The sequence below is a fragment of the Lonchura striata genome, chromosome 1, assembly GCF_050655825.1.
Source record: "Lonchura striata isolate lonStrDom1 chromosome 1, ASM5065582v1, whole genome shotgun sequence".
Classification (NCBI taxonomy): domain Eukaryota; kingdom Metazoa; phylum Chordata; class Aves; order Passeriformes; family Estrildidae; genus Lonchura; species Lonchura striata.
Window position 1 is genome coordinate 74,215,692 of NC_140703.1, and position 72,089 is coordinate 74,287,780.

Here is a 72,089-nt window from a genome sequence, read left to right on the forward strand (position 1 = left end):
TAATTAAGAGCAGCACTATGTTGTTGCTTCTTTTTTTAGGACAACCACTCATTTTATTTGCATTCATGTCACCCCACTTCATTCCTCATTGCAGGACTGTCAAGATGCTCCTGTGACCACAACTGGAGAGGGAAGTAAGAGGGTCCCAGCAAGTTTGGACTGCCAGGCCTAGCCAGGAAAATGCTGTTTGGAAAAATTACAACTCAACAGCTCCATGTATTTTGAGGACTCACTTTATCACAATTTTTAGCACCTTCTGTTGAATCTTTGCATGCATCATAATAGTTCACAACTATTCTATTCTAAATTCTATTCTGTTCTATTTACCCCTGCAGCATCCAGAGCCAGGTCACACTAACAATTATGCAATGGAAGACAAATAAATATGCAGGAGTACTTAATAGGAAACTAGGTCCACTGGCCAAAATTTGCTACTGTAAGTGACTGATGTGTCTTCTTAACCCCAGAGGCTTTTTTTCTTGGTAAGCAAAATGAAGGGGAAGAGCCAAGTAAGTACAAATTACTACATTAAAAATTAACTGATAATCATACATTTTTATGTACGGTCTCTCATGACACCCTTCTCTCTCAATTAGAGAGGTGTTGTTTGATGGCTGGACTGTTCAGGGGTTAAGGAATTGGCAGATTGGTGCAGAGGTTTGTGGTCAATGCCTTAATGTCCAGGTGGAGGCTGGTGATGGGTGGTGTCCCTCATGGCTCTGTCCTGGGGCTGGTGCTCTTCAACGTCTTGACAGCACCCTCAGCAAGTCTGCATGCGGCAGCTGACACACCTGGAGGAGAGGATGCCATCCAGAGGGAAGTTCAACAAGTCCAGGTGCAAGGTGCTACACCTGGGTCAAGGCAACCCTAGACATGAGCACAGACCAGGAGAACTTACTGAAAGAAGCCCTGTGGAGATCGGGGCTTGCTTGCGGATGAAAAGCTGGACACGAGTCAACAACGTGAGCTCACAGGCCCAGAAAGCCACTTGTATCCTGCCTGTGGCCAGGAGGGCGAGGGAGGGGATCCTGCCCTTGTGAGAACCCACCTGCAGTGCTGTTGCATCCAGCTCTGGGGTCCTCAGCTCAAGAAAGGTGTTGACCTGTATGAGCAGGTCCAGAGGGTCACAGAGATGATCAGAGGATTGGAGCACCTCTCTGTGAAGACAGCCTGAGAGACTTGGGTTTGTTCAGCCTGGAGAAGAGAGGGTCCCAGGAGGCCTTACAGCAGCTTCTGGAATCTTAAGAAGGATTACAGAAAGGAGGGAATTGGACTCTTTGTATGGGCAGACAGGACAAGGGGAAATGGTTTTGAACTAAAAGAAAATAGGTTTATATTAGATGTTAGGAAGAAATTCTTCACTGTGACAGTGGTGAGGCACTAGAACAGGTTGCCCAGGGAAGCTATGGATGGCCCATCCCTGGTGATGTCCAAGGCCAGGCTGAGCAGGTCCCGTGAAAGGTGTCTTTGCCCATGGCAAGGGGGTTGGGACTGCATGATCCCTGAGGTCCCTTCTAAACCAAACCTTTTTATCATTCTATTTTTGAAACTGTTCCAGTTTAATCAAAGTGAGCAGTTTTGTTGCAGGTTTTGTGCAGGTGGGAACACAAAGCTGTCTATAACTCACTGGTAACTGCTCTAGAGATTTTTTTTTTATGAAACAAAACCAGCCCATCAATGAGGAAAACGAATCTTTATTTTTTTTCTCTAAAAGCAGTATCCATGTACATGGTTTTTTATATGGTTTAGTGGTGGTTTTAAGATGTGAATAGTCACATCACAGAAACAATACAGAACAACCAATGAAGGAATGAAGAGCTAGTTTGACAACTGCTTTATCAAGTAGCCCAAACATTATTTTTAGCTAATGGCTTTGCCACAGTGGACTTCAGGACAATATTAAAATCTTACCTACTCAACACAAATACAGAGATAACAACTGGGAAAAGAGCTACAAAATACAATTATTGCTTTTGTATCTGCATTGCTTCCTTGCAGGATACTCTATTGTATGCTGGGAAAGCAGTTCTTGAATTTCAGTTTCATTAAGAATGTCATTTAGATAAATAAAAAGTAACGAACCAGCCAATCTCACATGGTTAATTTATCTGACACCAAAAGAAAATGGGTTGTTCTACAAAAAAAAAAAAAAAAAAAAAAAAGCAGAGAGGTTTTGTTTTATAAGGCAAACAGTAGATTGTTATACTTTGAAAAAGAGAGGATGGATGTGCTTCAATATCTAAGTAAATTTGGTTTGTAGGTGTTCCCAAAGCCTGCAAAGGGCAATCCTGGCCAAACCCTGCAGACCTGTCAGCACCAGTGAGATCTCCCCTGTGCTTGGGAGGAGGTGGCTTTGTGTTCCTCAAGGTCCCAGCCCAGCTGCACTTACACACACGCCAGTCTGACCCAGGTATTCCCTCACACCACTAAACCAGCCCACACCTCTGCCTCTGCTGAAGTCAGGTGTAAGTGTTGATGCCCTCCCACGGCTATTGAGTGTGAGAGGGAATGAGAACTATTGCAGTCATTTAGCTTAAAGGGTAGACAGAGTAATAAACACTCCAAGCACAAGTTATGACAACCCTTTAAGACCGGAAGATGGAAAATTATTTCAAGAACACTGATAACTATGAACCACACATAGTATTTGGTAGTGCCTCTATAAACATCTGTGAGAGACCTGATGTGCACCAGCACATTTCCCTGGACTGCATGGCAAGGAAAACCCAGCACTCTGCAGGATGCTTCCCTTGCAAATGTGCATTTCCCGTGTGATTGGGTGCCTAGGCCAGCAGCTTCTCACAAAACCTTGAGAAATGTATTCTAGAACATCTAAAGATGAAATTTGAACATCTCTCGTGTTACTGAGCAAAAGGTTAGCTGGAAAAACCATTTAATACAGGTGATTCTAGGTTTAGTCTATGATTAGTCTAAACAATGTGCCCAAACATATTTAATTTGCACAAAATTCTTAAACAATGCCTCTCTAGAATTTACAAAATATATAAAACATGTGATTTGACATTTATAAAACCTCAGCCCTTTTACAGAAAACAAAACAAGGCCATAGAATTTTAAGTCTACTGGTTTTTCTTCTCAGCAGTTTTAGTTCCTATGATAAAAAAAGTTCAACAAACAGCATTCCACCATGGCCTTATAATGCAAGGAATAAATTAGCAAGTCACACTGTAAATAAAAATAAATAATTTCTAAGGTTTTTTTTTTAATGGTCTTTTTAATTGCACAGTATTTTAAATTTTCAGTAGCAATGGAAAGTCAGTTGGGTATTTTTCTAAATGCTCCACAGAGCAGGAAAGCATTCTGTCTCATTTTTCAAACTTTACACATTGAAAATACCTTGGTTGAACCATCAACTGATAAAACTGGTGAATGTTTTGGTAGTCTCTTACTGTGGCAAGATGGTGCAGCATCTCTCACCCAAGGCATTCAGTCCTCCGGTGCTCACCCTGCTGGGGCAAATGCCCTCAGTGTTCCCTTCCACGTGAGGTACTCTGGTTTACACTGGCAGCTTTGATATTTTTGGGAAGGTGTCCACCATCAGCTACAACTTTCACAGCAGAAGTTCATCGACATCTCAGCTACAGTCCGCACCCGCTGAGACTGCAGGAGTCTCCTTTGAGGTTTTTCCCCAGCCTGGCATGCCTTCTCTTTTCAGGGCATCACACCGACACATCAGGCTTTGGGCTCTCCCCAGAGCTACTCTGCAATGGAGGACCAAGCTACAATTCAGACATACCAAAGAAAATGGGACACCTGGGAAGGTATGATCTTACCTCAGACCATTAGCAGTATCTTAAATCCACTTGTCAAATATATGTGTGTATATATACAAATATATACATATACACACACACATATATATACATATACGTACATATATATATATATATATGAAACCCACATATTTGAAAAAAAAAAAACCAAAGTGATTAATACTGTCATAGGCTGTCATATTTAGCTCAAAGTTAGTTATCTACAGGACATACTTAAAAACTCTTAAATATTTGTGACATGTATTGAAAACAGTTGTGGGGAGATGTGTAATGTATGTGCATTAGAAATACTGTATAGCTATATACTATTACTGATGCAGTTATAACAGCTTGGGATTTTATCTAAAAATACAGAGTTTCTGCTAGGTATCAAAACAACTCTCAAGTAATGAAGACAAAGGGAAGTTTTGCCCTCTTCTTAGTTGAGGGACAGCTCTAATTTGAAGGTACTATATCCTTCATTGCATCTCTGGCACTCAGCTGGGGCCAAGACAGTATCACTGAATTACCTCTGCTATTTAAGGATCATGGCAGGTTACAGCTCAGTTATTTGCATCAATGCAATTACATAGATAAAGGTAATACCACTGCATCCATGTTTGTTATTGGTGTACTCTTTAGGAGCTGTTAAATATACAGACTGATCTCATCATGGAGATGTTCACACACAATTCCTCCATCTGTTACCACAGCAAAACAAAAGGAAGTATCAAGGCAAACATTTTGTCCACAATAAATTTCCTTTACTGAACAAAAGTGAGTCTAAGGGGAACTAGCACATCATTGCACAACATTAATATCCACCAAATTACTCCTGCTCTTGTATTTTTAAAGCATTTTCAGTGCTTGGGTGCATAGCACAGAACCTATCACAAGAATTCCCTAGCGACCACCACCCTTTGGGGATTCAGTACTGCCCTGGCTGTATGTGGAGGCAATGGACACAGGTAACTCAGGCCTGGGCAGTGCAGCTCCTCACACTGGTATCTCAGTTGCTGAGCCCCTGCTCTAGGCCAGACTGTTACATGTGCATGGCAGGAGCATCCTGGTGCCCACATCACAGGAAATAACACATTTCAGTTCATGCTTAAAGGAACATACACATTTCAGTTCATGCTTAAAGGAATTGAACTTTTGGCAGAAGTAAATACCTACATAAAAATAAATGTAGAAACCTATTAAAACCACAAACACAATAATTGCATTATTAAAACAGCTGCATCTACACTATGGTGTAGTACTTCAGTGTAATTCAATTTAACCAAATCTCAGCGTACAACTAAGATGAGACCCATTTCCCACTCCAAACCTCAGCGTTAGCACTGCACCAATCTCTACATTCAAGGCTGCTCTACGGATGGCGACCAACCAAATCCAGGGAAAAACTGTTGCCACAGGTGAAGAGGTCTTCTCCCTAAACAGACAATGCAGGACAGATGGTGTAGAGCCCCTCTGGCCATGCCACGGGAACAGGCAATGGCAGAACCTGCAGTGCTCTGGCAGTGGAAGCTGCAGGAGCACCATGTCCTGAATTGGTTTGCTGAACATGGTTCAGATTATTGGATAAGTCTATAGCACAATGCTCTTTAGAAGCATTTACTGTATACCCAAACCCTACTTGCTGCAACACATGGTGTCACACAAGTAGTGAAAACGTCTTCGTATTCAAAGGTGCTTGGACATCATTTTCAGGCAGCATTTTACCTTTATTTTAGTGAGTTTCCACTACAAAGATTTTAGAAGTAAGAAGATGCCAATAGTCTATTTCTTCGTTTTAGTATGTGAAATTGAGAGAGACACCTAAATAAATACCTACTTTTACTTGCCTAAATCTATTCTATGTCTGAAATCTCTAATTTTTAAATAAGGGATAAAATGTTGCCCAAAAGACTAGTTATAATTTTACATTTGTATTTCTAATCTACAAATCAAAATAGTTCTCAGTTAAAAAGATACAATTTGTATCAACAGTAAAAGGTACTTTCTGGTTCTTCAGGGCCTTACTTAAAACTCCAGCAAATGTACCAAAATTATCAGCTGCAATAGTGTAAATGAGTGACATTTTTTTAACACTGAACATCATTACAATAGATGGAAGCCTAAAACTGTCGGCAACTGATCATGTCATGGAAGTACATCTGACATCAATTGCAAAAACTATTTTTCATATATATATATATATATATATATATATATATATGTATATACATATATATATATATATATATATATAAGCTTAAGAGGTGCTAGTAAAACCCATGACTTTAAACCAGAAATATCCCTTACTAATGCTAAAACAGACTTGGCTTGTCTGTTTCTAAACCTACACTATTTGTGGCAAGAATCAGGCCTACACAATGCAAAAAGCAAAAAAACTAACTCCAGGAACACATATGGTATCTTCTCTCCCCACAACCCTCCCCTGCCAAAAAAGAAAAAAAAAAGTTTAAGATATTATTTTGAGCTACAATATCATTACCATAGTGCAGATAATAAATGTTGCATATCCTGAACACACAAAACCTTTTCAGGCCAGCCTTGATAAATAGCAAGAAAAATCAAACAGTATTTTAAATACAAAACTTGCATTGAGATAATTAAATTCATTTAAAAACAGGTAAATACTTTATAAAAAGCATATTTTATCCAGTACAGTTGTGCAGCAATACAAAGGAAAAACATATAAAACAACTAAACAGGGCCCTACGATTTCAGGTCCCCGTCTACTGACCAGAGATACACACAACTGGGTAAAAACACACGGGCACTGAAACAGGGTGGCCTGGTTTGGAGTGGTTCTGAGCATTTGCAATTTCTCTTAGCTTCCAAAGGGGCTGCAAATTCTCAGTACCTCTGAAAATCAGGCAATAAGGCTTTTAACATATCCATAAATTAGTAAAAAATAAAAAATTTTTTCCTCTTCTGTTTGCATCTGATCTTACTAATTGACTGCACTAACAAAAACATGTAACTATTTAAGCAAAAGAAAGAAAGCAACAAAAAGTGCCATACTATAAATTACCAATATATTGTTACCCATTTCACTGTTAACTGGTAACTTAATTATTTGTTTCAAAAAATGAAGTCAGTGCTGTAGGAAATCTTTGTTTTCTACAAACAGGTGATTACAGCACGAAAAAGCTCACAAAAACAAACATACATCAGACATACTCATGGTGGTTTAAAAAGTTCAGAAACTTGGCTTGAAAATTGGCTTGAAAATTGCCTGCCAGAAACAGCAAAATCCTCATTCTGTAGTTTAATATCTCACAGCTCAAGGATAAGCATCCAGCAAGTTAAAAAACGAAACCAAAAATCCCAACAAAATGTAACAGTGATAAGAAAGTGCTGCATATAAACCCCTGATGCACCAAAGATTATAACCAGAGACCACAGATTTTTTTTTTTTAATATATATATATATATATTAATTTAAACTGGAACATCCTCCAGATGTGAAAATAGCCATTTAAAAATTTTCAAACTAGAACACAAAACTTATCTGGTACTTTCAATGCATGGGGCTATACATACAGACTCCATGATACACTATTTCACATAAACGGATTACTATATAACCTCCTTGCTGAGAAGGAGATCCCAAATGCTATTGTAGCAAACCTCCCTCAGCGGTAGAGCTGAGCTGAAAACTACGAGACACCACAAAGATGCGTCATCTCTCAATAACCTAGCTGAGATTTCTCCACTAAGATGGCAGCAGCGAGCTGCTGAGCGTCCGTCACGTGAGGGTTCTTCTTCATCACCATCCTCACGAGATCGGGGGGGAAGATGTTGCAGAGGTTAACGTAAACCTTCTCCCGGGTGTCTTGGAGCCTTGGGGGGTCTTGCGGGATTCCACAGTAAGGTATGCGCCAGGGCTGGTCCTGCTGCTCGGGAAGGCTTTGGAAGGCAAACTGCTCGTAGCATGGCTGCGTGGGGTTGCTGGGCAAGGAGTACGTCTGGCGGTAGCCGTAGGCATCCATCCCGTAACTCTGCCTATCCCAACCTCCCAGCCCTTCCTGGCCAGAGTAAGGCTTCCTGTGTCTTAACGGAGAGTTTTCATACAAACGCGAGTCTGAAATGCTGTCTATTCTTGTGGACACCAGGGCTCTCCCCAGATGCAGGGTCTTCGAATGAGATGAGCTCTGAGGTGCAGAGTAGTCGTTCGGACAGCTGGAACGAGCACCGACTGCTGGATGCTGCAGATGCACAGCCATATACGGAATGGGAGATTTGTGGTGATGCTTTGGTTCTTCGTGACTATAGCTCTGCACTCGAGCGAGGGGCTCGTGGTAGCTCTGCAGGAAGGGCTGAGCGTTAAGGCGGCCGTGGGGGTGCATGTGCTGGCACTTCAAGTTCTCCTCCAGCTGTGGGTCAGGTGAACTCATGTAAGAGCGGTCGCTGTAACCCACGTAGGAATCGCTGCTGCCACAGCTGATGCTCCCCTCGCTGCTGCAGTCGGAGGCTACAGAGCTAATCCGATAATCTGTGTCCAAGGAGAAGCGCCTCTCAGGACTACGTGGTCCAGACATGCTGAGGTTTGAATATGCACTCAGCATAGAGTAATAGCCTACATCCACCGGAGATTCACATTTTGGATACTGGTCATAAGGCATTGGTGTTCCATGATTTTTGGTTGCCATCATCACTGTAGGATACTGTCCCTGTGGTCTTTGATCCTGAGGTGGGAAGTGAACTCCGGATGGAAGGCCGTTAGTTAAAGGTGCAGTACTTTGGGGTTTTCCAGCAGAGGAACTTGGTATACTAACTAAAGAAGGTACAGACCTGGTTTCCAATTTGTTTTTGGTGGGAAGCTTTTCCTCCAAGTCTTGGTAGACTTGAGTCCTTATACTAGGATCCGATTGCCTCTTTGGAGCAGCACGCTTCAGCTCTGAAGTGCCATCACTTTTAGTGCTACAGGGAACGCTATTGCTTTTTACCAGTCCTCCTTCACTTGTAGTTTTGGCAGCTGTGCTTCTAGACATGGCACGAAGTTCATCAGCTACAGATCGCTGAGGCTGATTTCCTCTTTCTGGATGGTAGTATTTGCATTTGTGTCCATAGGTACATTTCTTCCCTATTAATGCAAACAGAATCAGATTTAAAAAAACTTCAAACAAATATGTTTGACATCAAATAACAGAAAAGCTCCTCATATGAAGTTCTACTGTTGTTTTGAAAGATCTTGCAAACAAGATTGGTTTTGTGCAACACAGGGTGTGCTTTAAGAACATCTCCTGTTTTGTGGGGAAAAAAGAGGTGCTGGTAGTGTCCTGCAGCTGGTGCTCTGGGAATGCAGACCAACACTACCAGCCACATTTTGAGCTGGATGTGGCACTGCCAGGGAGGCTGTACACACCTGCTGTGTTGGGCCAAGGCAATATACAGGCAGAAAACTTAATAGAGAAGTCCCACAGCCATATGGCCAGCAGGTTTCAGCTCAGCCAAGATGCTTGTAAGAATGCTCAGTAGCTAAACTTCAGATAGCTCAATTAATTCTCTGAAAGAAAACCTCAGTATCTCATGACATTAGAAAGGGCTTCTGAACCTGCAGGTGTTGATTTGGATTTATTCCAATGAATGTTTAATTAAGCTGCTCCTTTAGTTCAACTAGTAGGCAGAAATGTTTCACAGAAATGTTTTTTAAGTAGCACATAAAAACATTGCTTCAGTTTCCACCATCAGCTCAGCATTTCAACCCATGTCAGGCTACAACAACAACGTTAAAACCAATGTTAAAGAGTCTTAAACAGTTTTGTCAATGTTAAAATAAAGCAGGATCTTGGTCCCCAGTCCCAGTACATAAAGATTCATGGGTTAAATCAAATTACCATATGGACATGGTTGCTTCTTATGCTCTGGCACAATAGGCTTCTTCCTAAGGAAATTGTCCAGACTTGGACCATGGCGGCCAAGAGGATCATCAGGAGGCATAAATCTACAAAGAAAGAACGAAGTATTATGGAAGCAAACAAGCCCTTTCATACTTCTCATGCAATGACCAAGAACATATATGACTATGCTACACCATAACTGCCATCCTGTAGTTTTTAATTCCGGGAACCTCAAGAGCAGTTTTGAAAGGCCATCTTTCTGCTGCCTTAGAGGTAGGTCACAGGAACAGACTGTGTGGACACCTCTAGACTGCTTCAGACACCTTTGGTCCAGCTCAGCTGATGCTTTGTGGCAATGTGGGGCTGCAAATAACCCATCCCAAAATCAAAAGTAAGGGCTGCAATACAGGCAGCCATTTCTTAAAAGACCACTACTAGCTTTGCAAAACTGTGGTGATGGCCTTAGATTCTTGCATCAGCATTCAGGCACCTCAACACAAGTGCCTGCTTAGGGGAGCACTGAGTTCCTCCCACTACAAGAAACCACCAGCAGTAACTGCAGTTGATCTGTAGGCTGGGGTACAGTCACAATAGATGGATCTAATCAGACAGTTGAACTACGAACCCCCTGAAGTTCATTTCAGTTTGGGTTTTTCTATGACTATAGGACTTAGAAGTCTAACCACAGGCACTCCAAAATGTTTGCTCGGTATATCAATGGAACTGGAATATTATACCATAACATACATAAAATATACATTGGCAAACACCAAAGAGAAAAAAATAGGATAAAAAGACCTAAAAATTGCTTCAAAAACAGTTTCAAGTACTTCTAATCAGAAGACCAAATTTATGATTGACTATTCCTCTTGTTTTCCTACATATACCTAATGATTTGGATGTAAGATGAAAAACTTGTACAAATCTTCCAACTGTCCTCTCCTCTATTTTAGTGGCACACGTAAAGACAGAATGACTTACTTGTCATTAACAAATGAATACATCAACAAGCGTTCATCTATGAACTTCTTCCATTCTGGCTTTTCATTAGCTAGATCCCTGTAGTTATCATTAGAGACAATGATGCCATCTGATTCAAAGGCCAACTTCACTATGAATCGGTCATCATAGCACACCACCCTTCTCCCTTGCACGCGCCGGGATGGTGTGAACACGAGAATCTTCTCCTTTTCCAATTTTCGTAAGATTTCTTGATCTACAAGGAATAAGAATCAGAAGTCAAACAAGAAAGAAAAGAAAAAAATTTGTTTAACCTCTAAAGATATTAGGCTTGAGGAAGAAAATCCAAGCATTTAGGACTAAAAATGTCTTATATGTTATAGTCCACATATGATATCTGAACTTATAGTCAGCAGTCAGCTGGCAATACTTTCAAAAAACCCTAAAAACAAATATAAACCTCCTGCTCCACACTATTTCTCTATGACTAACACAGGGGACCTTGTTCATGTTCCTGCGGCTGAAAAGAAAAACCATTTTATCACTCCTCTGGCGAAGGGGCCATTTTTATCACCACTAAATATGAAGACTATACCCAAGTATAGCCATGGTTTTCTCATAACTTGTCCTTGGTAAAGACAGACCTTTTCCATCTCTTCATAGAACCCAGCAAGAAATATCTTTTGAAAGAATTCCAGTAGCTCATATTAATGGGACTGTCTCATGAAAGTCTCTGTCCATCAACAGAAGGGGTACTCACAAGGACTAGAAAATCCATATTCTGTACAAGCACTCAGGTTCTCCACAGATATTAACAAGTATTCCCCAGAAAGGCATCTGACGTAATTTTGCAAGCAACAGCAAAAATGGTGGTGATTTGGTTTGGTTTTTTTTGTTAACACTGGTAATATTTTAGATTGTATCTTTCCTTGAATGGTTTACCCATTTATGTATAAGTTCTTATGAAAGCCAGACAGATTTCCCTTCAATTCTTCTAAATAGGCATACTTAGCATTTTATGTAGTTCCTTCTTGTTCTACAGAATCTGTCACTCACATATCCCAAAAGCATTTTATTTTCCCTTTTCCTGTGTAAAACCTGAAGATCCCAAGGAGCTTTGAAAGACAGACCTCAAGCTACGAAGGAAGTTGTACCTTAGTACTGCAGCACCTACCCTTTATGTTGATTCTCCTACCTATCACTCTCCTTGGAGCAGACAAGCTATGAAAAAAAAATCCACACAAAAACTAGGCAACATCTAAAACAGCAGAAGATGCTTGCGTAGTGAAAATGAGTCATGGCTATTAGCAATGGTTAAGATCTCAAATAACTCAACTGTTTTGTAGCATAAGAAACTTGATAGGGAACATGTTCCATTTGGGTAAAAAAAAAAAAAGATTCCAAGAGGGAGAAATACAGCAGTAATATAACATATAAGCAATATATTTGATACAAGCATTTATTTGCTTAGTAGAAAAAGCACAAGATTTTAAATGAAATACAACCTTTTTGTATTCAACCCCTCACAATATGCTAGATGTTGAGTAAGAGTGAGATGAGGGTGATTTTTTTTTCCCTGCTAGGAAAGAATAAAAAAAATCTGCCATGTGATGACTGGCAGGTACTAGTAAGAAAGATGTGGCTGTTCTTTTGTCCAAGAGGCTTCTCACGAATGCTGACAGTCTAGAACCATCCCCATGTTAGTCATCTAGAAGTTTTTCAAAACTCCAGCTGGTCATGTACTTCAGGTGCATATCTCTGGAAACAAGTGTCAGCACCAGGTATTTTACATGCCTGGTAGCACACGGGCTTCCTGCATCCTTAGAGGAAAACAGAAGATGCAGTATTTTTACAAAAGATACAATAACCTGCTCTGATCTTCCTCCCATTTTCAGGGTCCATGATGACACATGGAAAACTGATTTCTCATTGCTAGAGAACTGACCATTGGTAGGTCAATTCCAGCCTTGCTGCTTTCTTGAAGAACCTTTTGGGGGTTTTAGCCCTATGCACACTTCAAGCAGACGTCAAAATTTAATTCTAAGTGGCCAAATTTTTTTTATTTAGCTAATGCTCTTCTCACACCCCAAACACTAGTACAGCAAAAGAGAATGGCTTCAAGAAGAAGGCTCCACACTGCCAACAGGGTAACAGCAGTTTTACAAATGTTTCCTTGTGTTAACATGCTATATTCTAGTAGCAATCAAGCAAATTGAATGAAGCGTTCAGAGGATCTTTCCAGAGATTTGAAGATGCACATGGCAATCAAAACATGCTTCTGTATTCTTTTAGAAGCTACAGCTATTGGTCTCAAAAGCTTCCCCTCATTTAATGGTAGCTGTGCTACCCCCCTCCCCATCAAAAAAACCAACAACCCTTCCTCCTCTCCAACTTCTAGGGTTTTTTTAACACCCAACTACTTTCTATTCCAACTTTAGGGCAGTTAGAGGATGTCTCTCCAGCCTTCATAAAGAACCTGTTAGTTTGATGAAGGAATAAATACCTTTACACCAAATTTTTTCCTATATTATTACATTCAAAATTTAAATTTTCTAAAGTTGTCTATTTGCTAATAGTAACGACAAAGAGGAGAGCCATTCATTCCCTTTCTGTCTGGATAATTACCATATCCCAAAGCATGGGCAGGGACAGGCCAGCCTGGCAGAATCTGTTCACCACAAGAAATAATACCCAAAAAATGACCAACTTCAAACCTCTTTGCTACTAAATACTGCATGGACATAGCAGATTTTAAAAAAGGCCATTACGTCCTTCAGGAAGTAAGTAACAATGGTATGGAAACTTAAGCAGATGATCAGAACAGAACAGGAGGACTTGGAGAGGGCATTGCTTTGTCTTTTTCCTGCCTATAGATTACAATGAAATTACTGCACTGAAGATACTTTCTGTTACAGCCTTTCATTGCTGAAAGTTTGTTCATTTGAGCAGTAGCACTCCTGCTGGGAAAAGCACTGAACAAACAAGCAAAGAGGGAGCTTACCTGTTATAAGTGCATCTGGTCTTGACTGTTCTTTCCTCCATGCTGGCACAAACACAGTAACATCCTTGTGGCCTCTCTCCAAAAACCAATCTACTGCCAGTTTGATTCCTCGACAAGAAAATACTTCTTTGTTCCCATGGCTGAAACACACACATTAAAATTCTTTATTAGATTACTTTTTCTATGACCATAAATGGAGCTCAGTAAAATGCAGATGAGCCATGCTCTTCACTTGCTCCATGGTTTCTAAAGGCACCTGGGAGTCTGTCTGAGCCATGCCCAAACACAGCTATCATTTCTAAAAAATGGTGAGGGAGAGGGCTGCTAAATCTTCCAAACACATTTATTACCACCTGTACACAGATTTGACAAGCAAAGAAAAATATAAGTAGGGGTTTTTAGAAATCTTCATAGCCTAACCAAAATATGGGGTATAACAGGCAGCTCAAAGACTTGGTGTGGGAAAGCAGGAGGTCCAAAATACCAACATGAGAGTGCACTGTGCTTAGGAAATGGTAGCAGATGAGCACAGGTGTGCACAGCAGCAGGGGAAGGCACAGAAGAGCCAGCTGCTGCAGGAGCTCCTCAAGGTCCTGTGTGAACAGGGAATGAGGGAGGAGAAGGCCTCCAAGCTTAAGGGGATGGCAGGAATTCAAGAGGACAAATTAGACAAACTGAGGAGACTCCAAAATCAACATGGCAAAACTAAGAATGTGCTTAGTACGTACTTCAGAAGGAGAAATTAATGTGCATTTAAAATGCTGTGTAGAGACAATTAATTGTGATCAGACAAAAGCAAAACAAAATATGTGTCTGTTGTGCAATAACTGTCTGGGGTAAGGCAAGAGACGCAATGATGTAATTTTCAAAAGGCAGACAAGTCTTTGCCCTGCTTCTACATCCAGTTTCAGGCATGACATTATAAAGGAGATGAAATGGAAGGAATACAAAAGAAAGTGAAAGACGACCTATGAGGAAAGGCTGAAGGAAGCACATTTAGCTAATCTGGAAAAAAAACCAGCTTGTTGAAGAACAAACCAATCACCCATGTATAGAATGTAACTGAAATGGAGGACAGCAATCAACCAATAGGTATCCATAGATTGTGACATGGTTGCTGTGAGAAAAATTTGGGATTGCCCCATGATGGGCACACCCAGATCTAGCCAGCTCCACAGTGCAGGAGATGGGAATGAGGGAACAGCATGGTATGAGGATGAGGAGCTGCTTCATGAGAAGCAGGTACATGCCCAGAGGGACTTGGACACTAGAGAACAGGAAAAGTGCAAGAAGAAAGAAGCAGCGGAGAAAAACTGTGACATTCTGACCCCAGTCCCCTGCACCGCTCACAGCTGCTCTGAAAGGACTGACTGCACCTGCAGCTATGACAAGGTGTAAGAATGATGCTGTGGTGAGGTAGTGAGGAGGACACATGTTTGGAGTGAAGCAAGCCTGGAAAAGGGGAAACAGTCTTTCCCCTAAGTATTTTAATATTTGTCTTTTTTGTTTCCCAATACTTGATTTGGAATTAAATATTTATATTAACTGGGTATAAAGCAAATTGAATTCCCTAGGCTGAGTATGCCTGACATAAAAAATTATATGATGAGTGATCTCTCTGTCATTATTTTGAGCCATGGGTTTTCTTGCTTCTGCTCCTCCAGTTTTCTCTCCCATTCTGCTGGGAGGAGGTGAGCCACAGCCAACCCACTAGAGTCCCACTGGATGAGTCCTTAACTGGAGCTAGAGAAGTCCTTAAGTAACATAGTTAAACACTATGTTAGTGAAAGCTTTCTCCTTGATCTGTGGGACAGTCTTGCCATGGATTCTGGGATCTCCTGACTGGACACTTTGCAGAACAAGAAAAACAGCTCCTCTGAGGCCTGTCTGAGGTTCTCTGTGCACAAGAGACAAGCAACTTTTGTGACACCCCTCCCAGCACTGCAGCTCTGTGTAGCAGAAGAAACAGCAGGGGCATGGAAAGAAGGCATCACCTTTCACTTGGCTGGCTTGTCATGTATAGCAGGTATGCCACAATCTGCTTTCCAGAAGGGTAAAAGAAAATTCTTTGTCTGTGGTTAGTGAGGGGGACAATATAATGACAGATAGCCACAGGGATTTTAGAAGTACCTTTCTCCTTGCATGTTTTGGGGTAAATAAAACACCAGAAAATTATTTAAAAAATTTTTCCCCCTCAATAGGAAAGTATGTACCTACTTTTCCCACCTTCTAAAACATAGCACTGCTGTGTCTTTCTTGACACTGTGAGAGCTTGAGTAATTGTGCACTAGACAAAGTGCCAAAGAAAAAGTGAGGAAACTTTTGCAAAAATATTCTGGTTTCAGAAGCCTTTGAAGGAGGTGGCGTACACTTGCACCTCAGTCAAGAGAGAATAATGAGTCATGGCTAACACATCTTACAAAGCATCATTCTCAGCAAAAGCTGTGTTGAACATTACAGATCACAAACAAAAGGAAGAAAAAAAAAAGAAAAGGAAAAAGGAAAATAAGAACCCACTACCATTAACTGGATTTAAGTGAGGAAATGTCCTACTTCCTCTTGTAATGAAACTGCAGACAGTACCTGTAAACACAAGCATATACTCTGATATTACAATTGTTGCCAGCCATAATGATCAAAGCTTGTAGATTTTAGCTGCCCTGGGGTACTCAAAGGATACTCTAAGCCCATCTTCTGTGTATTTAGGGCTACACTAGGAACACTGTCAGGAAAAAAATATCTATGTACCTCAACATCCTATTCAGCTTTAGCTATAGTCCTTTGCAGTAATGAATTCCCTGTTTTCTATGATCATACCACACAATATTGTATTACATAATAATAACACTGTAATAATAAAACACAGAGCAGTATATTTTTTTTTTTTTTGGCATTGTTTTATACTACACAACTACTCCTGTGCTTGTTTGGCTGCAAGAGTGGTATCTCTGTGTATTTCAAAACTTACCAGGAATAGAAAACCAAGCCACACACAGATGTGACACGAAGTGCACATGCACAGCAAAAATGGCCAACAGTATTTCATCTATGGTCTAATTTCATCTTCCCTTGACAAGACATGATTGGAACACTTGGTGCAAATTCAGTGCCCGGGGGCAGTCATAAGGCCTCTTTTGCAGAGCCTGAGACAAGAGGGTACTGCTCATGCTATCAGCAAGCTGGATGCAACCATAAACATATTGTAATCCATTTTAAAACAGTCAGGAAGATCTTGTTCCAGCTATTAAATTCCAGTGGAATCACTGTACTGTGATTACTCTAAACAATCTCCATGGTTTCAAGTGGATAAACCCACTTTGAACTCCTGACAATGAAAAAGTGATGTGTTAGACTACATATTAGCAGCACTATGTTTCTTTCTGCAAATCTGAGAAATAATTTAATGAAAAAAATACAGGACTCTTGGAAAAAAAATGGACATTCTTGTCTATTGCTTTCCATCAGGTTGTAGTTCAGGCCATGCTTTTAAAGGCAGAGGGAGGACCACACAGTTCAGCTCCTTCATTTTCTATTGCACAGTGCAGACTATCAAAATTCTTTTATCCAGAATATAAATTTTAAATATACTTAAACTGTATGAAACAGAAGTGGCAAATGCAATACCAGCTATTCTGCACTGCTGAGCAAGTGAATTTGTAACTTGTATAAATCTTCACTCTTTTTTCCACTCCTTTTCAGATACATGCCTAAGCTTGGATATGAGTGGATACAAATTCCAAGGAATTGAAATCATTAGTGAGAGAGTCTGTAAAAGAGATGTGTAATTAAAATTTGTTCTTTTGTTTTGTTGTTGTGCAGATCTGATGCTCTTCATTTTGTGATTTTTGTGCTTCATCAGCTTTATGATGTCATATGGTGAAAAGACTGAAATCATGCTACTGCTTCTGACTTCCTTCTCCTTAGTTGTGAAAAAGATGAGAAATGTTTGTACTTCTTTGTCAAGAAACTTCCTTTTAAAAATCTCTTTCCAATTATTAGGAATATGAGAAAGCTCAGATGTGTCAGGTTGACAGCTGTAGCCCTGGGTGAGACACTGGCTTAATAGTACTTTGGTTCTGTCTGCTGACTATGTTTCATCTACCACTCTCAGTTGCAAGATAAATTATATTCCTTTAGAAATACCTATTTCTTTTTCATATCATGTATGAACGATTCCTTTTACCATCACTTTTATATATGGTCTGTTGATAGTTCTGATTTTATTTTTAAATTAAAGAAAATAAAGTAGCACGTTTCCTGAGCAAAAAATCAACAAGCATTTTTTACACTAGGAGAATTAGTAAAAAGTGTAAAACTTCTGATGAGAACACTTTTCATTTTCTCTGTTACCTTCCTAGACCCCAAATTAGATTTTCTAGTGACCGTCTTGGAAAGACTTGTGGTACACACACTTAAAAGACTATTTAGAATACTTGCAAGACTTCTAGTGTGCTCTAATACAATATCCAAACCAACACTCAGATTCTGAAAGCTACAGAAAACATGCGTATTGATGACAAGAGGTGAGGTCTACAATAACATCTGTTGCACACAGTTTTTTTACAACTGAAATCTGCACACATCCACACACCTATCATATAAAAGCATATTGACTAAAAGCAAGAAAACACTAAAACACATACCTGCCTATTACAAATTATTACAGAGTTACCAAATAATTTTCTTCTGTCATATCATGGGAGGAAGAGTGTTCACTCCATAGCACAGACAGAGAAGAATTTCTACCCTGTATCATATCAGTGACTCGTAACCCTGGCAGCCTGGTTTTGTAACTAGCCTCATCCCTTTTAAATTACTTTTTTTAAGCTCTACTAATTCCATAATCACAGAAATCATTTGTCCTAAAATATTTCTCATTAACCTCAGCCTTCTATCAGTCCTGCATTTTTTCCCCTCTATATATGTATATTTTGATGCTGACATGAAGCAGATAGAACAGGAGCCAAATGTTTGGGGCTCTTTTCCATTAGCCCAAATTACTTCAATGCTTTGAGGTGTTTTAAAGAAAAAAGCCTTGGAAGCTGTCACATATTTCAATACACCTCTTGCTTGTAGGGCTTCCAATGCTGGAGCACTCTGCAAGTGCAGCAGGTGCTGTCTCCAGCCAGAACTGCATGTGGATCTCTGTCAGAGCCATACACGCAGCACTCAATGTCAAAACAGGCAAAGAGAAGCTACACTCAAAGCTGCCAGTGACAAGCTCTTATCCATATGATCGTCACTTGCTGGAAAAAATATTTTTATCTATTCCTTATAGTGACATCTCAAAATAAACTAAAAAAATAGATAGTGGTACTGAAAAATGAATGTCTGAATCAAGGTACCAAGATACAACCACGTCTACCAAACTCAGCAACACAATCTGAGGAGAAGCTAATGCAGCTACATTGTTAGTTTGTTAAAATAAATGAACAATTAAATTGTCACATGAAAACTCCATGTGGCATAGAAAAGACAACTTTGGCTAACACAATGTGCAGTTGTGGAGAACCTTCTGTGTCAGTAGGGTATCAGTGAACCTTTTACTACAGCCCAACCTGCCTCAGGGTTAACACACAGGACCAAGGCTCACTTGTCTGAGCAGAGATGTCTAACACTGGTTAGACACCCCAGTGACACTTTCTCCAGCTGGATGACACTCCTGAATGGCACTGGGGACTCTGCCCATGACTGTCAGGCCTGGGTGTATGTTTCTGGTCCCACCAAGCCCCTACAACATCCACATCTGGTGGGATGCCTGGGCATGAAAGCTAGAAAAAAATTGTAAAATATCTGTCTTAAAAGTGGGAATGTGCTTAACTAAAACCAACTCCCTAGATCAGCATCTTCCTCTTCCCAAACAAAACTTAGTACACCATTTATCTCATGCTGTGTTTTCCCTTGTGCAATGATGCACAATCAAGGACTACTTCAATACAGAGGCCAAGGTTTTCCAGAAAGGGAAGCTGACATGCATCACCTCCATGGCCTGAGAATCCCAAGGGCAAAGTTTTCAGAGGAATCTAATTGACCAAAACAAGATCAATTGATTTCAATCTGAAAATGAAAACAACATTACCAAAATACTTTGATTCCTTTCCCCATAAACTTCTGAAAGTTGTTGTCTAAAACTAATAATAAAGCAAGTAAAGTAATCATATAATTTTACATCAGTGTTATCTTCATGTTGCACTCTCTGTAAGCAAAGCAAACTTTTCTTCTGCCAATAAATTTTCAGCATAAAGTTTTATATATATTTGAAACATTATTTTCACAGTCAGCAAAGAAATTCTGAAGGCACCTAGGACACCTAGCGAAAACTATCAAGGTCCACAACAGCTCTAGGGGATTATCTAATTTGCTGTTCAGCTCTGATTTTAAGTTTATATACACAGAAAAATCAGACTCATCTGTAAGAGCATTCTAACAAAAAACCTTGATGTTTAAGGCTTAAACTGTGGGCATCTTTCCTCTTCTGAATAAAGATTAACTCAACTCTAAGACAGGTAGAATAACAAAACAAGACCAGACTTGAAGTATCCTATAGGAAGCTAAACAGCAATTCTTCAAGTCATAGCTTTATTCAGTTTGAAAGAGGATGCTTTCTATGTTTTTAAAACTTCAGCCAATTCACATTATTTAGACCATATTGTAGGTTTAAACTTGATATACACAAGATGCATTTGATGACTCATTTACAGTTTAATGCACAAATGACAAGCAGTGTCACATGAAAGTTTAAGGGAAGTTTTCCAAATGTTACCAAAAAGCAGAAAAAATGACTGCTGGGTTTTCCTGAATCTACAGCTTGCTAAAACAGCTTGTCTGTAACAGGAGTAGTCACCAGACAACTGGCATACACGCAGGCTCTGGTTTGCCAGAGTAAGTTGTTCCGACCCAAGCCTTTTTCTGTGCTGCTCTAAAGAAATTCATTAATCCATCAGTTCACTAGATACTACCAGTTCCACAAATATGAATATCCAGTCACATAACCAGATATATCCTTCCTCCTTTGTGTCAGACCAAGTTGTTCTCCCAATGACAAAAATATCAGGTTATGTTAACATATCTAATGGAAAAAGAATACTTTCTGATTACCCCTGCTCTCTGAATTAGGAAGGTGAATCAACTCATTTTACAGCCACCCAGTCACTAGATGAGATGCAGATAGGAAAGCATCCCTGGCAGTGGGATAGAGGTAAGCCTAAAAGTAAATCACTCTGTGTCACTCACTGGATGTTTTGTGAAACTACATCCTTAATTAGCCATGGAATGGAGACACAGGGTAGCACAGTGTTTGATCCTTCCAGAAGGGGACAGCCATCTCATCCTACTTGAATTACTGGATATCAGTCATCTCAACATTCTCCATAAAATTTTCCCACCCTGTCAAATACATCCTTTAAATGAAAATTAGTAACTCTTATCTAGAATAATTCTAATACTAAATGTTATCATCAAGTATGTGCATTACAACAACATGGGAATAAGAATACAGATTATAGTTTTTAACCATTCCTGTGATAATGTGTGAGAAAGCTTCCAAGAACACCTCTCAAAAGACTATCTACACTCTTGTTTAGGGCACAGGCCCATTTCCCTTTAGCAATTTCAGAGTGAACTCATTGGCCACAACTCGGAAGAGCAAAGAGGAAAGACAAAACTGTGACAATTTATAGCTACCCATAACAGGACCCTGGATATTTACATACAGAGATCTGAAGAAGATTGAACTGCAAGTGAACTCCTAGTCTCCAAAAGTCCAAGAGACTCCAAGTCTCTCCTGCATGTAAAAGCTGAAATCTTTCCAGTATTTAATATGCTTAGTTACTAGTGCCTATTTTCTCTAAGGGGAGATAACAGATCCTGTTTGCACAACAGGCATCAGCAGCTGAGACTCATCTTTTACATACATGGGACTGGCTTTCCTAATCAAGGACTGATTTCTAGAAAAAGGCAGGATGGACTGGACCAACCAGCCATTTGGCAAAGATGCTTTTGTTCTGACCAACACAACATGGCATCAGTAATCCATGAAGTTTCTGGAGTGCTTTTGCAGTAACTTCTTAACATGGGTGACTGAGTAGCTAACAAGTGCACCAGCTGGGACTCAGAAACAAGGGAGAAGGAGACTGAGATGGGAAGGTCAGGGGCTGCCCTCACTGCAGTGACCATGAGAGGCAGATCCTGTGAAGAAAGAGCAAGGCAAAAAGCAGAATTATGAGATCAGAATTACTGGAGAGCAGATTTTGGCTCTGAGGAGAATCCTATGCAGAGAAGAGTGAACAGGAGAGAGTGGATTTTTCAAGGATCACCCATGCCAAGCTCAAGATTGGCCCACAGCAACATGCAGGAAGTTGGGCAAAAGTAACAGGATAAGACTTTCCCTCAGATGACTTTTGGAAACACTGAAATATTGCCAGGATATTGCCAGGCTGCTGAGCCCAGATGGGTGTTAAGGGAGCTGGCTAATGACACTGTATGGCCTCTCTTGGCAATTTTGAAAGGTTGTGGTAACTGGAGATATTCCTAATGTCTAGAAAAGGGAAAATATCCCTTCCATTTTAAAAGGGGGAAAGAATGGTAATTTAGGGACCTATAAAGCTGGTCAGCCTCGCCCTGAACCCTGCAAAGGTGATGGAGCAAATCATCCTGTAAACCATTTCTGTATGTAGACTGGATGAAGATGACTGGGGACAGTCAGCATAGATTTATGAAGAAATATGCTTGAGCAGCCCTACAGCCTTTTATGGTGAGGTGACTTGTTCAGTGGATGAGGAGAGCAGAGTGGACACACTGTTTATTGTGGCTTTAACAAAGCTTCTGACAGCTTTGTTCTTGTAGCAGCCTTCTCTTATCACAGCCTCACTGACAAAATAGGGAAGTAAGGGCAGACCTAGAGCAGAGATGGACTGAAATCTGACTGAACCGCTGCACTCAAAGGTGATTAGTAGCATAAAGTCCAGTTGAAGGTCAATCAGTATCTGTGTACTCCAGGGGCTGACACAGGGGAATGCATTTCTTAACATCTTCATAATGACTTAGATAATAGAACAGAGTCCATGCTCAGCACATTTACAGAGGATGCTGAGCTGGGAGGAGAACACCAGATGGGTGTACTCTCATTCAGAGGGACCCTGATCAGGGTAGAGCAACAGGCCAACATGTACCTCAGCAAGTCCAACAGAGGGAAATGCCAATCCTCCAGCTGCGTAAGTCTAACACTAATCATCACTACAGGCTGGGAGCTGATCACCTGGAAAGCAACTCTGAAGTGAAGGACATTGGGGCTCTGGGAACACCAAGCTGATAATGAGGTACCAATGTGCATTTGCAGCACAGAAGGCCAATAGCCTCCTAGGCTGCATTAGAAAAAGTACTGCCAGCAGGTTGAGGGAGGGGATCCTTCTCTACTCATGCATATGGAGTGCTGGGCTCAGTTCTGGGCTCCCCTATACGAGAAGACATAGACAACACTGGAGAAAGGCCAGTGAGGCACAACAAAATTAATCAAGGGACTGGAGCACGTTTCAGATGAGGAAGAGGAGCTGAGAGATCTAGGACTGTAGCCTAGAGAGGAGAAGGCTTGGAAAGATCTTACTCATGTGTCTAAATACCTGATGGGAAAAAATAAAGGGAACAGAAACTGATTTCTCACTGGTGTTCAGTGATAGAAGAAGAGTCAATGGGCACAAAATACAATATAAGAAATGTTGCTTTAACATAAAATAAGGAAAACTTTCTTACAATAAGGGCACTCAAACACTGGCCCAGAGAATAGATTGAGTCTCCAAATCCTCAGAGACATTTAAAAAACAATTGGCCATGGCCTTGAAATGACACAGTTCTGTGTATGGATCTCCAAAGGCCCCTTCCAAATGGAATGATTCTGTGAATACATTTGGTGGAAAACAAGTAAAGACCTGTTAATTTGATTCTTGGATACAGAACATCCATTTTGTGAATATATTTAATCTATTTATTAAGGTCCTGCAGCATGTATCATAGTTGGTTCATTTGATGCAGGTGGTCAAGAAAGTAAATTTAACATAGGAAGGCAGATCCTAAATATGTATGTTAATAGCTGAATAAACATTAAGGAAAAATTACAGATCTGGAGTAATTCTGGAATGTTCAGTACAATTTTAGGAGAAGTTGAACCTAAGTCCACGCACCAAGTCTGAGCCATGCTAACTAGCTAACACACAACCATTTTGGATTTATGCGAAGTACAATAAAAAACAAAACTTCTAAAAACCATTTTAGAAGTCACTGGACAACTTCTTGGTTGAGTGCCACAATCATGTTTGTTCAACTGGACGTGCCTCCTCTACAGCTCAAGTTGAACCAAAAGATAAGGAATGACACATCCAGCAGAAAAAACTCACAGGAATATACCATATTAAAAAAGTACTTTGCCTTATGTGCTAACTCCTCTACTTAAAAAAACAAAACCCATCATATTGGCATAAATAAGTAGTATATTTAAGTTTCATTTAAAAAAGCTTCATTTAAAGATAATTGACTTGATTAGAAGCTAAAAAAAAAAGTCCCACGGAAATGCCGGGGGTTTTTTTAGCCAAGGAAAGTCTTGCATTAACTTTTATTCCTAAGGTAATGAAAACCACATCAAATAATCAGAAAACTAAAACTCACCTCCTAAACTTTGCTGTTAGTAATCAGATAATCCTTATGACTTACTGAAACAATTACCAATTGATTTATAATTTAGTAATTTATATTGCCATAGAAACCTAATCTCTCAGCACGTCTCTCTGCCATTTCCTTCTCTATTTAATCACTGATGAAGCATGACCCTCTCGCCTTCACAGGCAAGTTTCTTGTTCTGCACCCAGATGTCTGGGTCAGGATCAGTGAACACTGTAGGTAAATGTGCTATCCATGGGTATGTAAGTGAAAGTCGTCTTTCACACACTAATCTCAACAATTAATGTCAATAAAACCTAACTCCAAGACTGATAAACCAAGACCAATGCTATGGGCGGATCAGTTCTCACAGATTACTCAACTAAGAAGTATCCCTTAAGCTGCTTAATTCTACATCACTCTTTTATAATCTTAAGGAATCTTACATTTGCTGTAACTTTCTGTACATAACTCCATCCAGCAATTGCCTGTAGCAATGGTGGCTACCAAAACTTAAGGACTGGAGTGGTAGTGAGGAGAGATTTAATATCTGTCTATAAAGGGACAATGGCACTAACTTCTGGTTGTTCTAACAGTGAGTAGCACACCACTGAAGTCGTATAGACCTGTAGCCTGATTCCAGTATCAGCACACTGTGTGGTTGACAAAGATACTTGAAAGAGACCCTGCATACAGTTTAAGGCAGTCACACCAAACATCAGTGCTTGAACTGTGGGCAAGAACCTTCTGTTTCCATTTAAATAGAAAAGCAAAACCTTCATAGTCACATACCTCATTGCAACATTGCTGCCATCAATAACTATTGGCCTCAGGTTGTCTCCATCCTCTGTCACATCCTCCTGCAGTGGAGACTCTGACCTCTGAGACTCTATGGAAGACGCTTCACGCATTACACTAGTGTTAGCATTAGTTACAGTCTGATCAGTCTCAGTTTTATTCCCAAGTTTGACAAGTTCTCCCAAAATATCATTTATTAAAGCATCAGTACCAAGTTTATTTAGTACAAGTTGAACCTGCTCTTCAGAGTAACCCAACTTAAGTGCAAACTCCAGTTTGGTTTGATATTCTTTCACCACATCAGGAGGCTTTTTGACTTCCTTAGGTACTATCTGAGCCTCTTCTATCCTAAAGTCTTGCAAGATTTCATTTCTTTTTAGTATATGAGGCTCTAAGCAAGGAGATCGGCACAGCTGTCGATGAGTCTTAGGCAATAAATGTGACTCCGATGCAGAATTATTCAGTCTCTCTGACTCATTATCAGAATTTGTGCTTTCTTCAGAGTCACAGCTGGAGCTTCCAGAAGTCTCTTCAGATGTCTCCTTTTCTCTGTCTTCTTTCCTAGAATTAACCTTATCCATTGTTGGCTTCTCCGCCATCGACCAAGGTACAATTGCATTTATCTCTGTGCCAGTGCTCCCCACATAAAGGTGGCCTAAGTCATGCCCCAGATGATCCTTCAAGCCCATGAAGCTGCTGCATGCACTTGACTCCACTTTGCTGTTTTTCTTGTATTCCTGAATATAAAGTGTTCCGTATTCCTAAAGAGAAAACAAAAATGTTGCAACTGGTTACACGCATTACTTGTTTTCTATTTTCTTGCTGCTTCCTCAGAACTGCATTTATTCTCTTGCAGCCGAGAAATAGAATTTATTTCTCTTTTTAAACATGGAAACATGGAAGGCTTTTTGTGGAAAAGACTCCTCCTGAGGAATATCTATAGCTAAGTGGATAAATAACTACCTGTCTTCTGAATGTATCACATGTTTTTACTTACACATTTCTAGAAATGGATTTATGAAAACATATGAAACCAAAGACTCCAAGTTTACCTACTGTAATGTAGAGACAGGACTAAAGTAATTATTTAAAAACAATGAGATATTTCTTCTAGCATAAGACTGTGCTGCAACAATAAAAAAAAGTGACTATAAAATACACTGGAAAAGGTTTTCAAATGAAATGCCTTACAGTATGTTGAACAGAAAGAAATTAGCATAGTGCTCTTATTAGTAACAGAAAACATGATTAAATAAAAACTTATTGGTCCTGAAAGACAGCTCAATGGAATACACTGAAACTATTTCTGAATTCCCTTATAAAGTGATAATTAAGTCTAGAAAGACTAATTGTTCTCAACAGAGTGTTGTATTACTAACATATACAGCATTTAGGGACATGGATTGATCTAATGGCCAATAAAGGAAATGGAAGTTCTTGCACTAACTCCAACAGACCATTCATCAAGCCAACAAAATTAAAAGCTGCTTTCAGCTCCTGCACCAGATTTGTGCAAGCCTTTAGATAAATCAAAACTATACGTGTATAGATATGAGCCAATTAGGAAGAATGTAAGAAAAAAGTTGCCATTTCCAGGACCATATACTCGCCATATCAGATCTTCTTGAGGAATTTTGCATAGTCGTTAGTTACAGAAGTTAGTTATATACAGAAGTTAGTTACCCATTTCATCACAAACATTACTTCAACAACCTACACTTAAAGGCAGATTGCTACCTCCTTCCCTTACTTTGTTCTTTGAAACAGCAATCTTTGCTAAATGCTTCAATAAAGAAAATAAAACATAAATTATTTCTCATAAATAAAAATGGACCATATGGACCAATTGTACTGCAAGGTTACCATGAAAAAGAAGAATTTAAATTAAGGAAAGACTACGAAACAAAGAGTTCTTTCACACTTCCATCTTGTAAGGCAGAATATAAAGCAAGATATAGAGACAAAGGACTTCACTTGAACTTAAAATTTCTGTCACCAAATACATTAACTCTCCCATATCCTTACAGGTGAGCATTTAAGACTGATGCAGTATTTTTAAAATATAGTGTACTTGTGATAAAGATTTGAGAGTATGAACCAGAGAAATTAATCCAGGTTTAAGATTAGAGAGAATCAAACATACAATCCAATCCATGGCTCAGTAAAAGTAGATTCTATAGGCAGGGAGTGCCAAGACATCACCATTGTGGCAGAGTGTTCTGGTTATGGGGCACAAAAATCTTACTTTACCCAAACAGTTCTAGTTAACATAAATAAATCTCATCTATCATCAGTGCTTTCATCTCCAACACTTTAATCCCAGCAAGACTGATAAGGAAGAAAACAAAGTTTAATTTAGATCTTATCTTACTACATGGCAGTAGAGCTCTAATTCTCATGCATTAATGAATTAATGAATATTGCCTTCTCTGAAGGCAAATCTTTAGGATTTCAAGCAACCCAGAGATTAAACACAACAAGAATTTAGGAAATGAACCATTTCACACGGTGATTTATTAACTAAGATAATACACTTTGATAGCACAGAGGTAGTAACAAATCACAATATTCCAATAAAAAGATACAGTTAAAAAACCAACACCGTGGCCTTCACAGAACTGACACACACACACACACAAAAATTAAAACAAATCGCAAACAAGCAGCCCCTATTGGAAGCCAGGCTGCCTAGCAACCAGCCTCTAGTTGCTAGGATGCGCTTCTTTAACATACCATCATGAATACTAGCACAGCCAAAGAATAATTTGGTATGAACAAAAGCCCATGAAAGAGAGCGGGACTTAAGTGCGTCTGGTTTCCCCTCGGAGAACAATGCAGCTGCCAAACCAATCTGGAAGCCCCGACATCATTGTTCCACCAACCCCACAATCTGCTCTGACTCGAGGAAGTCTAGTTAATGGGCAATACTTTTAAGCTGGACTGAAAAGTTGAGCTGGCTCATGTACTGCTGCTGCAGAATACAGGGAGATAATGGGTCACTGCCTAAATCTGTGTACTGTGAAATGTCATTTTAGTATTGAACTACAAGTGAAGGGAGGGTTTTTTTAGAAGGGGGGGAAGAAGAGTTTGCATATTAACAGCATCAAATACCAAAAGCCTGAAGTGCATAGATTAGAAAGAGGATTTTTTTTTCGTGTTAGTTAAAATAATACTTAAGTCATTCTTCAATCACTTCTTTCTTGAAGTTTAAGTGCTTTACAGCAACTACAATCATAACACCCTCCAGTGTGATTCAAAGAAGTCACTAGCATATGAATGTGTCTGTAGATCAGGCATCATATGAAACGTACTTTAGATAATTTGCACATCAACTGCATATGAAAAATGACTGTAGCCTGAGCTTGGTCCATTGTTAGGAATATATACATAATCAACCTCACATCTATCTGCTTTAATTTTCCTGTCAATCTCCATCATGCTTCAATATATAATTGCTTGTTTTGCAAAGAACTCCACTGTTTTTCAGAAACTATTTAAAGAACAGAATAATAAAAGCAGCTGCTTTAACATATCCCACAGATAATATATAGTAATTATATTATTGCTTTAAAAGGGTAGTTAAAATTGTACTTGTACTGTAAACCCAAAGCTAAATATTTCTGAAACAGTTTTGCATAAGCAGTACACTATTCCTGGCATTTGGCCTAAACCCTGCATGCAAAATGAATTTATTTTCAGACAAATTTTTACAATGCCTGGAAACTTTGCATGTCTTATTTGTGGTCAGTACCATGTCTTAGAAACATTACACTTTGGAGCTCCAATCATGATGTCCTTTATGAGACTCATTGACTAGAACCATGAAAATCAGATGTCACTGTTGAATGCTGCTGATTATTTTGTCTGGGTTTGTTTAGTGAAGAGCAACATGCCAGGCAGTCAATTTGAATGAATTTGTATTCCAAATAAACACTAGTGTACCTATATACAGGACAATGAAGCTCATGAAAACCAGAAAAGGTCAGATTTATCTAAGGAGCAACAGCAGCTAAGAATTCCTTTATTCACAAGGACCTTTTATTACACACATATGGTTTTAAAGTATGGTGACTGATACAATGCAATATAGCTAAGAAAAGCATCTACTATGAATTCTGAGTCAAATGAAAGATAAACAAAAATCATAAAAAAAAATTCATTCATGAAAATCTTCACCTTTTGGTTATGCTCACCACAGCTCAGTAAAAGACTTGTATTTATGAAAAGGTTAATAAAATGGGTAACTCCCAATTTGGACATACCTATGATAACAAAAGTTTTATACTGTAGCCTATTTGAAACTACAGTACCCCACACTGTGTTCACTGTTAAAGGTTTAAAGTACTGTACATATATTTATCAGGTATAAATACAATAATCCAGATGAGCACTTCATTACAGAAGTATAATCTTTTACCATTTCTTAGAAGTTGCCATTATTTTCAGCTAACCATTAACAACAATCAGCCCCTCAATTCACCTCCACACAAAACAGAAATATTTCTCAAAGGGATGTGGGCTAATCACCTAATATTTTACTGTGTATTCAGAATATTTTCCACTTACAGTTGAGCATAAAATAAATAATTTAATGCAAATTTAGTTCACAGAGGAAAATAAGAAAGTAAAGTAGTGTCACATGGCACAATATAACAGAAAATGTGTATTTTCAAAAGACCATCAACAAGTTTTGGAAGATACAGTCTACAAGGAAAGAGTTCAACATGTTTTCACAGAGGTAGACCTTTTCTAAGTCTCCTAAACACAAAATGTAAAATATTGAAATAATTTTGTTGAAACACTCACTGCTCGTCACAAACAGGAGTGCAGATCTGATCAGAAAAGAAAAAAGAAGAATGTATCCGTTATCCAAATGATAAAGATACTGCAACAATGCAAATAAAATAATGAATATGTAATAAATACCTACTGCTGTAGTTTCTATGTATTTAATTACCATTGTATTTGAGCGAGTGCTGTTGTCTGCATCATTCTATCCAACAAAGGAGGGATGTCCCATTGAACAGATTGGTTAATGCTCTGGGGCAACAGATGTCTACTGGAACTGCAGGAGACCAGCAACTGGTGGCCTGCCCATCTTCTGAAAACTTTCAATAGACTCATGCATATGTTCACACAATAGGGCATGTGGTAGAAATGCAAACCTCTTTTTAACCCTTTTATATGCTCTCTTTCCCTCTCAACTGATATATGAAGGTCTTTGTTTTGGACTTTTTTTTTTTTACAGGATCCTTGAAACATAGGCTCATGGAGTACACAGTGTTTGTTCTTCAGCCTAACATCTTAACTCAAAATATAAAACAAAACAGATTAGAAACTTTATAAAAACAGCCGGACTACATCTGACACACTGATAACTGGTTTTAAAAACTAAAAACCTTTGACTGTAACGCACTCCTACCTGAGACCAACCTAATGCTCAATCTTACACGTCAGTATCTTCAGATAGCCTATAATGGAGCTCTTCCTGCTTCCACAAATGTGGTAAATTTCACCCAAGGTGTAGTATAATGGAAAAGGTGTCTATTCATGTTTTTCTTTAAGAGCTTTTTCTACTAGTCATAATTTAAGTAACAGCTTATTTGCAAAAGAAGGTAAATACCTGTAACTTCGAAGTTGAAACCTCTCCTTTTCCCTACTGGGCTACAGAATTTGTTCTGCTGATGGCGACTCCTATCATTTTCAAATTCTAGGAAATGCACCATTACTGATGCTTTCAAAAGTTCCTTAATAGAGTGCAGTGTGAGTCAATGCTCTTTAATATACTTAATCTTAGTACATAACTGTTTTTCTATCCCTCTTTTTCCAAGAGACACCCAAAGTGTGCAAATCTCAGCTGACACACAGGCTAGCTCGTTGTCCAAATGCAAACTGATAACGCTGCAACACCAGAAAGGTGAACCATCCCGTTTGTGCAGAGAGAAGCCCCTATACTTACGTTGGCTGGAAAACACACAGACATTGGTTTCTCTTAGCTGTTCCAGAAGCAACTCCTTAACACGATTTCAGCTGCAGACTTCAGGCAAGCAAGCAGAACAATGAATGGATGAACAGATGGACCCGCGATGTCTTTGCTTAACCTACTACCGAGCGGCTGTGGAGCCAATCACGGCCGGCAGAGCTCACAATTAGTTGGCTGGGCAGATGCAAGGCAACCTCCCCATCCTGCATCAGGTTCGGAGGTTTCTAAGATAAGCAAGTTGATGTCATTCTCAGGGTCTGCCCCGGGCAGCATGTGTATTAACGAGGGGTGTGCAGCAACAATAGGCCATACAAAAGAGACTAGCAGGCAGCTGCTGTATGAGAGCCAGAGTCATTAGGGAGCAGGCTGCCAACAAGAAACACCTGGCTTGGGCAGACTTCAGCTTCTCCTCATTGTTTCTAATTCATGAAACAAAGAAAAGAATTATTTTTTAAGGAGTAAAAATTGTGAGTTTCTATTAAAATGTATCAGTCTGAGGAATATAACCCCCTCTATTATGGAAACAAAATGTTCTTTGTCAAGAAAAATATTAAAGAAAAATAAATCTATCAGTAGCTATTGTAGTCCCCTTTTCTTGTTAGCAAAATTAATCATAGTGATATAAAGCACAAGGAGGTATGAAAGGAACCCACACTAAACACTGAAATGCATTCAGAAACTGCTTTCTGAATTTTCTGACACTTTTCTACATTAGTCAATAATTGCAACAAGCTTGCATTTACACACAACTGTAAGAGTACTTGTAAGTAATTTCAATTACTTACAAGGAGGGGGTGAAAGCGTTTAAACTAAAAACACATAATATTAATATATGGGATAATGGATATTTTTAAGCAGTTGAAACATTACAGCACTTGATAGAAAGGAATTACAAACCACTCTATTGTTCTGGAGTCCCTCATATTTGTTTGCAACACAACTGCTTTCCTCTTTTACTTTTTCACAGATCTGTTCTAGATGCCAAGATCTTTCCATCTCTTCTTGATGACAGAATATTTGAACAGAAGTCTGGAGCTAGGCCAGATCTTTATTGTTTTTATTTTCAATTGAAGTAATTGACATAGAAACACAAACTCCAGTCCACATCTCCCCTCACTGCCCACATTTCCACTGCCCAACACAGACATTTAGCAACATAATTGTAGCAAGGTTTGATGCTTGGTAAAAAAAGGTGGTATACTGTGGACTTTCAAATAATAATTTGCCACTGCTGGTAACTTGAACTGAAGACAAGTCAAAATAAAGGAGGAAGAGATTGTGCATTTGCAAATGTTCATCTGAATGACTACTAGAAAAGCATATTTACTAAACTTCAGCATCATTACATGACTAAAAACAATAATGAGAGACACAGAGGCAGCTGTCCTCCTCTGCTTGTGAGGACAGGCAAACTGCTGAGAAATATCTACTGTGATTTAATAGAAGAAAAGAATGAGAATAGGTTTTGTTAGAACTGTTTTGAGCAACTTTCCAAGCTTTATGCAGATATGAATGTAATTAACACAGTAAATGAAATTACATACTGTCATGCTATTACACTGACACACTTATCAGGTGCCCAGATATTAAACTTCAAAGAAAAAACTCCAACCATAGTTTCTCCACACTGTCCATTAAACACTCCTAAAAACAGCTACTAACACCGCAATTTTGGACCTTTTTAGTCAAAGACAGGAGGAGACTCCACACTAATTTCTGCCACTGTGAACACAAAGACTGAGAGAAAGCTACCCACGAGCACAGTGGGATGCCTGATCCCCAGCACTGGATTAAGCCTCTTTGCCAACAGCAAATAAAAGCAGTGATCTGAAAAAGCTAATCAGTCCCTGCTGTGGTATTTAGACTACCTCAGTTGCTGGTATTGGATAACGTTAAGCATATTAAAACTTCTGTAGGCAAAACTGGAAGCCAGTCCAGTTTACCTATGTCCAAGAACTGCACTTAAATGCAAGCAGGATCACTTGGCTAGTCACTTGTTATCTCTCTGATTAGAGCCAGGCATTTGCTTTGCAATACAGAGATGCTTACTTTGCAGAGACACATATATACACATATATACCCTTTATATACATCCATAAAAGAGTACTCTGTGGCAGAGAACTGCTGTACTTACGGTTCTACAACTACAACTAGTGCAAGTGTATTACCCAGTTTAGAAAACTGCCTTAAAAATAACACTGCAAGAAGTTCACTTGCAAAGACCTGCCCGCTCTACGTCTTCTACAGTTAACAACATTATCCTGCTTTGTGTACATCCAAACTCTCCACATACCAAGTGTAGGTCTTCAGGGAACCAGGGAACTTTAGTTGCAGATTAAAATTCATGCAAACAAGCATGCTGCAGCACTATGACCAAAATGAGAATGCATACAATCTGAAGACTTACATTATATTGTTACATTTACAGAAAATACTCTAGCAAGCTATAGTTGGGTGAATTAAGAAGACATTTTCTAATTCTATCTTGTGCACAACATCGGTTACTTAAACCAGCTTCCTCTTCTGGAAGTATCTTCTCAGCTCCTCCCTAAAAAGTTGGGTTGTTGAAGGTTTACAAGGTGTCAGATCATCCTATTAAATCATGCTTGTGATGACAGAAAAGCATTCATATTAAGGCTTATCAAGCACATGAGGCTTCTTTGTGGGAATGATGAGCTCACAAAAGACACCTTAGTAGGAAACAGTGGGGCTCTGCCATCACATCTGTGAAAGGCTGTAAGAGCATCACCAGAAAGTACAAAGCAAGCACAAGGCACACAGCACAAAAGGACAAAGCAAGTTCTACTTCTTGTGCTAAAACCTCCAAATCCAATAACGAGTTCAACAGCTCCCTATTGGAACACTCAAAATACAAAGAGGTAGTAAATTAAATCCAGACATAGCAAATGCAACGGCTCCTTCAATCTTGCAAGATGAGTAAGCTATAAAATCCTGTATTTGTGGCTGCTAGGTATGGGACATTTTGTACAGTGCTTATCAGGTCCTTAGTGCCACTTGATTAAACAGCAGGTCAGCATAAAATCCTGAATTGCCTGGAGGTGATGGGATGCTGCAGAGAGACACAGACCAGGGTGTCTCTTGGTTTGGGCAAGGGGTGGGAAAGAAAGCATCCCCTTTATCCTCCCCCCCACCACTGCCCAGTGTGGTGTGAAAAGCACGCATGGAAGGACCGGAGAGACCAAAGGGGGGAAGAGTTGGAGCAGCTGGGAAATTCAGACAGCAGAAGCTGAAGGTATTAGGGAAGCACTACTATAAGGCAGAAAAATAACCCTTAAAAAAACCCCCAACAATCTGCTAGTTCCAGACAAATCTTGTTGTTTCAAACACATTGAAAACAATTTAAAAAAAAACTTATTTAAAAAGGAATTGTTTTATGCAAGCATACATAAAATATATAAGCATACATAAAATTGGCTGTCACTCCAGTGGTATTATTACAGCAATTAGAAAGACAATTTGTCCCATTGATGTGTTTAATTACCTTTTATTTTACAATTTTGTTCTAAGCCTCCATTATTAAATGATGCCTTTGCAAGAACACACTGCAAAAGTAAAATCAATCACATACCACTGCATTTATGAAATAGAAATTATAGAAATTAAGGTTATAAGCTACAGACAAAACTCAGCCCAAAAAAAGGTGAAAAACTTATGTTTACTGTTGGACTTGGGAACTGCAAGGGAGATGCTTATCTTTAAAATTACAAGGTGGCAATAAAAAAAATATTCTTTTCAAGTTATACTAAGAGATAGACTATCTTAAGTAGAATACTTGAAAGAAGTTCACCTAGTTTTGAGGAGTGGTAAGTGGTGCTCTAGACTGGATCTACTCACAGTCAAAACCAGACAAAAACCACCACTCTACAGCCATACAAAGGAATTAAATGATCAGTAAGGAGTGCCTGGAATTCAGAAAAAGAACTGATATTATGATAAAGATGAGTAATGTTTTGCCTAGAGAATAACTAACCTTTCAAAACCACCATGTTTTAAAATAAGGTTCAACTGTATTTTCAAATGCAGTGCAATTGCTCTGTAGAAAAATATGCACTCTCAAATGCATTAAAACAAAGTGGTGAAGAGTTCTTTTACTCTTTGAAAAAATACTCATCTATCTCTAGTTATCCTTAAAATTAAAAAAGCAGAGACGCATTTTCCAACAGGGCATAATCTGAAAAGAAGGTCAAAATGTCTAAGTTTCTGGTATAATCCCATTAGATCATCAGTATATTGGATGCATGCAAGACCTGAGCAAACCATTGCAACATTTATCAGGATGTCCTCTGAGGTTTTGAATAGAAGCGAAAACCCCAAGTGTTATTATAAATAGTGACTACTATTTTGCTAAGCACGGGTAAAACAGATCCAGTCTTCACTTTTCTGTTGGTAGACAATGCCAGTGACCATGCTCATCACAACATGACAAGACACCCACCTGCAGCTCCACAGTTTGCCTACATCACGAGCCCAAGAGGTTTGAGCCACACCAGCCAACTATACAGAAAGCATAAAAACAGCATTCTGTGACACCAAAAAACACTGGCATAACCCCTCACTACCACACTGAGATGTAGCACCTGAAATGAAATACATTTTCTGAAGCAGATTTTAATTTTAAAATTAAATAGTTTTGATCATAAACCGTGGAGGGTTTATGATTACCTAAGACGACGATGATTTCCTCAGTATTGTAATTTATAGATACTCACTGTAGGCATGGATTCTTAAGATGTGCTCCTTTCACAGCATCACAGAATTGCTGAAGTGGGAAGAGATCTCTGTAGGACATCAGGTCCAATTCCCCTGCTCCAGCAGGGCTACCAAGGGCCAGATGCTGGACCCTGTCCAGATAGCATCTGAACACCTCCAAGAATGGACACTCCACAACCTCTCTGGGCAGCTGTCAGTGCTTGGTCATCCTCACAGAAAAAGTGCATTTCCTAATGTTCAGAAGGAATAGTCTGTGCCCACTGCTTCTGGTCCTGTCCATGGGCACCACTGAAAAGAGGCTGGCTCTGTCTGCTTTGCACACACCCTTCAGGTATTTATACACACTGATAAAAAACCCACAAGTCTTCTCTGCCTCTTCTCCAGGCAGAACAGTCCCAGCTTTCTCAGCCTTCCCTCCTAGAGGAAATGCTCCAGTCCCTTCATCATCTTTCTGGCCCTTTATTAGACTCCAGTAACTCCATGTCTCTCTTCTACTGGAAGGCTCAGATTTATCTCACCAGTGCCAAGCAAAGGATCACCTCCCTTGTCCTGCTACCCAACCCCTTCTAACACAGCCAGGCCACTGCTGGGCCACAACCAGGACTGCTTCCAGCACAATGACATACAGCAGGCTCAAGGATTTCCAATCTTTAAGTGGATGCTCCAACTCAAATGTGGTTAAACCCCAGCATAAACATACAAGGCACTGTAACCACACCCACACAAGCACAGCAGGGCATGCACACAGATGGACAATCCCAGAAGTCTTGCTTCTGAGGGCAGTAAGTCACAATGCCAGAAATTCCTGGTTTTTTTGGGGGGAATAGACAAAAGCTCTATGGGAAAGTATTCAGGGGTTTACAAGCCAAGAAAGCACTGAAATCTCCTTCTATGCACTAAGGTGGCTGTAGGGCAACTGCTCTCATCAACACCATCTCATAAACTTTAAGTGTGAAACACACTGTCCATTTTTGCAACAAATGGGGGAATAGTGTTTACTTTAAGATTGTAACTGTTTAATTTATTTTTAGTTTTATTATTTATGAATTGAATGAGACACTGAGCTACAAAGCATTCAAGGGAAAAAAAATGTTTCCACCAATATATATATATGTTAGATTCAATCTCCTCCCTTCCAGAAAGACGTTCACTCCCACTTCACGTTTTCTGGTCACTTTCTGAGCATGAAAATTTGAACTGTCTAATTAACCTTCTCTGTGACAATACGGGGTGGCCAGACAATGCCTACAACTGTACAAAGTGTACACTATCATGCTTAGCAAAGTACATTTATTCAAATTTGTTCTGTCAGAAGAAAATCCTCTTACAAAACTAACACGGTTATGTGGAAAAAAAGTATTCACTTTAATACACTTAGCTAGTCAACTTAATATCTTTTATCTGTGCCACAGACTATTGTTAAGAGTTTGAAAGGTTAGTCAGAGGAAAATAGGCCTCTCAAACTGTCTAGAGACATGATCAGGTTGTGTTTCAGGCCATGTTGCTGGCAATAGAACCCCATAATCTCCAGGGTTCCTGGACACAGTTCAAGGTGTTGGTTGGACTCTCTGTTGCCCTAAATGGCATCACAGTGTTATGCTTATTTGAGACACAATTCCTATGCCTGTACCACACGGCTACAGTTGTCTTTTTGGCCTCGAGCCTTCTGCGAGAGAGCTGCCAGCAGTGGATTTTCTGCACGACTTTCGGCCTTGCCATTTACTCTCTACTGGGATGAGAGTCAGAGAACATGTTAAGGTTCAAATTTTTACCTAGATTTAGTAAGATAAGAATCAGAGAAAACAGAGATGATCATGTAGTTTGTTGAGACACACTTAGCACATAACTGTTTCTTACTTTCTGAGGAAGCTTTCAATAGATCTGACAAGTGGTAACAATAGCCAGATCTTACTCAAAGTGGGTTACTGTAGCTGCAAATTAAAGTTCCAAATGAACTTGAATTCTTGGAATGAAAGAAAATAGCTGCACAGAAGTCTATCTTACTACCTGTCTTTTAAGTGTAGCTTTTCTTCACCTTTACTGTACTCCTGAACACAGCAAAAGACACAAGTCTCGACACTCAGTTACATACAGGCTTTGAAATCCTACTATTTTATACATTAATAAAACAGCTTACTCATGTTTAATAACCTAATACATCAGAAAGAGACAAACCGTGTTAGTTATTTAACGTAATTTTTCCAGCTATTTGCAGTCTCAGAGTCATTCTGGGCTCAGAAGCCTGCAGCTTTTAAAGTAGTAATTAATACTGCTGACCAAATTTTCTTGTATTTAGTTGAAAAGCCAGATAGATTTTAGACCTATGAATTCATGCACACATGTATTTAATTAGGCTAACATTTGAGCCCTTCTGAGCCCTCAGAGCTCATACTTTGCTCTTCAGAATCCTTGTCATGAAGTTAGATCTGATAAAGACATGCAAATAGGAATACTTCATTCAGAATCTCTAGAGGTGAACCAGTCCAACAACCCTCACTTAGTACAGGTTCAGCTACACTAGGTTGCTCTGTGATGTACAAATGTGCCCCCTGTTGATGGAGTAAAAAAGTTACCCTTTGTCTCCTTAAAAAGGAAAAAAGCCCAGAAGTTTCTCTCCTCCGTTTGGTTAAAAGGCACCCCATAGGACCTTGGAGACTTCACCTCAAACTTAAGGATAGCAAATTGGACAGAAGCCAAAAAGTCCAGCCTAAGCAATTCACTAGAATAAGAAGAGAACAAAAGAAGTAAATTGCTTTTGTGAAGTGTTTTAGGAGGAGCAAGAACCTCTTGCCCTGGTTCAGGTTTTCTCTGTAAAGAGCTTTGTTATTTTTTCTTTTATTAAAACTTTTTGTTTCCAATACTGTCACAGGAACCATCCTGCTACTTTTATGCCACTTGAAGTAGCTGAGCTATCAAGGGTACAATACTTGTCTCTGAGAGCTTGTAAGACCCGGCTCAAAGAGACCTAGTATTACTGTGTCTTTTCCTTTTGAGCATTTCCAAAACTGGAGACTCCACAACTTCCCCAAACACCTGGCCCAGTGTGTAAGTATTCTCATGGTGACATTTTTCTTCATCTTCATCCAGAATTTCTCACTATACCTTGCCAACTGCTGCCTCTTGTCCTTTTGTTATATGCCTCCAAATAGAGTACTTTGCCTTCTCCAAATAAGTTACAGAGCTGAAGACAGCAATAAGATCCCACTTTGTCTTTTCTTAAACAAGGCTGAACAAATTCAGTTTTCCTGGTGTCTCTCCTTGTTACACAATGTACTCCATCCCCCTTATCAACCTGGTAGCCATCCACTAGACTGGCCCCTGTAAGGCAGTGTCTTCTCCCATCTTTTAGAGACCAAAACTGAACTCAGTACTCCAAATACAATCTCACCAGTGCCAAAACCAGGTAAATGATCACTCCACTTGGCCCGATGGCAATCATCTTGCTAATATACCCTCTTTAGCCTTATTCTCTATTTCTGCAACATCACCTTACACTCATCAAGGGATGAGGCTTTATGGTCCACAAAAGGATTCCATGTCAGCAGATGAACTAAACCCTATTTACAATGCCCACTGGAGGCATCTGTTTTCAGTCTGCCCACTACAAACATTTTCTCATCGGAGATCTCATAGGCATAATGATGAGTGCATTCAAGCTGTAGATGAACAATTCAAACTGCTCACAGAAGTAGCAACAAAGATCAACTTTAAGATGATGATGCTTATTTCACACTAATGAGTTTGCTTATCTGAGGTCTCTCTTGCAACATATGTATATATCAATAGCAAACTGATTTGTAACATACTAATGTCCAAAATTTATTAAGGCATTACATGTGAATTATAGAGTCCTACCACAGCCTTATAAAACTTTGGAGCAGCCAGTTTTACAAACAAATCAGATGGCAGATTATCACCAAATACTGAACAAAACCTCAGGGAGAGACCATGCACTCTACCAATACCATTAAACTTATCAAAGAACAATTATTCTCACTCCTGAAAAAAACTGCCTGCATAATTTCACAATGCAAACACACCCTAAATCCCTGTGAGATATGTAGTTTAGTTTCTCCTGAATGATCAGGCAAGGGTGGTTTACCAAGTTTCATTTATAAGCAATGCTCAATTCAGAGAAGCGGGCAAAGAGCTCAGACAAAAATCGTGACTTTGAATGAGTTCTGGCAGTAAGGTCAAGCTCCAGGAAGTAAACATTACCTAAACACCTTTAGCTCCACAGTCTTTTGCTGGAACCAGATGAAAGTCCCATCAATGTATGCATGATAGCAGATGTTATTTTCTTCCACAGAAGAAAATAACAGCTACAATAAAAAACTAAAAGAGAAGCGAACAAGTGGCTGGGAAACAGCAGCTGAAGTAGAAAACTCTGATTTTAATCTTTCACCAGAAAGCATGTGCTATAGCTCAACAACTTCAAGAAACCCAGACTGTAATCCCAACAGTGACAGTTCCAGCACTAACAAGTCCAACTCACAGCTCAGCAAGGATGGCAAAAACCTAGTTGGCAACCCAGCAAGAATGGCAGCACGAACCCCAGAAGCAGCTGCTACAGAGACTTGTGAACCCAGGTGCACAGCCCTGGGCACTTGCACATCACAGTCCTTCCCTAGCCAGAACAAGCCATTTCCAGAGGTGTATGTGGCATTACAAATAGCATGTATTGGAGTTTCTGCTGAAGGAAAAATCATCTGAGATTTCCACATTAGTTGAATGTTTTAAGGTGGAAAAGCCTTAGGGGATGTTCTGCAAGCTATGAGGCTCTAAGGCTCTCCACTAAGACAAAGTTTGAGATCTCCACGTAAGTGTTTATGGCATTCTTATAAGAGAACTGTGTCTCATCAATAATGAAGCCATGTATTGAATCTGGAAAGACAGATAACTCAGCAATTCAAACATTAGCTTTACAGATGACAAAGGATTGAAGAGACCTGTTGAGAGTCAAGGCACTAACTATAACGGCAACTATGAGAGCACAGAGATGAAGAATGAGGTACCAGCTACTTGTGTTAACAGCTTAAAGAACAAAAGTAGACTAGGAAAGTAGCTTCTGCTAAAGGAAATGCAATCTGCCCCTTTTCCAGACAACCTCTGCCAAACCACCAAATTTCATTAATCCTAAAATAAAAGGTCTAAGTCATAGCAACACTGAAATTTTCAGTACATCACACAACTTCAAAGCTTCATGGGACTGATTCATTGATTTCACAACTTAGCACATTACTTTTTACAGCTCATACGGGAGCATGGTTCATGCAAATGGACATTTCGGAATTATCATGTCAAGCAGTAAAGGGCTCAAGGATTTTACTCTTTAAGATGCTCCCCAGACTCTGAGCTTTACCTACTCAGAGCAAGCAAAATGCTTTTCAGGTATTTGCAATAACCTGTGTCACATTTACTGAACACCTCCAGCTTCACCGATTCTCCATTCTCTGGCACTCTTCTGCAACTTTCAACCACCTCCCAAAACATTCCTTTCATACCAAAAGAAGCGACTCTATTTCTTCCACTGGGAGGATTAATAACATCCATTAAACTTTTCTGTACTCCTATCCACTGAATGTCTTGCCCCTCCCTCCTCTCTACCCACTCTTTTCTCAAAATACCAACTTCTCATAAAGTAAAATCCTTCCTTCTGAATAAAGCTTTAGTTTCCTCATTATTCACTCTGAAGAATACATTTTAAATACTTTGTATAATACTGCAGAAATTTTATGCAAAGAACATCTTTATCCTGAAAGAATTTAGAATTAAATCACTCTGGTCTAAAACAGAGGTATTGAGAGCTACATTTATGAGCACAGAGAAGGTTTCTATATTTAAAGGACAGCAGAACCTGGGATGGTCTAGAATTCTATTCTGTATCCCTCTATCTGTACACACACATATGTACATATAAATATATAAACAGACACCCACTCTTTCAGGAAGTAGGATGACGTATGTCAAATTTTAAAGTGTTACACTGGTATCATAAATCAAGCACATATTACCTTAAAATGGTCAAGACATCAGGAGAGGTAGTCTGGTGCTTGCTGTGACATAAACCTGGAAGAACGATGAATCTCACAGCTGCAGAGGGTGAGCTACGTTACTCCCCAGGGGAAACCTTGAAAACATCTCATCTGGACCTTTCAAGTCAGGAGAGCAGAGGTACAACTCATAAAATTCAGGTATGCTCTCAAAGCATTCTCATTCTGCAGCTATAACTCAAGAATGAATGGATCTTGAGTTGACCAAAGCCCTAAAATAATTCTTTAATGAGCAGTACAACACCCTAGCAGAATGTGAAAAGTCAGTGTCAAATGTCAAACCCAGCACTTCATGCTAAGGAAAAAGCAATTTGGATTTTTGGCAGTGCAAGCTAAGCTTTTTACATAAGACATGTGATCTAACCTGAAGTAATCAATCCTGATAGGTAAAAGAGAAATGCCTGGTTCATCTAAGCAGAAAGCCCCAAGGTTACAAAAACCTCCGTCAATTTCTGCTCATCACTAAACAACTTGGTAAGGAACATGCTTTTTGACAGAGCCTCAGGCTGTTACACAAAAACATTTAAAGATTAAGAGCTTTTCAATGAAAAATCTCCTCTAGGTCTGGAGATCTGCCTACTCCACAAGACATACAGAAGAAAAAATACACACAGGGAAAAAAAAGTATGAAAAAAAAGGAATGGGGCAAAGGGGAAAGAAGAGGGAGTGAAATGCCTCATAACTCTACCAGAAAGGCAATTATGAGCAGATTACAATTGATTTTCTATCTATTTTCTAACTGAAAATAACTACAGTTTGAGGCCAGGAAGTGAGAAAAATTACGCTGTTTCTTATTACACCATCTCACCTTTGCTTTTTTTATAGTCTACTTTTAACATATAATTTAACAATTAAAATGAAGTGTCAATTCTTTCAAGCATAAAAATATGGGCTTGTTCAATTAATGGGTTTCTTGATTCAAACATATGGTAGAAGTAGTACATTTATTGCAAATATTTAGCAAGCTTGGAGACATGAAGCATTTTACACATAACTATGCATGATAAGAGATATAAAGCATCGTTCTACAACTTCAGTCCTAGGACAGAAACAGTTCAGAGTCTTCACAGAAACAACTCACTGCAGTCTTCGTACAATATCTGTTTCTTACAGTAGCTCAGACACAGTTTTCAGTACCCCAAGTCAAAAAACAAGGTGCAATCACCTAAATCATTAATAAGGCCACTGGTTAGCTCCCATGGCAGCAAATACTATGGAAATGACTGAATGGTGAAATATCTCTTGAATAACTTAGAAAAACTCTTATCTATTACTACCTAGCTACATGTGAGACATTGCTTCAGAGAACAGCAACAGCAGCAGAGTAATATTTATAGAAGAGGAAAAGCAGTTTTACATCATACATTTTCTACCCTTCCTCCCAGTAACTATAAACCTTTCCCTTTTTTACTACTCATAATCATTTCAGTTTCTAAGAATTATTTAAAATAAAGATTATGAAGATATTGATCATTGGAGGCTGAAGCTAGAAAAATCCAGATTATGATCTGTTTTAATTTAAAAATAAAGGACAATTGGGGGGGGGGGAAGAAACAGACTTTTTAGTTCTCAAGGGCAGATTTTTTTTTTTAATAACTGGTTCAAGACAGAAGTTAAGGAGATGATGCAGAAAATACTAAACAAGATTTTATGACTCCTGTAATGAAAGAAGTCAAACTAAATCACACATCTCTTTTTCACCAAATGGAGTTGCCTAGCTGCAGCCATTTCCAAGTACAACAAAAACTGACCCGAGCCAAACAAGTTCCTCATTTTATTTCACACTGACTTTGAACTGCTTTTTCTTTCTCCAGCTTGCTTGGTTAAAGAGTACTTTCAACTGCACGTAGCATGTATAAGATCTCATAAAATAAAATTTCATAAGGTTTTTGACTTACCCATGTAAAAAGGAACAGTAAATATATAGTCAATAGGTTTCATCAAATATCTAACTACATCTCCAATCTTTTCAAGTTTCACCAACTACAAGCCTAGTTTTCTTCAAAAGTACCAACAGCTCTGGAACACCAACAGTGTTTTTAAAGGTCTGTACAACCCAGAGAAGCAGTCAGTGAAATCAGTGCAGCAATGTTGTTCAGCACAGCAGTCAGCATGAAATGCACAATCTGCACAGATGAGTCAAGTCTGGATAATCTCTTCATGCTCTGTCAGGTTGAAAGTATGAGGTTTGTTTTTAAATTGCATACCTTCAATAAACTCCACTTCTCTGCATTCACATTTTAAGACAATATTTTTGAATGTGTGTTTTGATTTGCAGATGTGTAAAAATACTGTTAGTGGAGTTCTATCAGGATCTTATAAGTAATAACTGCCTTTTAAAAAGGACTGCAAATGGTAATGGTAATTGCAGCATCACTGGGTGACTGCTGCCCAGAAGTCTGGTGTAGCAATAAAGGTGTAATAACCAAGGTAAGATTTGTAGAGAGATGAAGTACTTCGAACTGGTTCAACTACATCCATTAGGAAAAGATAAAAAGTAAGTTTTCAAATTTTCAATATTAAGTGGTCTAATTAATAAAGAAGAGGGAGCAGGGAGAGAGAAAACAAAATTTTACCCCTAATTCCCTAAAATTTCTGTAAATGTGTTTAACACTGACAAAACAGATTCTCTTTAAAATGCCAACATGCTTGAGTTCAGATTCATTAATGATAGATTACACTCTGTTGAAGTGTAGTATCACCCTGGAGCATTGCCAGTTAGAAAATTCAGTTCACTAAGACATATCTAATGTAATCCTTGAAGAAGGTGTATTGTCAGCTCACTGCCTTGCTATATAGGCAAATGCTACATGGTAAGGAGACAGTGGAAGAGGAAGTACCCTGCCAATTTGAAAACCCAGACATACTTGTATGGTTTATTTTCCTTCCAGATCAAAAGACTGTGCTACTGCTATCTTAAGTATGCTGTTAATTGCATAACCCTAAGAGGCTGCAACTATGAGTTATGTCTCCGCTTTGCAAACACAGATCAAGAGGACAAGACACAGTAAACACGACATTTCAATACATCTGTTGTTCAAGAAATGTAGCCTGCCGTTCAGTGGGATACATTTACTTAAGTCAACTTTTGGCAACACCATCGCTTAAGGGCTATTTCGCCCTGTCAGACGCACCAAACCAGAGCCAGGCAGGGGAGCGTGAGACAGGGCCAGGTCCGGCTGCAGAAGGTGCTGCACAAGCACAGCCCGGCGGAGTTTCCTCCCCCGAGGCATTAGAAAATAGCGTCACCGCTCCACAAATACAACCCTACATACCCGGCGCTACTCAGACATGCCTGCAGAATTACGCCCAAAACACACAGGTGATTGAAAATTAATTTTTACGAGAAATTACTGCTTAGAATCCACAACCAGATCTGAGAACGGTGAAACCAACACGTATTGCGGTTCGGTTAAATAGAGCAAGCCAAATTATGCAGCCCGTCCTCTCTCACAAAGCGGAGGGAATAAATCTACACTTTCCTCACAGAATTATTAAAAACAAAACAGCCACAGAAACAACCTCAAAAGTTAGAAGCAGGGGAACGGCAGGGTAGGGAGAGTACCTGGAACAAGTTCTAAATTCCTTGTCAAGCTCCCGGAGCGCGCGGGTGCGCGTGTGCCCGGGCCGGCCGCAGCAGGGCACGGCCGCGGGCGGGGCGCGGCGCGGCGGGCGGGCCAGCCCGGCGCTGGCCGGGGGGCACGGTCGCCCCCGCCGCCTGGGCCCACGGCTCGGGGTCGGCAGCCAACAGCTCGGGGAAAACTTTCCGCAGGGACGGGGCCTGCCGAGGCGCGGGGCGACCCCGCCGGCCCGTCGGGGCAGAGGGCCGGGGCCGTCTCCTCCCTCACCGGGAAGCGCCGCCGCGCCGCGGCCTCCGCCGCCCGGGCGACCTCCACCGGGCGACCTCGGGGAGGCGCCGGGGGCAGGGCCGGCGCGTGTGTCAACACGGGGCCGCGACGCCGGCCCGGCCCCGGCGATGGGCGGCGCCGGGGTGGGAGCGCGGCAGCCTCGGCCCGGCGCTCCCTCGCCGCCATCGCCGGGGCCCGCCCGGGGCCGCCGAGCCCCGCGGTCCCGCAGCCGCCACCCACCTGCGGCCCGCCGGCAGGCGCCGCTGCGGGCGGCAGGAGCGGCCGCAAGGTCGCTTTCACCTCGCCCGCATCCCCGCGGTGCTGCGGGCCGCCCCTCGCCGCCCCTCGCCGGGCACGGCCGGGGTGGACGGACCGGGGGCACACGGTGCCGCGAAACCCGGCGGGGGAACCGCCCGGCCGGACCTCGGTGGGTGGCGGGCAGACAAGGGACAGGGCTCACCCCCCCCGCCGTGAATTCCCGAAGGTTGCCGCGGTGCCCCCCTCCCTGATCGCCGCTACGTTACCGGCTGGGGCCGGCGGGGCGGGCCCGGGCGGCGCGGCCTGGGCAGCTGATCCTCCGGCCCGGCGCGGGTCCTGCCGCCATCGGAGAAAGCCGCCGGGCGCTCACGGGCGCTCGCTGTGCAAGTGTCCCTGTGCCCCGCCGCCCCGGCTGTGCAGGTGGAGAGAGGGCGGTCGGAAAGCTTTCCGCCGAGGATCACGAACTCCCTTTGTGACAGAGTTGGTAGAGACCTTAATTTCCGTCCCGTGTTCTAATTACGAGGTATTTCCTCCCACCCCGCAGTTACTTTTATGCAGTTGAAGTAATCTACCTCTCACCATCCCACCCAGCCTTCTGTGCTTATGCCGAGGCGGCTGAGCGCCAGGAAGCTGCTTAGAAGATATGAATGAAAGTCTGGTGGTGTGATTACAGCTTGCAGCTGATGGAGCATATCGTATACAAGATAAGACATACTGCCATTGCTACTCACAGGCTGCAAATGTGTCTGTCTGTGTGTGTGTGTATAATTGTCACCCACTGCTATTCTACTAGTGGAATTTATAAAAACCTTTTGGTACTCACCAGAAAATGAGCCAATTTAAAAAAAAATTGCATCCAATTTACACAAATTCTACACAGAAATGTGAGCCCAACGTGCCACTTTGAAGGGATTATGCTTTTCAATAAAATGTGATAGATTTGCCTCAACAAAAGACTGCGAAGGCACAGGGCTGTTGCTTTCTTCTATGTTTCCACAAACCTCTTTTAGAGCTGACATAACCTGTAGAATGACGTAATGATTTTGTTCGTTTGAGTCATTCATGACAAAGTGTTGAATTTCTCAGTAGATTTCACCTTCATCCTAGGCATAAATTTAGAGAGTTCAGTTCATGATGCAAAAGCCACCTCTCTCCCTTGCTTAGCTGTATGGAAGGAATTTGAGGCCTCTACTTAAGAAATTAAAGTGCTTGTTCCCTCAGTCTCATATGCTGATGCTGTTTCAGAGCCAGAGTGGTGTCCAAATGTGATTATGAATATTAATTTAATAGGGGAAATTGGTCAAAGCAAAACAAAAGAAGGAGACACTTGTAGTGCTACTTTGCTGCTTATTATGGAAGCCTTTGCTGGTGATTGAGAAGCATATGAGTCAGTTAAAAGCACTGCAATGCTGGAGAAAATGATTCTCAATTATCAGAATAAGAGAGAACAGAGCAATATGTAATTGAATTTGAAACTACTTAAAATCATGAGAATTTCACATTAACTTCTTTTTTAGTATACTATAGCTCATCCTGAGTTTGTCTAAAGTGGTTTTTTTTGACCTCATCTGTTTAGAAGATCTTGTGATTCTATAAGCCTACAGTACATTGTGAGTGATTAAAACATGCCACTCATAGGCATGAGTTACGTTTGCTCAAATTGGGAGGGCTATTCAAAATGAAGAGAGCTTCTTGATGTCACTGCACTGCTCGTTGGTAAAACCTCATTTCCTCTTATTGCCTTAGGAAACAACTTATTTCTCAATTAAAACAGAAACAGGATTCTGACTTGGGAGTCAGAAACCAGGATTTTTCTGTTCTGTGACCACACACCCACGATATTGTAATAGTACTTTCGAAGGAGGGGTTGTGTTTAAGGACTTTCTCGGAGTAGGACAGTCAAAGGCTGGGGATTTATATGCCTTCAGAACTTCCCGCATCTCTTTCTTTCTTCCCCATTGTATGTCCCCACTCATTCCTACATCACTGTTCTTCAGGTTTTGCTGAAGCTCAGGATTTCCATCGCTTCTTTGGGACTTTCACACCACTTTCCTAGTCAGCTAATGAAAGAAAAAGTTGTTAATAAATGAGAATGTACTTGCAGGATTGATCAGTATTTAAAAGCAAAAAAAGAGAAAGCAGGAGCAGCTGCCCTCTTTAGAAACCAGAACATCCTTTGTTTCCAGAATCTGTATTGGCATAACTACATAATATAGAACAGCAAAAGTTTATAAACAATACTTTTTCTGTAAAACTGATCTCCTGTATGTGTTAACTCTGATTTCCATTGTCTTCTTTATCAATCTCTGTCAAGTCAAACTTTCATTAACAGCTCTACATGAGTTGTCTCTCTTTTTAGTGTAAGAAATGCACATTCATATTTTCAGAATTTCTGTACCTTCTCAATTATGTTGTGCACTTTAGCTGTTTTGCATTACTTGAATATTTTCTGCCTCAGACAGGGAATGGCTCTTTCATTCCTTTGGTTGTCCAATGCCCTGGCCAGCCCATCTAATTGAACCTACTTCATTGAACCTACTTCTCACCCTCTTGGCTTGGGAAGCCTGTGTTTTGTTCTTCTATCCACAACAACTTGCTTCTAAGGTAACCCCCTAAACTCTCTTGATCCACCTTGTGCTTGAGACCATCATATATGCCAGAGCAGATAACTGATTTCAGCATAATGTCATCAGTATCAGTGCTTGTTGATTTTGTCTTCTTAAAGAACTGCTGCTTTACTTGAAGATCCTGAACTAAGTGTATTTCTTGTTGGCTTTCTGCAATGGTTGTTTGACACTGGTTGTGTCTACCTTTGGCAGGTAGACACGTACGCTTTCCTTCCATGTAACCACAATTTATGGTCCCTGATTCCAAACTGACATCCTTGAAATATCCAGATGTCAGCTCTTTGTTAAGCCTTCACCTGGCATTTTTTTACCTTTTTTAGCCATCACATTTTATTCAGATATTTTTCATCAGAGAATCTCGTGCTGCTTCTGCCATTATTTGTGTGGAAAAGCCTACGTACTTATATGACAAAGCTGCTACAACAATGTACATTTTGTTAATTTATGTTGCCACAGCAACTGAGTCATGCAAAAATGTAGTGTTTCATTGTTTGGTATTGCACTTTGGCATCTGATACAAAGCTACGGGTATGTAGCCTGTATGCAGCTGTTATGGAGCTGGGTCTTAACTAGATAGATAACCTTGCCTATCGAGTAGGTATCAATAGCTACTGTCAAAATGGGCGTACCAGCTAGCATCCTGTAGTTATCTAAATCCAGTTCTGTTCAGTTTTTTGAGGAATTAGAGGCATGCTGGAAGAGGGGTTTAGGATCTTGACATGCAGAAAACTGGTCTAGAAAACATAAGACAGGGTGGGGGAACAAAAGCAGTGAGCTGAGACAGGTATAAAAAATTGCACAAATTCAGGAAATGAACAAGGGGTGAAAAAGTAATCTTCTGGAAAGGAATCTGGAGTCTATGATAAGTCACAAGCCGAGTATGATTCAGCAATGTGTTTTCCTGGCAAAAACAGTAAACATTCTGGAAAGATATAGATATGGGGAGAAATCTGTGGGCTCTATGCAATATTGGTAGGACATCAATGGGAGGACTAATTTTGTGCACCACAGCTCAATAACTATATGAGCCAACAGGAGTCAATACAGGGTGGACAGAGGACTGGGAAGGCGGAGGAAGCTGGAGTTGCTAAGGATAGAGAAAAGAAGGCAGAAGACAGACATGCTAAGACTCTTCATATACTTAAAAAGCCATTGCAAAGAGAAGGGGAACCATCGATTCTCGGTAGGTAGGGTAAGATGTAATGGAATTAAATTGCATGAAGGAGGAAAAGGGTTAGGGTTTTGAAAACCACAAAGCCCAGAGCTCCAGGCACACTGCAGCTGCAAAAGGCATGCCAAAGGGAACACAGAACTGCCAAAACGTGGCTTCCTCCACAGCTTTCTCCTTTGAACCAGCCTTATCCAAAGCTTTTTTACTGCTCTACCTAAGGTTAGGGTTCCACCTAGGGTTAGGGTTTTGAATACCACAAAACCCAGAGCTCCAGGCACATTGCAGCAGCAAAAGGCATGCCAAGGGTGTTATAGGTAAAAATGATCAAGCCAAATTAATAATTAATAAAATAGATTTTTATTTCAATACCAAGATTTGGTCTAAGATAGCCACAGTCAAAAGGACAGTGCCAAGCCCAGGACAGCATAGGGTCTCCTATGTTCACACTGACTGTCCTGTCCAAGCAGTTCTCATACAGTCTATTCTGCCTGAGGCAGGGTTTCTTTTCAGAGTTCCACATATTCATGGAGTGAGTGTCTTCTCTGCCAAAACATGGCTTCCTCCACAGCTTTCTATGACATTCATATTCTCTGGACAGAGAGACATCATTCTGTCTCTCAGGAGAAGCACAGAGAGAAGAAGAGAACACAACCTTTATGTCTGCTCCTTTGTTTTCCCCATGTGGAATGTGGTATGGAGATTGTTTACCTGAACTGATTGCTTGATTGGATTCTGGTGAAGGTTCTTTGTTTTCAATGATCAATCAGATCCAGCTGTGTCTGAGACTCTGAGTGGAATATCAGGAGTTCTTAGGTTAGTTAGAAGTGAGTATGTAGAATAGTATAGTATCTCTTTAAATAGTATATAAATGTAATATAGTATACTTGTAATAATGCTATCCTGATCCTGAGCCAGACAGCATAATTTCCTCCCTGAGCTGGGGTTTGCTGCATTTTTTGCTATGGCGTTCTTTTTTGAACCAGCCTTAGCCCAAGGCTGATTTTACTGCTCTGCCTAGGGTTAGGGTTACATCTAGGGTAATCCTCTAGGCTGTGGAGAGCACTGGTAGAGGTCAGTGGAGTAACCCAGCAGTGAAAAAACAGTATAAGAAGGTCCTTATTTACCCCGTATATTCATCTATTGTGACTGTCATGCTGTGTTTTAGTAATAAGGAGAGAAGGTTATAGGAGTGTAAAATGACCTCATACCATGTATTTAGTATTGGTTATTTGTATTTGGATGCAATGAAAATTCAAGCAAAAGTAGTTGCTACAACATTTCAAATTTTGAAACAAAAACCTTAAAACATTTAGCAGTTTTGCATTCATACATTTTACAGAATTTTTGTTAAGTAAAAAATTTGTGTTTCCATCTTTGGTTGGGGTTTTGACTCCTTGATTAGGAATAAATTTACACTAAAATTTATGTTAGTTTATCTGAAAATATTTTAAATGCTGAAAAGTCAAATGAAAGAGCACTTGGGAGACAATTTTCACATACTCAGATGTTTTATTTTCAGCTGGCAAAAGTTCACAGAGAATTACAGAGGAACAAACTCTTTTCTGTTCTTCTGCAACCAATATGAGTCTTAGTCACATTCTGCTGTTTCACTAGATAGTATTTTTACTATAAGTTTTTTTACCTCAGTATTGTGAGAAGTTGGTGTTTCTTTAAGGTGAAGTGATACCATTTTGTTTCCTTCAGTCTGGTGAAATCTGGTCTTACTGATGCAAAACCCACCCCCCAGACACCAGTGCTTGTGCTTTTTTTTCTTGCTGGAAGGGGGTTAGTGTTATTTCCTATAGAGTTCTGTTTCATAATGGCTCAGAAATGAATGTAACAGTTACCATAAATGAACAAAATGGCCTTTGATTGCAGTGAAAATACGTTTTCTTCAGGAAATGTGCAATTTGCCCAAAAGCTGCTAACAACATGCTACCATTTTCTTAGTGGTTTTGCATATCATTAATGAGAAAGCAGTAATATCTTTACTCCTAATGATTGCTGTTCTTTATACCTCATCTCCTTGGAGATGAGAATCTCTACTTTCTTTATTCCCTCCATTTATATAATTTTCTGCCCTCTTGTTTTGAATGAAGACCTGAAAGCAAGCAAATTCAAGACAATTGAATTCTTAGTATTTATTAATTAATTATATTTGAGATAGAAATGCTATGATAGCTGAGACTGAGCATCTGTGTTGTCAGACTTTGTTTCATTTTGAATTCTTTAACAATTTTTGAACCAGGAAAACAGTTTCCAGTGTCTGTATTTTAGTTGGGAGGCAATATTGACTTTAGACACTTACCTTCACTCTACTCACCTTCTGAGTCTCTTCAAGCCTTTCCCCCCCATTCCTGGTTGCCTTTGTGTGTCCTTTACTGTGATAGTAGTAAGGGACTGACACATGTTGCTCAGAGATGTTGTGGATGCCCCATCCTTGGAAGTGTTCAAGGCAAGGTTTGATGGAACCTGGTCTAGTGGAAGGTGTCCCTCCCACAGCAGAGGGATTAGAAGTGAATGGTGTTTAAGGTCCCTTCCCACCCAAACCATTCTATGATTTTGTGATTGTAAGCAGAATCATAGAAATCATAGAAACTAGTATGAGAAGAGATGTTATTTGGCTCATCATTATACTCCACAGCAGGATCGTCTCCATGTAAATTAGTGATGAAGGCGTTTGTCCTACTTCTAGATAATGTGTGTTGATGGAGACACCATATACTCTGTAGGCAAAATTCTGTAGTACTGACTGGTCTGCACTGTTTTCATAGTTTCCCTGGGAAATACCTTTCAAATAATCATCATAGCATTAATTATCTCATTGTACGTGTCTATTGGTACATATCTACAAATACTGTAACCTTCTAAGTTTCTGCTAGAAGAAGTAGAGATATGGATTATTCTTCATTTGTCTACAGATGGGCCTTTAGACCTGTCTGATATGGAAAGAACACTCCTAATCTCTAATGTGTATTGAAAACCATTCCACTCTGTCTCATCCATAGGACAAGGATGGAGTGCAATTTATTCCTTTCCTCCTTGTTGTGCCCTTTTTTCTTATTTTTTTCATGTTGCTTCTCATCTTCTAAAGGCTAAACCAGTTGCTATTTCTTTAAACACTGTTTACTTCCAACTCATCCTTTTTGTTCCTCTTTTGATCCTTTCAGCTGGTTCACACAGTTCTCATAATAAGGAACTTGAAACGAAGCACGTGTTGGATGAGAGACTGCATGACATTAAACGTCCTCTGCAAGAAACTCACCTTATCTTTTAGGAGGGCAGGTGGAGAACTTGATCAGAGGAAAAGCCCTCTCCATTACATCACCACTGAAGCAAAAGCAGCACATGCAGCTCTGCATTGCTTACTTCAGGCTGTACTTGCTGTGAAGCCGAGTGCTGCATCCCAGTGAGCCACAAGGCCTGGTGGGAGAATATCAAAATCAGCAGGTGCCACAGCAGCAAAAGAGTGCTGACTCTTTCTTGATTTTTTTATGCCTACAATACTTTAAAAAAGATGCATGCAAAAGCAAGATGCCAGAAGTGCTTTTTATTGTCTTTATTGCAGGTTTAAGAAGGTATCATCTTCATTCTTGAAGTTGTGGAGTAAATTTTTAAATTAACATGTGAGGGGGGAGTACTGAGAGGATTTTTTTCCTGTATCTGAAAAGGAAGTTGATTTAAAAATATGGTCCATTTAGTTAAGTGTTCAGAAATATTACTCTTTTCAGTTCTATTTTTATAAACAGCTTAAATAATAGTTCCTTAAAAAACATCCTTATTACTATAGTACATCCTATGATGGAGGATAATTGCTACTGAATCTTCTACTTTTTCATCTGTCAATCAATCCATATGAAACTCAGAACAGCTTTGTGGGAATTACAGAACAAACTTCAAGTAGAGTGAATTGTCTGAAGCCAAAGGAAATACAAAGCAAAATGAAATACAAATAACCAGGCTGATGTTAGGACTGTGGGAGAATGCATGGGTATCTGCAAAGAGCATTTGGGATAAATCCATGATACTTTGATCATACCCTAAGTTTAATAGCATTATGATACTAATAATGAACATAAGGCATATGTAACCTGGGATTTTGAATTTCACAGGATTATCATTGGTTTTCTTAAATTGGACTGACATGAACATTTCAAGGACAGAAACTGAGACTGAAGATAGAAAAATTATTTAATGTGCTGTTTCCAGTGTTTGTTCATCTAGAAACATCATATTTGGCTCCTGCTACTTTAATATTCTGGGTTCAAAGTCATCTGAGAGGAAAGATAGGACATACTTGTCTTTGTGAAGACAGAGATGAATTAATTTTTCACATATAAACTGTCCTTGCACCTTCAGATCCCTAGGGCAGAACTTACTGGAATAAGTTTTTTTGATCAGTTGTTTTGATGCAGACCCTGGATGGGTCACAGCTGCAGGATCTGACAGATGGACTGAAAGATCTTATGTAAAAAACCTGAGAATTCTTTGGTTTTGTGATACTGAAATTGAAGATGAATCAACATCTTGATAGAATACTTTCTGCTTAGTGGTATTATTTAATAATATTTAAGATTTTCCACTGGTACCATAGTGCTTTGAATTCATATTGCTATTCATTAACAAATCTCTTCTGCAGTGTTGTCTTACTATTGTTACTGCTACTTGATATAATTTTAAAATTAAATTATCGGCAAATCAGAATCATTTTATTCATAGAAGCACAGAATCACAGAATCTTCTAAGTTGGAAGGGACCCAAAAGAATCATTGAATCCATCTCCTGGCCCTGCACAGCATCATCCTCAAGACTCACACCATGTGCCTGAGCACACTGTCCAAATGTTCCTTGAACTCTGTCAGGCTGGTGCAGTGACCACTTCCCTGGGAGCCTGTCCCAGTGCCCAACCACCCTCTGGGTGAAGAACCTTCTCCTAATGTCCAACCTGAACCTCCCCTGACACAACTTCAGGCCATTCCCTCAGGTCCTGGCACTGCTCACCACAGAGCAGAGATCAGTGCCTGCCCCTCCTCTTCCCCTCACAAGGAAGCTGCAGACTGCACTGAGCTCTCTCCTCAGTCTGCTCCTCTCCAGCCTGAGCACACCAAATGACCTCAGCCGTGAGGGGGTCTTTCCCTCCAGACCCTTCACCATCCCTGTGGCCCTCCTTTGGGCACTCTCTAATACTTTAATGTCTTTTTTATATGGTGTGGCCCAGAACTGCCCCCAGCACTGGAGGTGAGGCCGTCCCAGTGCAGAGCAGAGCAGGACAATCCCCTCCCTTGCCCAGCTGGCCATGCTGTGCCTGGTGCCCCCCAGGACAGGGTTGGACCTCCTGGCTGCCAGGGCACTGCTGCCTCATTGTGATGTACAACTGCTTCTATGTTTCTCCCTGGCCTTTGGGGTATGAGTTTTGTCTTTATAAGGCTTTACATTTATCATGACTTGCTGACATAAAGGACAACCTGTTTCTTCCAGTTATTCAGTTATTATTTATTGTTTGTATTATTGCTACACTTGTTAGCAGTAGTGCATCAAGGACTTGTTCTGGATGCTGTATGTGGAATGAAAATAGGATCTCTGTCCCCTTCATAACATACCTAATTTAGAACAAGAGAAGGTAGTGCCACAGTCAGAGGCATGTGATCTGAACAACCATTCGTTTTGGAGGTATGAAATGAGAGATTTCAAGATTTACACATTGACAGTTCAATTTTTCTCATTTGAAAGTGACTTTTCTACTGAAACTGGTGATGAAAAAACCCCAGATCATCAAAACTGAACTGAAATATATTTTCAACTCTGGTGGGGTTTTTTTTTTTTTTTTTTTTTGTTTTTTTTTTGGTGTGGTTTTTTTTTTTTTTTTTCCCCAATTGATACAAACACTGCTTATCCTGATTGGGGTGGAGAATTTTTCTCAGTTCCTGAAAATTATTTTCAGGTGGGAAAATCATTTGCAATTTGCTTCTTCCCCAGAGGACAGTGGGATGAGGGAAAGCTCTTTGTGTCTTGTAACATAGACTTCACAAACACAAGCTTGCATACTGTAAACTCTACATCTTTGGATCAATATTGAGCAATTTTATAGTCAATCTCCCTGGTTTTGACTACTTCCAAGTAATATATAATAGCAATTACTAAGCATGGCAACAGTACTTCTCAGAATTTAAAATTAACTGTGCTGTAGGTCATCTGTGTTAAAGGACATCTCTTTAGAAGCACCATGAGAAACAAACTGAAACTATGGCTCACCGCCTAGCATTTGAGAGGTAGGATGTGGAAGAGGCCTTGACCCTGGTTCTCTTTTAGTTTCTTGTCAAATACCAGGATAATTTTAGATACCACTATTGCTTTTACTTGATGTTTGTCCCATCTGTAGTTGGTCTGAATTTGAGCACTGCAGGCTATTGAACTTAAGGCAGAGTGACACTTAGTAGGGTTGATTCTGTGTTAGCAGAAGATTTGTTATTGTTTGGGCACACTGTTGGGGATTGAAATCTCACCATCTATTTAAAAATAGTGGTATGAAAATCTGAACACCTTAGAGAGGCATAATCATTTCCAGTTTGATGCTTCAGTATGCCCTGCTGCAGAATTGGCAGGCTAGCTTGATTGCTCTGTGGACAATTTGTCAAAATTACTTATGCCAAACATGATTTGAAAGGGTGGCATCTTAGGCAGAGGTAAAAAAAACTGCTCAGAAATCCTTTCTTAACCCAAATATACTTGCCCCATGCTAGGCCTGCCCTAAAAAAGGATGATTAACCTTTCAAATGTCTTCAAGTCTCCAAAAGTATTCCTGCATTTCACTATATATAGAACACATTAGCTACAAATATTGTGATTTCCTTCATGCTTCATATAAAAATAATAGTGCAATTGTTTATTAAAACACAGGATTGATTTAGCACAGGTCTAGAGGAATGTAGATAATGCTGGATGGAAAGCTGCTTCTCTGAAAACCCCCAGCATGTGGATTTTCAGTAAATGAGAACATTTGGTAAAGTTTCAGTTTTCACAGATGAAAGGTAAGAAAGATTTACATTTTTACATAAACATGCACAGCAGGGGGAAGGTGCGTCTGCCTCACAGCTTGTGGCAACCCTTCAAATGAAAATGAACACTTCTGAGGAGTTTTATTCTGGGAAGAGCTACGAGTCCATGCTGCTCACTGTGCCAATGTCCCCAGGAGCAATACACCTTAGATGTATCACACAACACAGCCTGGCTACCAAGCATGTCCACAGCTTCAAAGGGTTATGGAGTTCAACAATTGTTTATTGATCATACATTAAAGAGCTCAGCAGCTAGTGGTGAAGGTTCCATCATATACCAGAAACACCAGACTTCATCCTAGGGAGAGACACAGGTAATGAAACAACCTTGGTTCAATTACTAAAGCAGCAGGAGCTGATAAGGCAGGAGGAGTCTGAGCTGTGTATCTGCCTTGGCACCACAGCACTTGTATTGCTGATTTTAATGAAATGCTGCCCAGCTTGGGACAGGCCTCTGTTGCAAAATCCTCAATGCATTTGTCTTACTGGAGGTAAATCTGCCTTGATACTTTTTGAAGGGATGAGCACAGAGCTGCTTTGTTCCTGGGATAGATGGGAGAAATGGTGTCCCAGATTTACATGATGCTGGAGGATCCTCTTGTTGGGGTTGGGAGGAGTTTCTTGATGGTGACATTAAACAGCTTGGATTTTAGCTCATGTTGGTTGGTGGGTTTTGCCTCAGCTAACAGTCCTGCATCAGCAGTTTATTCAGGGAGCTGCTACCTAGGTGTCCTGCATGAGATTTTTGTTCACTTTGAATCTTTGGGTGGCTTTTGATTGGCAACCAAACTGTGCCTATTTATTGAGCAGGAGAATTACTCCCTACCATGGAGAAAAGAAATTGCCAGGCTGCTTCTTAGAGCCATCACCTGTTATAGATAGAACTGTTTGTTCTTGGAACAAACTCATCATGTGAGAGGGAACCAATTACTACAAAGAAATCACAAGGTCTTTATCTCATCCAGGTCTTACTCAAAAGGGAATAATTTGGTCTCATATTTGCTGCCTTTTAGTAGGTAGCAGTGAGACTTTAAAGTAAGAGATAGTTGCCTGACGTCAGCCAGGCCTTGAGTTGAGTCTTACCTCCTCCTGCAGGAGGCATTGCTAACTAAAGAGTAGATGCTTGTAGCCCAGGCTCAGCTTGGCCATTTTTGTAACAGTTTATAGGTGTCCTGCCAAAAAATTAGCTTAATATATACTAGGACTGGCTCTAGACATATTGCTGCATGAAGGAAGCCTCTTTATATGTTTCTCCAAATGTGTTGCTGAAGGCTACATTTGCAGGAGAATGATACTCCAATAATGGTTTGCATAAGGTTAAATTTGTATCCTGTTAGCCAAGGAGAGCTTGCAGCGAGCCTGAACAAAACTTGCTGTTCTTGCCTCATTTTCTGTATGAAAATCTTTCTATATTACTGCATGTATATTTGCATTGTAATTGATCAGTATGATCCATCTGCCATTTTTGCACAGGTGACAATCTTCTGTATGGAAAAATGCCAGGCCCTTGCCTTAGATGTCTCAACAACTCTTCCCATATCAGTTCTTATTTTGAGGATTAATTAAATTTGATTGAAATTATGTCATACCTCGGGGTTAACACTTTTTATTTGAGAGTAGATAAATGTTTCCTTCTCTAAAGTAATTGTTTGTCTGAGTGAGAGTTATGTGTTTGAAAGAAGGCTAACATGTGTCTCTCATCCCACTCCTGAACCATCTATGAGGCTTCCACGGGGTCTGAAATGGAATCTGTTGTCCTCAGGATCACTCCTAACTCTGGTGTATTTTAGTCTCTACTTTTCCAGTTACCCTAAAATCATACAGAAGTATGTGAGGTTCTTTCTTTTTTGTTCACCTACAAAGCTCTCAGGTTGCTTACTGGATCCAGTCCTTCAGTGACTCACCCTCACATTTGTTTGTCTTGATACGGATTCTGATTATTCTTATATCACTGCTTTTCTCTGGAAACCTTCAGGGAAGGATTCAAGGAAGCCCTCAAGTGAACCTCTGTAAATATATTTGTGGACTTTTTGAGTACAATTTATAACTGTAAAATTCTAACTGAAGGCACTGAAAATGAAATTTTGTGTGAGCATATTATTTAAGCCTTTAATCTGAGACTGAATGTTTATGTTTATAAAAAAGGTGGAAAAGGTGAGTACTGATGCTTTATAGAAAATACCTATGATAATACCAAAATTAATCTGGGAACAATAACACTGGTGGCAAATAACTCTTCTCTTTCCCTGTGGTCCCCCAGGTCTGGCTTTCTAACACTGGGAGACCATGATGTATGCTAGAAAGCTGATAAAACCTCTGACAGTTCTGTGCTGGTCATTGCACATGAAATAACATTTTACACTGAGCAGATGTTGTCACAAAGTCTTTACTTTGGAGGCGCCTGATTCAGCTGAGGGAGCAGATTTGTAGCGGTTTTCTCACTGCTCATTGCTGGCCTGGTGGCACTCATACTTCACTGCTCTGTTGAGGGGATGTGGAGGAAATTAAACCTTTTCAGAGTTTTGTCTTTTCTAAAAAATTTTATTTCCATTATTGCAAACTGCGATAACTCCATCTGGTGCTTGTGTGCTTTTAAGACCTCCAGCTATTGCTTGCAGGAGGCTTTATATATATATATACATATATATATACTTACACATATAAAAAAAAGATTAAATACTTTCTGCAGATTCATCTTTGAACTCCTAATTTATTCATTGTAGTGATCAAATTCGTATGTTTTAAAATGTTTTTTTTTTCACTGTGCTCTGAGAGCTATGTAGTATCAGGGAGGATTGTATTACTAACCCATACCATGTGATGTTCTGCACCTGTTGATTGTGCTAGTTTTTACTTTTCATTCTCAAGAAGTGCAGTACTTAATAGACACCTTGAAAAATTGTTCTAGCTTGCCATATTTTTCTTCATATTTGAAGAATATGGTTTCACCATGAGAGATATTGATAGAGGATTATTTTTTCCCCTTGCTTGGTGATTTTGTGCCAGGCTTTTTGAAATGCTGCTGCATTTTTCTGTCCAGAGAAAGCATTGAATAATGGTATTAATATTTAAGGGGAAAATGACTGATCACAGAGGATTCACACTAGTGGCTATGGCAAGAGCCTTGGTCACTTCAAATGCTAATGGGTATTGCATTAAACCAAAACAAAGTTATCACAGGCTTATTGCAGTTCTATTTAACTCAGCTGTTCTATTTAACTATACGGGTGTGCTGTAACAGTCACGTGAGCCTCATCATCTGTATTTATTCACTGTCTACAATTCTCTGTCATGTGAGTTTAGAAAGTATTACAGAAGTGCTTTGAGATAGAGCATATATTGAGAAAAGGCTGTGAGATCCTCAGAAAACCTGGCTCAGGACTGCTTAAGCACTATTGATTAAGTGAAGCACAGTATTTAATGAATCCCTGCCATTTCTTTTTCTACCTTAATGTTCTTCCATGCTCAGTGTAAGTAACACTCAAAAAGCATGGAGAAGTAAGTGGATGGTGTATAAGCCCTCCTGCTCAAAATAAATGATAGGAGAAAAATAGCCTTGTCATCAAAGGCACATATTACTCTATTGCAAAGCAGGTGAAAGCTTCAATTTCTGTAGGAGTGAGTTGTTCTCACCCATTGTAATTCTTTGTTACTCTCTTTGACATAAAGGAAAAAAAAAAAAAGCAGGCAGTGTGCTACATGCTACCATCCAAAAAATCCCAGCTCTTTCTGCATTCAAGGTGTCCTTTTGGTCGCTCCTGCAGTACTTTTCACACAGATCCTGACTAGAAGAATGCTGCTCTATCCCTGCTGTCCCCAAGGCTGTCCTTGATCCCAGAGCCCAGCCCCAGCTGTGATGTGCCATACACCAGAGCCCTTATATGAGTCTCAGTAAGCTTAAAGACAGCAACACTTGATTGTGCCAAATGACAGCGTCTTTGCTTTGTGACTGTGCTCTATCCTGTATTGCCTGCCCTCTCAGTACAGTGCCTGGCCCATGGACAACATCCCCTGAAAGCCCCTTACACCCCTAGCATGCGCCTCCTGGGCACCCGTTCTGGGGTGCTGTGTGATGGAAAATGATGTTCTCTTCTGGGGGGCATTCTGGACTTGTCCCATAGCCAGGTATACTCCAGCTTCCTCAAGGCCAAAGGCAGTGCCATGCTCTGAGGGAGGTGTATTTACAGCCCTGAGTGTGCTGGAGCTTGTTTAATGCCAGAGGAACTCAACACATACTAGCAACTAAATAAATACCAAACTAACTGCAGACTCACAAATATGGAAACCCCTTTCAAGCTGAGCTTTTAATTAGGACTCATCATTCCCAAAATATCCATTTAGCTTGTCCCATGGGTCACCCCAGCTATCTACCATATTAATGAGACTAGGAATCACTCTGTCTTCCCAGTGAAAATATGTAGCAGGTGTCAGCATCCTTTCCAAGGTAGAAGGCCAGGCTGAATTTTACCTTTCCAAATTAAAGGTCAGATGTGCCAGCAGAGAATTAATTGCAGGAGCCAGAACAAGATGTCACTAATTGGATCTTCGAAGCATCTTGTCCCAAGGTGAAGCATGGGATGGAGGAGCAGGGATCTGAAGTCCTTATCTCTCCTATCCTACAAGATATCATGGTTCTGAGCTCCAGCTCTCTGTGTTCCTTGTGGACACTGCCCACCAGATTCCTTGGTCCCTGAGCAGCAGGTTGTCCATGCCTAATACTCAGCAGGGACTAGCTCCTTCTAGCCCTTGTAAAGTGATTATTTTGAAGGGCAGCAGCCCAAGGGAGGCAGGGTAGGGTTAAGGATTGGAAAGATATTCACAACATTACTAACATCAGTTTTTGAAAAGTTGTGACTTAGATTCCGACATCACCCCTCTCCTTCCCTATTCCCCACTCAAATTGCTGCTTTTTTCTTTAAAAAACTTATTTTTTCTTCTGGCCCTCCCTTCCCACTGCCTGCTAGTGTCCCCGTATTTTATTCCTGTACAGTAAGAGTTAGAAATGGGATTAATTTGTCCTAAAGGCCAAGCTCCTCATGTGACTGCTGGCACAGGCTTTGAGCTGGAAATGGGCAGGAGTTCAGGTAACAGCCTGGCAGCTGAAACCATAGAATTCAGCCAAAGCTGAGAATGGACACTGCACTCCCAGACCTTAGGCAAATTCAAAGGGCAAAAGGAAAAGGCAAAACAAATGCAGGACAATGTATTTTAACAGGGTCAGAGGAGCAGGGCTGAGAATGAGGGACTCAAGGAGCAGTTTTGTAGTTCTGTGCAAAAGAAAAGGGCATTAAGGAGCAGCATCAAAGTGTTTGTGAGATCTCTGCCTTCCCGACTCACTAGTAGGATTGCCTATGGCAAGTGCTTACCTTACTTTAAAATTGGTCCATGACTGAGATCTTCTTTCCTGAGAGTAATTAAAATACATAGAAAAATATGGCTTTCCTCGGGTCTTTGGTGATGACTGCTGTCAGCCTGTTGCAGACATTTTGGCCTGGATATGTCAAGATTAGATCTGCTGTTAGTTGGTTTGCTGCATGGGCTTGCTCTGAGTCCATTTTATACTGCATCCTGCTATCTAGACCTAAAAGACCATTAGGATAAACTCAAAAATAATTTAGGAGAGTTCTGAGCTTTGAAAGGGACACTGGTGTTTAGAGCCAAAGATGTCAGGGTGTTTATTTTCCATTAACTATTAGTACATAAAACCAGTGCTCATCATGCATCTTCTGCAAAACATATCCCTTAAAGATGCCAAAAATTAGTACATAAAATAAAATATTTAAAAATCAAGCTATCATTCATTATGTGTTTAGATTTCTTTGGTCAAGAGGATTGTAAAAAATAAATGTAAAATTGGTGAGCCCTAATAATAGAATACAACTAATACAACTAATTTTTGTCCCTGTTATGAAACATAACTTCCCATTAGCTGCACTCCTCTCCTGGTGGGTCAGTTCTATCAGCAGGGCCAAACGCTACTTGCATTTATCACCTCTGAATGCTCCTGTGGTCATTAGTAGTGATACCCAGAACTAATTTGTAGAAACAATAGCAAGAGAGGGGAACTGAACATTTTGTCCTTGAAATTACAGGAAAAAGTTAATAACATAGCTAAAAGCCTAATTAATATTATTTTTAATCTTCTTTCTGAAGCAGAACTACTGACATCTCTGGTGTAATCTCCTGGACACAAACCCATAACAGCCTTCGCCCATGTACCCCATATTGTAGGAACCAGAGCACCTGAGCATACCCTTGTTTGTTGTCCTGTTTAATCAAGCTTATGTACCAGCAGCTTTGCCTCAGTGGCAATGCCTTGGGAATGATTCCCCATGCTCTGTGCCCTGACTCAGTACCTTGTACTTCACCCTGAATGTAACCTTCCTTTTCTTTCTTCAAAGATATTGAGGGCAAAAAATAATTTTATGGTAATAGTTCTGCTTTTATAAGGATGGAGAAAATATTCTATTTATGGAAATATGCATTTGCCTTTAATGTGCTCATCCTATTAGCTAAAAAGATATTGCAAGGCTTTTCCCACATAATTAGTAAGAAATAGCAGTTGCAGTGTTCACCATGTACTTGTGCTGTGAACAAATCACATGCAAGCACTGTGAAAAATGTAGCATCATTTCCCACCAAACTTAGTGAACAATATTGTATCACCTACTGAGTGGTAATCTGTAAAGCACTGTGCTCAGGAGGTAATGGAGAATCATAACTAAGTGGCTGATATTCTCTGTTTGCTTACAAAGCCTAAGCAGTGTAAATTTGTAGTCCAAAAGATTATGCATAGCATGTAAGTTTTATTTCACAGAGTCCCTTCTTGAGGGGCTGCCATGATTTTGATATGTCTGAACAACTCTCTATCAAGCAGCCTCAGCTGTAAGGACCATACAGGGCTAAATATGGGCTAGCTTTAGGCAGCTTTCTCAGGTGCTGGTAACAGCATAGCAGTGATGCTTGGCTTGTGCTTCCCATTTGCCCTTCATGCCAGCCTGCTGACTGAAGCTGGCAGCTTTAGGGGTGAAGATAAATTCCCATAATAGTGAAACAAGGATCAGAAACTTAGTGATTTCTTCAGCCTGAGAGAACTGAGATAAATGGGCTACCTTGGAGGACAAAAGGTCCTCAACCCCTTTATTAAAGCCTCCCAGTGAATCAACCTAGGTTGTTGTTGAAATGAAGCAAAGAAACACTCACTGGCCAGTTCACTGTCTTGCCAAGCCAATCAGGAAAATCTGAGGACTTAAAGTAAAGGAAGGTTATTAAGCACAAGACACTATCTTGTCCCTCCAGAGGGTATATTGTCCCTTAAACAAATCAACATTTCACTGCTGCACCATGCAACAGTTCCTCATTCAACTGGTATGCAAGGGCACATGCTGCATAGCTGGAATAAAATAGAATGCAAAGCTGAAAAAAGCCAGTTCTCTGTCATTTACTGTTACCTGTTTGACAACCCTAATAACAATAATTTAATAAATGAGCCACCATTTTTCTTACAGAAGGCAGTGAAAGTTCAGATTTCTGCTGTTAAGAGAATAAGATTTGTATTCCAGATGTCTGGAGTGCTGTACATTTCCTGTGTGCAACATCCTGAGCATAAAATCTGAGTTTAACTCTCCTGACCAGCTCCTGACTCTGGAAGAGTACAAAGGCCTGATCCAATGGTCCTTCAAAAACAAGTAAATTACTGAAGTGAACTTCCATCCATTGCATAAAATGTTCTATTATGGATTATTTAGGTTAACTTCAATCTCTGTTGTACTCAGTGCAATTTCTAAATATTTACTTGGGTATAGCAGAGCAGGAAATCCAGTAGGTTATTTCTGCAGCGAACCTTAGGTCTCAAGGCTACAAACTCTCAGCCTTGCCTTACTCTGTGCTTAGAAATCAGTGCAACAGAGCTTGCTTTCTACTCATGCCTTTCATTGTAAATCAGCTGCAGTATTTAACAGCTTTCAGCCAGAGAAATCTTTCACACCGTATTGAAGAAGCCACTTTAACAATTATTTTTAAGGTTAAATAGCATAGGAAACCAGGTGCTGTTTGTTTTAAATGGAATCAAAATCAGTACCCTTTTAAGGAGATATTTTTCTAGCAGTGTCAAAACTGGGGATGCTGTACTCCCAATTACCATTTGGGAGCCCAGGTGCAATATTGGACACCCTGGCCCCTTTTCTTGTGCCAGTTTCCTATGTGACTAAGAATTACAGCTGGAAAAAAAACAGGGCTGGACGGCTCCTTGCAGGTCACCTACTTGTCCTTTTACCTAAGGGAAATGAACTGGAACTATACCATCTCTGAAACATGTTTATCCAGTAAGTTCTTATGGATGATGGGGATGAGCAGGCCTCAGCGGAGACCTCACCTGCTCTGAGCTGATTGTGAATATCTTCCTCAGGTTTCCTGCTGGCTCACCTTCAGTGTGTTCACCCATGAGGTGATTAATGTCTCTTTGAAATAATTCAACTTTTCTTTATCCCATGCTTCTCTCTAGCTTCACCCTGTCCTGAGCAGTCCTTTGTCTTTCTGCCTGCATCTAGCATCTGTAAATGGGAAAGATAGAAGTATAAATATTATGCAAAGAAAAACAGAAGATTTTTTTCTTTTGTTTTTCCACACAGGAGATTGGGAAAAAAGGCAGTACTTCTTATCTTGGTTTGGTTAATTCATAGCAAAGTTCCCAGCTGTACTAGGTCTAAGCCATTACCACGCCTCTTGGTTGCCTGGATATTACAAATCAGCTGGATGCATTGTGGATGCATCAACTATCATGTCCCCCCAAGGCAGGAGGAACACGGAAAGCACCTTAGCTTTTTACTCAGGTATAAGCCTGGTCCAGACACCCTAAGTCTGAAATAATAAGAGAAAGCAGCACTTGTGGCTGGTTCAATAGATGAATAAAGAATTTTAATATTTGTAGCTAAAATTGACACCGTCAACTTGCAGATTTATGAAGACATGCACACCCAGAGAGAACAGTATAATTTATAGGAGAGTGTCACAGATGGAACAGACTAACCAAGATAATGGCCCGATCTTTTAAAAATTCAATAGCAGACCTACATTTCAAGAGGTAGTTCCTTTCTGTTTTGAGGCTGGTTTTTACAGACAAATTATCTGGCAGAAAATAATAGAGACACTTGAAGAATTATATTTCTGTAGCTGGTTGCCATAATTCACAGCATATTTGAGCCTGTAAAATTTTGCAGCAGAAGGAAAATAGAGAAGAAAAGATGAGAAGCAGAAGAAATTATGCCAAGGTCATTTGAAGATTATTAAAGTCATGAAGAGGAGATTCATTCATTTCCATAGCCTTTGGTTTGGACCCATAGAAGAAAATTTATGAGAGCCCAAGGGCTTTGGAGTGAGTTTGTCTCTAAGGTTTATTACAGGTGTGGGATTACAGCAAGAGTGAATTTAGTGGAATCGTCAATCTCTCAACTCCTCAACATGCCTCCCCTTTCTCTCCTTGTATTTTGCTGTTCCTCCTTTGCAGCTCAGTTTTGCAGCACGTGGAGTAAGAGACAAATGCCTTTCAGGCCAAACTGGGTTGGGGTATAGAAGACTCACCTGATTAATATGATATGGGAAAGGAGAGTAGGTCAGCAGAGAAAAGCTGGCACAAGGGAAAGCTTGCCTAAGAGTCTTCTGCTTGAGACCTGCAGGCACTATCTGCTTCAAGAGTTCCCTGCACCTGTGAAAAGGGTGGAAAAGATAATTTCTCCAGGCCTTTTGGACACATGAGTATTGCTAAACCCCTGAGAATTAGAAGTCTCTAGAGGCCACTCCAGCTTCTTTGGCAAGAGAGTAAAAGACAAGACATAATTGCCCAGCATTTACGGTAGGTCTCAGTTTGAGATTACAAAACCTCAGTGTAGGGGACTAAGAGCTCTTGTGCCAAGGGACACATTACAGGTCGTGGCATGCCAGCTGAGATATCCCTAGGGTGGAGGGAGCTGCTCAGTGGCCAGGCACACCTGTTTGGGTGCCAGCACACAGTGTAATCTCTAACCACAGAGAATTATAAATTGACTAACATCTATTGATTTGCTTGTGACAATATTTAAAAAGTAGAAGTTTTCAAAGCACTGTTTTGGGCAACACAATTTCACTGATTATATACCTCATCTATCTATTAGGTTGATTTCCCTCCATATTATTAACTCTGAGTCTTGGTTTCTTCCAACGAAGAGTTATTCTGAATTCAGTTTTTCCATTACACATATATTTCTATCTGTTTTTTGTGCATGTACTGCTAACAGCTGAAAAGTCAGAACTGGCAACATGGTGTTATATGAAGTGCCAAATACAGGAGATGAAGTACCCCAAAATGCTGACAGATTAGTGACAAACACCCTTCATATACTGCTAACATGCTTGAAAAACCAGTGTCACAAGAACACCAAATCACCTGAAACATTTTCTTCACACCACAAAGACCCTCTGTGTGGGGTCTATACCAGTGGAGCCCTGAAGCCATGGCAGACTAACTCCAGTCATCCAAAAGTAAGGTCCAGGCTAAGTGTTTGAATAGTCTCCATCAATGGCCAGAGAGGCAGAGAAGGCATTTCAAAAGGTGATTCACTTCCTCCTTGACTAGAGAGGGAACTTAATCTCTAACTGAGATTAAGATCACAGCTGAAGTTATGTGACATGAATACCTCCAAAGTCCAAAATCTGTAGGAGTATTACTCTGGAACCTTTTGGTCTGTACTTAGAAAATTGCTGCATCTGCTATGATTTTAAGTAAAGGTCTTTTGTCAGTAAAATTGAGGCTTGAGTGCTCCAGCGGCACTCAAGCCTCAATTTAAATTTGTCTTAATGAATAGAGAGACCTGGAAAGACCATTTAAAGTTCTATGTCTTTCTATCTGTGTACTGAGTAACTAATGCTGGTTTGGTTACTAATTTCTGCATGGTATAGCAGGTTACTCAGCCTATTATCTTACTCATTTCATCCAGACCAGAATCTGAGACTGACAAATACCACTGCAAATAATATTATCAATCACTGCCACTCATTTCTGCAGTTGCCTTAATTGTGCTTTATTACTTGTACCTGTCTCTTGCATTCCAAGACTTTAAATAAAATTATCTTAGTGTTAAAGGTGCTAGTGGAAAGGTTGAAGGCATCTCTGAAGACTGTTTGACAGTGAAATGTTTGCCAAAAGACAGAAAGCTTACAATTCTTTCTTCTACTTGATATTAGTTTTTCTCTAAGTGTGATTTTAACACTTATTTTCCATTTCAATGAAATTGAAATGGATTTTGTATCATCAGCTTTGATTTTAGAGTGAGGTTTGAATCTCTTAAAAGGACGTTAATTTTCTATCATAGGAACCTATGGTTTCTTTATGATAGCACCAAGAACCTTGATTTTCCTGAGTTGACATTTACAAATCCAGGGTTACTGTTTTAAATAAGAAACCATAACAGAAATACCAAAAAATGGGCGATTGATACCAACTGTACCCTAAGTTTCACTATGGTTACAAATTATTTTAGGAGTCATTGAAATTAACACATTTTAAAATGCAGATTTTGGCTAGTACCATTCAGAGCTGGCAAATCACTTACGACATTTTATTTCCTAAGTAAACACCTTGACAAAAATTGCTGCATTTGACAAAATGTCCCAACCTCTGAAAATCAATTCTTTTCATTCAGTCAAACTAAAACCCCAGAAACATTGACTGCTAAATGTACTGATCTTAAGTTTAGGAGCAAAAGGCACATCTCACTTTCCAAGCTATTTTTTCAATCAATCAGATTCATGAGCTATCTTGGCTTAGAAAGTATTTTCTGTACAAATTTTCTTTTGACCTTGAATATTAAATTTGGCTCTGACCGGCAACACCAGTCAGAATTTAAATATATAGACTTGGAATTTCAAGGTTTGTTTTTATATTTGTCCCCTTTATCTTGTGCCAAAAAGTGTTTTATTACAGAATTATTTCTTTGCTTTTTTTCAATGAATATGTAAAATTCAAACTATGGCAGAAAATTATCTCCCTTTTGATAGGTAAGTTTGCAATGTTTTTGTGCACTTCCTCCTCATATCCCAGTTCTACTGAATTTGAACTATATAAATTTGCAGTTATGATCAACAACAAAAGTAATTCAGTTTTCCAAATGTCTTGCTGAGAAATCTGATTATCTCAAAACAAAAGAAACAGGGGGCTTGTATTTACAAACTATGTCTTATCAAGATCAGAGAAGAGAGTTGTGATATTAAGATTATAAAGGCTGCCTATGATACAATTTCATGTTCAAGACTTAAGATTTTCTTTAATGAGATGAAGAAGTATTATGGTTTAACCCCAGCCAGCAGCCAAGTCCCATGCAGCCTCTTGCTCATGCCCGTACTGGTGAGATTGAGGAGAAAATTGGAATGGTAAAAGATAAAGAACTTGTGGGTTGAGGTTAAGACAGTTTAAAAGAGAAAGCAAAAGCCATGCACACAAGCAAAGCAGAACAAGGGATTAATTCACTGCTTCCCATGGGCAGGCAGTGTTCAGCCATCCCCATGAGAGCAGGGACCCACCACATGTAATGGTGACTTGGGAAGACAAACGCCATCACTCCAAACATCCCTTTCTCCTTCTTGCTCCCAGCTGATACACAGAGCATGATGTCAGATGGTCTGGAATGTCCCTTTTGTTAGGGGTCACCTGTCCTGGCTGTGCCTCCACTCAATCTGACAAGTAACTCCAGCTCCCTCCTCAATATGGCAGTACAAAAGCAGAAAAGGCTTTGGCTCTCTGTAAGTCCTGCTCAGCAATAACAAAATTATCTTGACATTATCAGCTCTCTGTTCAGCACAAATCAAAAACAGATCTCCACACCAGCCACTGTCAAGGAAATTAACTCTGCCCCAGCTGAAACCAGCACAGGAAGAAACCCACCACCTATGATTCCAAAAAGTATCTTACACAGAAAGACATATAGCATATAATTTAGCCTTATTTTGATGTGTAAGTCTGAGAGCTCCATCACATACTGATACTTTTAAAAACATCTTTTTTCTCTCCTTGTTGCTGCTAGTAGCTGATGGGAATGTCACCTTTTTCAATGCCAGCATCAGCTTTTGGTGGGGGAGCTTTATTCTCCTTTGATTATGTGTCATCCTTAGAGAGCTGCCTGTCTCAAAGCCTGTAGATAGGCAGCACTCTCATGAGATGGCATTCCCTTGCATACCTCAGGTCATGGCTGATGGGTCTGTTTGGTGCAGAACACCTTGGAGGAGAGGGCAGATGTGGTAGTGTCCTTACCCTTAGATATGAAGAGACTGCTCTCTCCCGAGTGAACAGAAATTGAGAGGGGTGATGTGATTTGGAAGATTTTGTGACTTTATGAGCTGGTAGGTAAAAACACGCTGCTTTCTTCTCTTGAGCTTTCCTTTTCCCACTGCCTATAACCCATCCAGCAATAAAAGTGACAATGCAGAGCAATCAATCAGAAACAACTACTCTAGGATTAGACTTGGATCAGAAAAGTCAAGAAGAATTTGTCTGATTGTTAGAGTAGGAGGTTCTGTGCCATGTGCAAATCAGATCCTCTATCCAGCTTCAGGTCAAATTTCTCAAGCTGATCCTCAGATAACAAGGTCACCAGAACTAGCATTTGCTTTTTAAAATGTGGACATTAATCCCAAATGTTTCACATTGAGATCAGAGTATGCACAATTGAGAGTCAGTGGAACAGACATGAATATTAAGAGACTAGGAGATGATTTAGTGGATTTGTCTGCTGTTACTCAGTTCACCACTTAAGTGAACCTAAAGTGTCAGCTTACTTGTAGAATTTTCATCGTGATGTGAATGAAGAGGTCACAGAAATATTTTGCCAGACATTTCAATCAGCATATCCCTTGGAAGCACAAGGAATTGATTCATTGATTCAGTGAATTAAATCATGTTTTAAGTGTTAAACTGGCAGCTGCTAAGCAATTAAAGGATATGACTATTTCCAAGTGCTGCTATAAAGAATATAGCTAACATATTTTAAAAAGTGTACCATTACAGCATACTTTATGACAGGTTTCTGTCCCTTACACTTCATGAATTATTTGCAAGTTTGACAGTGTAGGAAGGCTTTGATCAAAACAGTCCAGAGCTTCAACATTTGCCCAGAATTGCAGACAGGAACTCCTGGAGAAAAATGAAATAACTTTCCTCCCTGCCTTTGGCTACAGTGAGGGGAGTGTAATTGCTGTTCCCATATAATTTTGTATTTGTAACACTGGAATTTTTTTTTAATCACCAAGGAGCCAGTATCACAAAGAGAGACTAAGTTGTTTGTAGGCATCCCCTTTGCACAGGCTGATTAGGAGCCAGAGCCAAAGTCAGAGCGAAGCCTCCCTCTGAGTCTCATGTCCTGCACTGACACATGAGCCACAGTATGGCATGGGGCTGACAAGTGCCCACCAGTCTGCACACACCAGAGACACTCCTGCATCTTTTTTGTTATCAGAGACTTTGGTCGTGGGGGTGAACTTCCCAAACCCAACACATCCTAACAGTATGTTGACAAAATACTGCATCTGCCTGCCTGTTATGTTCAAAATATGTTTTTGTTATTAATTTTCAAAATGTTTTTCAGTAATTGTGCCCCTTGCCTTCTTTCCCTTGACATTTCTTTGGTGAAATAAAAGGGTCTGTAGCTGTCTGTTTGAAGAAAATGCTTTCCCTGTTTCAGAAGACAAGCAGAATGTAGTTTTGGTATAACTTTCCTGTGTCAAACCCTACTTTTAAGAAGCTTATGATTCACAAGACATGTATAAATGCTACCTACCTACTGTTCACCACCTCTTGCTGTTACACAATCTCTCAAATCTGATAAACACTTCTAGGGCTTTGTCATACTCTCTTTGTTCAGGTACATGAACAGTCTTCTGTAGGATAACACATAATTGATATAGTTTGATTTTCACTGTATTGCAGATTTAAATGCCTCTGGAGCATTCTAGTTTATCAGAGGAGAGAAGTCTTCCATTTGGGAAAATTGGCTTAATTCAGTACTGTGGGAACTCAAAATGTCTCTCAGACATTTTTAGAGGTTCCAGGCCTTGGTCAGAAGTATTCTAGACCCTGGCAGACAGCTGAAAAACAGCTGTGATTTTGAGTTTGAGCCATGGAATGAATTACCAACTTTGGAGGTGGAACAAGCAGTCACAAAAAGTTAGATAGCATAGTATAAGTAGTTACAAAGTAGAGGGGAAATTTTTTTAGTATTGTACAGGGGGGTTTTAACACATGTACAGGGGGGTTTTCACTTTGTACATAGGGGTCAAAAGTTCTAAGATGGAGGAAAGTGGGCTGA

The 72,089-nt window shown here is 40.1% G+C and overlaps 1 protein-coding gene across 2 annotated transcripts; it reads right to left on the reverse strand.

Annotated features, from left to right (window-relative positions):
- Positions 1 to 1,674: 1,674 nt before the first annotated feature.
- On the reverse strand, positions 1,675 to 46,363 carry ZC3H12C (zinc finger CCCH-type containing 12C). Of its 2 annotated transcripts, none has more exons than XM_085581116.1 (6): positions 46,174 to 46,363; positions 25,029 to 25,795; positions 13,590 to 13,729; positions 10,610 to 10,844; positions 9,626 to 9,732; positions 1,675 to 8,871 (listed from the first exon to the last, which is right to left on the reverse strand). In XM_085581116.1, the coding sequence occupies exons 2-6, from the start codon at positions 25,721 to 25,723 to the stop codon at positions 7,475 to 7,477; spliced, it is 2,574 nt and encodes an 857-aa protein (XP_085437242.1). In that variant the 5' UTR covers positions 25,724 to 25,795; positions 46,174 to 46,363; the 3' UTR covers positions 1,675 to 7,474. The 2 variants fall into 2 exon arrangements, with proteins under 2 accessions (XP_085437242.1, XP_021381375.3); XM_021525700.3 differs by lacking the exon at positions 46,174 to 46,363 and adding an exon at positions 45,367 to 45,523.
- Positions 46,364 to 72,089: the final 25,726 nt, after the last annotated feature.

Coding starts and splice junctions, on each gene's coding strand:
- ZC3H12C (XM_085581116.1), bottom strand. CDS start 25,723: ATGGGCTTGAAGGATCATCTGGGGCATGACTTAGGCCACCTTTATGTG. Junction 10,845..13,589: donor ACCAGATGCACTTATAACAG/GTAAGCTCCCTC, acceptor TATTCCTTGTAG/ATCAAGAAATCTTACGAAAA. Junction 8,872..9,625: donor GAAGCAACCATGTCCATATG/GTAATTTGATTT, acceptor TTGCATTAATAG/GGAAGAAATGTACCTATGGA.